Source organism: Channa argus, chromosome 1 (assembly GCF_033026475.1).
Source record: "Channa argus isolate prfri chromosome 1, Channa argus male v1.0, whole genome shotgun sequence".
Lineage (NCBI taxonomy): Eukaryota > Metazoa > Chordata > Actinopteri > Anabantiformes > Channidae > Channa > Channa argus.
Window position 1 is genome coordinate 47,628,242 of NC_090197.1, and position 72,089 is coordinate 47,700,330.

The following is a 72,089-nucleotide window of genomic DNA, read 5'->3' on the forward strand; positions in this document are numbered from 1 at the left end:
AAGACATGACCCCCAGCTGTCCTGTGTGAAACACCAGGTGCACTGTATGTGTGGTTTGATAATCCACATGTGTAATCATTTAGATGTGATCTCTGTCTGTTAAAGGGATTCACGCATTGTACGGTGTGGATTTGGGAGGTCAAACACTGATATCCCTTCCAGTGTGTGATCTCAGGTATAAGGTTAAATGTATGTAAACCCAAACAGTGTGTTTCCACAGTGATGCGATGGGTGTGTCAAAAGGCTAATGTGCTTTAATCCCTTCAAAGGCTCTGGCGGGATCCAAAAAGCCACTCCAAGGTGTTAAGGAAGAAAAGGCCCAGCTATGTTTTCCTCACTGGGACTTATTCTCTGGAGACACTGTGCACATTGATTTTTATGTGCTGAGCATTTGTGCTCATGGTGCCTGGAGGTAATAGATTAGGCTTATTCTGGCAGGATCTGGCATGCCTCTCAGTCCAACAAGTGAGCTGTCCAGCTTGCTTTCACTCTTTTTGTTTATACTGATCAGCCACAACATTAACACAAAAGGTCAGTATGGGCACTCTGACCACTCTACGGCTATACAGCCTCATACTTAACAAGCAGTGATGCAGTTAGTTCTGAAACCTGTCAATCATGACAGGATAACGTTTCCTGTGCTGACACCTATCTGGCACAACATTAAAACCACCAGGTTGTAATTAATTTGTAGCTAATTATTGTATATTCAGAGGGTGTCAATCGTCCCAGAAAAAACCCCTGTGGATAATCCCACAGATTATTGTAGTAGCATAAATCATAGTTTTGGGATAAACTAAATTTGGATCAAAAAATACAGCTAGTATTAGAGGTAGTGGAGTAGCAGCTGGTTTGGAGGTGAAAGTAAGAGTCTGTAAACTTTGTTCCAAAAAGAAATAATTTATTAATATAACCTAGTTTACAAAAACATACGCACACTGTGTAAAATGCAAACTCAAACATCTGAAAATAATCTGGAACCAATATCTGATTGGAAATAGTAAAAAGAAAGGAATGTCAGTTTTTTGAAAATACTTATTTTATTATATTTTATATTTCATGCCACCAACACATCTAAATAAAGTTAGGACAGGTCAACAAAAGACTGGAAAAAATGTGTAATACTTAAAGAAAGCCCCTCATGGAACAATACACAACTAGTGAGAATCATGACTTGGTATAAAAAGTGGAACTCAAAGAAGCTGAGTCCTTTACAAGTGATGTTGGATGAGGTTCATCACTGTGTAAAAGACTGTGTGGGTAAAAAGTTCAGCAACTAAAAAATAGGGCTTAGTGTATACTTACCTTTCTCACCCGTCAGCTGGTACATGCACAAAATTTGACATCACAACTGTCAGTCTGCTGATTTGATTTTGACTGGCCGGGCACCTTCCAGTGTTTGGTGCACAGGAGACTGGGCTGGAACAGTAGGAAATAAATGAGCTGGATGCAAGAGTGTGTGAGCAGGTTCATTACTACAGACATCTGTATGACTGCCCACTGATGCAAAAACACAGAATCCTGTGTACGTACCATCATCAGGATTTAACTAAGCAAATAGGTGAGAGCTTTTCATTGAATAATTACTGCAATGATGATATGTCTCAGGTGACATTAAGTTATTAAACCCTAATTGATTCAATGCGTTGCTGACTACCTGAATGAACTGAATAACTGGGTTTTTATTTTAAATGCTTTTTTATCTTTGCTGATGGCACTGGCATTTCTTCAAGATAGGAGGAGACATTGTTTTCAAACTTGGATTGGCCATTTTATCCCCATTGAAAAGAACTTTAGAAAGCAGTCCGACTCTTCCTTCATCAATACACGATCTTAGTGAAAAATGAATGCAAGTCTGGAGGGTAATTAACATTATGACATTGCCTAAACTGAATCAAATCTAAAGGTGGTCCAGAGAAATATAAGTGTCTGTGTTGATGTTGTTTACAAAACATACTTTCCGTATATTACTTCTTCTTTAAATCCCCTCCCATCCACTGTGCTCTGCTAATGAACCACATCTGGTGGTCCCAGCACCGCACAGAAGACACAAAGCAAAACTCTTCAGCTCACAGTTTAGCAACCAAACTCTGCCCGCTCGGCAACTTCACTCCCAATATTCAAAAAACTGCTGAAAATAGAATTCTTCTGCACATGTTGCAGGCATCAAGTTGTAAACCACTGTAAAATCCTTCTACTTAAATTCTGTTAAAGCTACAACACGCAACATTGGGAAATCAAGCTTGATTCAACTCAAATTCAATTCACTCTGCTGTGGTGAGCTCTTAGCTTATTATTCTTGAAATTGCAATAAATAAAAAGCTACAAAACATAATAATCATTCGCAAAATTAAAAATTATTACAATATCTTGATTTCTGCAAGTGGTTTTCAATCTGTTCAATGATTCGGACCTTTAAGAAAACCTCTCCACCTTAAGAAGTTTTAGAAAACACTTCTACCAAAAAAAAAAAAAAAAGCACAAACAAATGTTACATACTGTAGCTTTAAGTGTTAAATCATTAATTTTTCATCTTTGGTATTTTTTTTAGTTATGAGTAATATCTGTATTAATAAACAATTCCTTACAAAATGTGAAAAAATTTATAGTGAAAATAGACAGCTTTATTGAACTGAGAAATCTGAACTGTGTGTGTCATCTGATGCAGATGGACTTCTGTCTGAAGTCCAGTGAATGCAGGGTGGTGGCCAGGGCTGCATACAGGTGAGAGCTGCTGAACCTCAGGCAGTACACAGGGCTGCTCACCAGGTCTGAGCTCAGCTGGAAGAACTGCACAACAGCAGAACAGCACAACAGCATTAGGTTTATTGTTAAAAGGGAAACCTCAAAGATTTTCAAACTACTTTCCATAGATCTAGTTTGAGAAGGTAATTTTTAAGCTATTAAACCATCGTCCATCTTCCACGTTAAAATTAAAATATGTCTCTGCTTCTAGCTGAATAACTCCTCTCAATTACATTGTTGTTGATCTGCTTGCTCATACTGTTTGCTCAGAGTATGGAGTCTAGGTTAACCTGCTGGTCTGGAGTTTCTCCAAATGATGTCATCTGGTGTTTTTCATGATGCAGATTTATTATATTTAAATATAGGTAAGGCAGGTAGAAATGTAAAGTAGTACTGGTCACTTGCATGTATTACCCAAAGTAAAAGCAAAGGAAGCAAAATGTATATCTTTTGGGTGTGACGTCTTTAAAGTAAAGAGTTTCAAACACAAAGAGAATCTACAGCTAATATAAAGCAGAAGTATATGAAAAACAATAATAAGAAGCGGAAATCAATTAATACAAAATACAGTGGGATAGAATAAAGCTCACAACCTGTAAATATTTATTTCATTTAGACAATGACACATACTTGCAGACATTCTGTCTTCCGTTTGTCCCAGAGTCGCACAACACCATAGTATGAGGAGCCGCTGGCTATCATGTGATTTCCGTCTGTCTGGATACAGTAGAGAGCGCTGTCATGAGGCTCCTCCCATTCCATCACGCACTTCCTGCAGTACAATAAAGGAAAGGTCACACATGTTAAGATGTTTGTGTTTTACTACAGCACAGCCCCATAATCTGTTAAACGTTTTAATCTTGAAAATGGATTGAAGACACCTGTAGAAGTACCAAGAGAAAAACTTCTGTGAGTAGGATTTTACAATTTTTCCTTGTTTTCTTTTATGAGTAGCACTGATGCTTTGCCACAGAGTGACAAAGTTTGACGGCTGTAACATAAACTATCAGCTAGGAACTGATGAGGGGTAAGGAGAGAAATATATTGCCTGTTGTTTTTTATCAATCACCCAAACTAAAAGTTAATAAGACGGGTGTTTATGTCAGGGTGCATATTAAGGTAACCAAGAAAGACTTTAATACTGGTTAGTGAATATTATATATATTATTATATATTATATTATATATATTATATATATTATAATATAATGTCAGGATTCCAACCCAAAGCAAAAGCACACAGTAGTTCTGTGGACATTTTCTTTAAAAAATACCTACCTCTTGTAGTATCCACCAAAATAACAGTGTGTGTGTGTGTGTGTCTGCGCAGCAGGAGATTGGGTGGTGTTGGCTGTGGTTAAGAGAGAGGGGAAGTATTTTGGGGGTAAGTATTTTCTTTTAAAAGACATCGATCTTCCATTAGAGCAGCCTCATCAATAAGTGATGGAGAGACATCAGGGGCAGACAGTGGGTCAGCAGAGATGTCTGAAGGTGCTCTTTCTCTCTCACACACACACATACAAATGCACGCACACACAGATAATACAATGAAGTGCACACTCTAAATTTAGCAAACCTCTACAAGGGAGGTCACCCACTGTCACTGCATCCTTAAAGTGAAAACAGTGTAAAGCTACCATGGTTCCTGATTTACAGTTCACCAGTTTACATATATACAATAAAGTTTATATTCTGTAAAAAACAAGAAAGTATGAATTAAACAAAGTAAATTAATTAAAATGATGTTCAAAGTTCTAACTAACTTCATTGGTGAACAGCCCCTCTATTATCATTTTGTATAGGAACTGTGCAGGCACAGGCAGCACCAGGTGAATCAGGCCTGGGGAAGCCAACAAGTTTATTCTCTCCGGTGAATATTTGCAGTGTAGAGTATGTCCAGAATATAAACAACAAAAAAACTGCAAAGATTTAATAACCCCTCTTGCAAAATTCAAAATGAAGAAAATGTGACAAATAACATCCAAACCATTTCCATATTTTAGTGAAGTAGTGGAGAAGGATACAAATTTCCCTACAAGACATTTTTAAATGTACAGTACAATTTTGCTAGACAGCAAGATCATCTACTGTAAATTGTAGACCTGAAAAAAAAAAAAAAAATCGAATTGTAAAGAAACGATTACTTTTTACCTGTAAAAGTTCGTCCCCCCCACCTTTTTTAGTAAAATTGTACACTGTACTAATAAAAAAGCATAGGTGGAAATTTGTGGCAAACATAATATAAATGATTGTAACTTTATTTACATGTCCTGCACGTAAAGTGCCAAGGCAGCATGGGCTTTACTACCTTCAGAGGCAAGGGTACGTCCAGAAGGGTGAACCTTAGACATAGTATTAAGTATCCATTAAAGTGATAATTCTTAGGCAAAATGTATACGTCTTAGGAAAAGTTTATTTAATGCTAAACTTCAATAAAAAAAAAATCTCGAGGCTTCCTAAAGATGCTCCATGGGAACCTGGGATTTTTCATTTGCATGTTTCATCTCCAGTGGCGTTATGGCGATTCACCAGAGTTTGGACAATATTAATTTCGACCACTTAATTTGGATTAAGAAACTTAATCATCCAGTGCAGTGATGTGTCTGGCTGAATGGAAAAATATCTAACAAGCTAATCCATTCTGCAGGCTAAGAAATTACCAATCATCACCAAAGTTATCCTTTAAAGCTGACAGTCTACACTTGCAAATCTGGATTGTGTTAAATCTCTTGTGAACAGGAACAGAACTATGACAAATATAGATCCAAGATCCACATGCACCTCAATGGAAACGGGTCAGATCTTTTGATTATCTGCTTATAATTGATCAAATCATTTTGCAAAGCATTGACTGCTGTGATAAAATAATGTTTGGTTGGCAGACAAGACAAAGGACAGACATTTGCTGTATGTTATTCACAAACTTTCTCAACTGTGTTTTCCCCACTTCACATGAGATGGTAGAGATAAGGACATCTACATTTCACATTCTAACTCATCATTCATCAGATCTATTAGGCACCATTGGATCATACAGAATCTGCATTCAATTTTTGTCTTTCTCAATTATTAATGGTAAGTCCCAGACAACCTGAACCTCCAGGATGACCAAGGTTGCCTTTTGAGGCCGGTTAGGTTTGACCACATGAATTAGTGATATCTAAAAAGGGACCCCCTTCTGCCAACTTCACCCCATCCCAGTCCCCAGAGCGATCTGCCAATCACATATGATTTGTCTTACTTGACTGATTCCCCTGAAATACAGACTGAAACCCTTCTAACCCCTGCTGTCCAAAATAAATGCTGCCCTCTCCAATCATGTTAGAGACCCTGCCAGTCTATACTCAAGTGAGGGCTGCTGCATTAATACGGACACCACAGAAGGCTGCTTTTTAGCTCCCCGTGCTCACAGTGCTGGAAAAACAAGAGGCTTGCAATTTTATTGTTATTTCTTTTCAAAGGCAGTTCATAACAGTGTCTAGATGGAAGTTACAGCCTTACATTGAACAAAAATCTATTTCGCTATTAGGCTAAAGTTCTAAATCGGGGGTTGTGAAGTTACTTCAGATTTTTCTCAATAATGATGACAGATAATACAAAAACAGCTAATAAAGAAATAAAGATTCTCCTTATCTGTTTGCTTAAGCACAGGTAGAGGCTAAGAGTCAGTGGACATCAGACTACTGTGTCCTTTCCCAGCAGTCTCTTCTTTGTTACAAATGTCAAACATTTTCCTCACAATCTTTATTTTGCACAGTATTTCCTCAGTGATATGATGTGTGTAGCCTGCAATGCCGAACAACAAGTCTGTCTCCTGCAACCTTTTAAAAAAAAACATTGATATTGCATTTTATTGATTCCAGTGGTGGAACTGTTGTGGACAGACGCTACATACAAGGAAGTAACAAATGTATTGATATCAGTAAAATGTTCCCACATAGCATATTTGCTTTCTGATCAGATGCAGTAAAACAGAGTTTTTGTGAGTACATTATTACTTTTGGTTGGATTTAGACACTTACATCTCTTGGTCATTGTGGTCCAGCTTTAAAGAGAACATTGTAAGAGTGAGTTTAAACAATACTTGTACCTTTAAACCAAACCACAAGCATCCTCTAACAAAGAGAAAGACAAACAAGGAAAGAACCTTGCTCATTTTACTCCAAAATTGCCTAAACATTATTTAGAAACATATTTATTTATGTTTCACACAAGGATACATCATGACTAGACTTGCACATTCATTTTATGAACAGCATTAAGTTCAATAATATTTAACTTGGTTAAAGTACTCATAGTTGAGTACTTGTACTTTTGTAAATGTAAAGCCTTGTAATCAGTAGAATTTAAGGTGATACTTCTATTTCTATATAAGTACTCGTAATTTTAGTATGAAGTTTGATTACTGCCATCTCTCCAGCAACTTACATCCAATCCAGATGGAGCAATTCACTATTTTATTCTCACACAGCCACAAGCTCTGTGGAGGAAAATGATCTAAGTAAAAAATACATATGTGTATAAATTAACAAAACTATTTGTGCAAAAAGATTCTGTTTTACTATCAAGCTGAATAGTTAGATCTTTTGGAAAAAATCCCAGAGAAAATACTGGGGACAGTGTCCTCAAGTGTAACTGGTGTTTTAAATATAATATAAGTATACAAGTACAATACATTTAGGTGGTAAATTCATGGTTTGGAATTGTCTGCTATATTATATTATGTTTTTCTTTATTGTTTAATTTCAGCCTTCATAGTTACCTTTTATTTTTCATTAGAGTAAAGCTTTTTTGAGAGACAGACATCACTCTAAAGATTGATTGTTCCCATCTTCAAGGTCATAATGTAAACAATATTATTGCTGCACATTAACATAATGCAGAGTATTGCTTTGGTGTTAAGATATAACCCTAGGAAGCTGAACTCAATAAAAAAAAAGATGGGTTACCGCGGGCTGAGTCGCAGGTCCCATAGTCGAATGAAGGTATCATAGCCACAGGTTAACAGCTGGAACGGAGACTCAAACACCATGTCCAACACACCAGCTCCACGACGATAATCTGTTCCCAGATTGCACACACATTCAAGTCTGGTGGAGGAGAGAGGAAGGAAAGAGATGTAAAAAGAGGACAAATATGTAAGTGAAATACCTCTTTTTTTTTTTTTTTTTTTTACAAGAGGACTAAAATTCACATATCTCCAATATGCCAACAAAGGAATTCATCACATACGCTACATTTCAGAGATAATAAGAGGAAATGTGTGACAAAAATATTTTTATAAATCAAGTGAAACAAAATGTTGAAACCAAAATGATGAAACCTATTCAATATTTACAATATTTAAATTGTTTTCGCACAGTGAAAAAAGTTGTGTTATTGTCTTCATAAAATGTTACAATACCCTTTATTTTGTTTTTAAACGCACACAAACACACACAAAATAAAAGAGGTGTACTAACTTAGAAACATGATTGGATAGATGGCCTCACAAATGATAACTATCAGTCAACATTTCAAAAATTACAGTAAATAATAATAGAATTTCATTTATCGCACTGGACGTTACATGGTTGATGGTGAGGTTTGGGGAATCTGTGGATTTATATTATACATCTTGTATTGTGAAATACAGTCTGGTGGGCACCTCAGCTCAGCCACCTCCTTAACATTAAAAAACAAACAGGTAATGAAATTAAATTTAACATTTGCTTTCAATGCAATGATTAGAGGAAGTAGTAGTTTGATAAACTCATCATACCCTGAATAATAAGTGACAAATAAATTAATAAATGCAGACACCAATATAACATATAATATAAAGCTGTTTGCAGAGAAGAGCTTTCTTTTTGTCCATATGGAGTAAAAGTACAAACCGCAGTTTGATGGATCATTTGACAATAGGCTATTAATCCCAAAGGTTTTTAATAAATATCCAGGTGCTTAGGAAACAGTTTATTTAAGGGAAACCTGCTGAATTGATTCACATAGGGCGGCTCAGTTGGTAGAGAACCTGCCCAACGACAATAGGGTTGGAGGTTCTTGTCCCGCTCTCCCTGACAACATGTCAAAGTGTCCCTGGGACAGACACTGAAGCCCAAAACCACCCATGCCCATCACCACCCATGTGGTGCCGGTGGTCCCAAGCCCGGTAAAATTCTTGAGGGTTGCGTCAGGAGGGGCATCTGGCGTAAAAATGCGTCAAATCAACATGTGGACCAAGGATCTGCCCCGGTCGACCCTGAACTTACAATATAAGTTAAAAAACAATGACCAATGATCTGCTCTGGCGATCCTGAACTCAAGATCCAGCTGTATATGAAATCCCATCAGATGATGGTCCGGGGAAAGTACATGTTTTCTCAAAGAGTATCACCTCCATTCCTGTATTCTCGCATTGTTTCCTAGCATCTTTTTCATGCATCTTATGTGAGGAACAAAGACGTGAGGAAAAGACGCAAGGACAGAGGAGACAATTTCATGTAACGGGAATGATGTGTCACAGAGTCAAGATTAGTGAGCATGGCTCTGAATATGGGTCTGGAAACTAATAAAATGTGCGAATATCCATGCGGATAAATCAGGTTTAACTTAGCCTGTGTCTGTGTGTTTGTGTAGCCCAGCTCTGTGCAGGACCATGCTCTTGTGATCACAGACCTTTCCCGCTTGCTCCTTGCCTCTTGATTATTGAAGAATAACTTGCACTCAGCAGGGTGCATTATTGCAGAATAACTGTCTCTTTGTTGCCATTTAATACCTTCTATGACTGTGACTGTGTGTGACTCTCGCATGTTTGATACCTGCCCCATAGCAACCATTTAAACGAGGCAGCTGGCCTTGGTGACCGAGCAGCGCTTTGCTTCGACTCGTGCCCCCCTTCTTCACCCTGGAGCTCAATCTGCAGGCTCAAGCTGGTAATCCCCCAGCCTTACCACAGGGGGCCTTCTTATTGGACCAGAGCTTTCCCCACAGGATACCTTATTGGGTGAGAGCTTTCTCATTGCCAGGGTCTCATGACTAAGCCTGGACCAATGGGGAGTCTGTGGTGAGGCTGAGTCTGTGGCTGTGTGGGGCAGTCACCCTTATTTTCCCCTAACCACTAAAACCAAGGAGCTTAGCGCATACTATACAAAAAGAAACTCAATTAAGCAAAAGGGATACATCCAGCTCATTCATTGTTAAATAATGATGTCTCCATCACAGCAAACAAAAAAGAGATAATCAATTCATAACCAAAGGCTCTTAAATCCTTTAAACAAAATGATTACAATCTAGAGTTGTTAGGGTTAAAATAAAACAGCAATCAAAAAGTGGCAAAAAAAAAAACACAAAAATGTGAGAAAAAAATAATAGCTGGACCATAAACATTTGCCGGACATCTGTGTTCTAAAGTCAGTAATAGCACTGTACCAAGCCACTGTGTATAGTGCAAAACAGCAGGGATTCTCAAATTGGTAGGTCACTGACTTTGATGAGCCGCATGTGATTACAGGACAGAGGTGTAAGCATATAATCTGTCAAAGCAACTGTATTTGAGGCGTGGTACCATGTTCTGATCTGACTGTTGCTTGTCTGGATACACCATGATAAATACCTGAGTCTGGCCTTGAGCTTCCCTGACTGAGAAGACTCAGATGGGAGGCTCCGAAACATCGTAGGCTGTAGATGTATGAATCTCATTCCCTTAACCTCCTAGTACTGTAGATTTACCCGTGTTACCCAAATTTTACCTGAGGGTGAGTTAAAATTTAGATACGTGGGAGGTTCAAAGGTCACCGACAGACAAAAAAGGGTCTCATGGGACACAGTTAACCTGCAAAAGACATCACACAGGCTGTATAGTTAAGAGTGGCGAGTAGGGGTACACAGCCATGAGAACTGTATGAATGATCATCAGCAACACAAATCTCCTGTCAGAATTACAGAGGATGTGAGGAGCCAACAACTATTATATTTCAACACAATTAGTAAAAAAATACTTAATTCCATATGTACAGATGGAATAAACTAGCAGAGAATCAGGATAAAAGCACGAGGAGTTGATGAATGGCATAAATTATATGAAAATGATAAATCCTATAATATGGGCTTCTGAGTCAACAGAAGTCAACCAAACTGAAAACCTATGGGAAACTCTGGACGTCTTAGTTCCTTTCACAACCTTCATCAAAACTCAAAATGAGAGAATATGTTTTTGAAAAATAGTGTTACTTCCCTCCATCAGAGACTTGGAGAATCAATGGCAATGTGAACTGCAGCACCTCTGGTGGCAATTGGTGGCATAGCACCCAACGTTAACCACCTCTTCTAGCAGTAACAGGAATACTGTACAGAAAAAGTAAGTTAAAGGATCACTGTGATTTCTATGATTGTTTAAATGATTAAAACTATGAATAGATACATTTCATTCACTCCCAGTAATCACTTAGCTGCAGCTAGCCACAGCATGTTGTCTAAGGGTTGCCAGATCATTGAGTCAGTATCCACCATATAACAATATTTCAATCTTCTGATGTTTTACAGAGCAAACCTGACCACTCTGCACAAACCTAAACATTAACACAATAAAGACTTAAAATGACACGGCCATTCCACTTGGAATGGGCTTATTGCAGACACAGTGCATCGTTTTCCTGTTCAGTGAGGGATTGTTAGTGACATTTCAGGTATATAAAATAAAGTGCTTTAAATAATTTGGATAATCTATACGTTGTTTTTTTTTGGTCTGATTTACTTTTTTGTTTGTATGAATCACACTACGTGACTTATAAATCACCATAAATACACTGCATAATCAATCCACAAAAAACTAAAATCAAAGTAAGATATCACCTTGATTATGTCCATAATGTTGTCAAAAATAGTCAAACTACACATATGGAGTCCAGCTTGTAACACTAGTGCGTGAGAATGAGAATGATCATTCAGGGCAGTCCCTCTGGGATTTCATGATTGTTGCAAGTCTAAAATGCTTGATCTTGCAACAACCTGTCTATAAAATTGTAATTGCAATGTTTTAAAGTTTTCAGTTGTATGTTTGTGTGGATTGCACAGGGGACTGGTTGAATTAATTGTTGCGATTGTAACGTTGTAAATTCCTGAGGGGACTGTTAAGCGTAACGTGGAAACTGCCAGATTCAAATGCACTTAGGGGTTTTAAGCAAAATAATTCTGGTGCTCCAGAATAAAGTTTGAGCTGGAGTGTGGCTGCTACTTTGTAAGATGGGTAGACTGGTGACCCAAGGGGGGACCGACTTAGTTATTGTTATGAGGGGCCACTGGCTGTGTGACACACAGGGTCCAAGTCCTGATTTAAGCATGTCTGGTCTCACTGCAGGAGTCAGGTTGGCTTTAGGGGCCACACACACACACACACACACACACACACACACACACACACACAAGTTGTTAAAGCCATCATTCATGAATTGGCAAGGTTGAAAAAAAAAAATAGAAGAAGCTAAAGGCATTATCCTTCGGTGTGGGGACAGCTAAAGAAAAGCAGTGTGTGTTTTTGTGACAGAAGTGGTTTGAGGCTCTTGTCAAGTTAAGTCTGAGCTCTAAACAGAAGCCTGGGGACGCACTGGGAAACAGGTCCTCTCGTCAAAAGCCATCTGACAGGTAGAGAAAAGGAGCCCTGCTGAGGTTTTGACTGGCTAAAACAAACAGAGGGGAGCCACGCAACCTGCAGCACATCCACCCAATTTACCCTGCACCTCTGAGCTGGCTGCAGCAGGAATTTGAGCCTTCCTGGCAGACACAGTGGAGAGAGGTGGGGCGCTGGCTGCTGGGACCCACCAACAATGACCACTTTCAAAATGTCACATACACGCGCGCACTGCAAAGATAATACGGCTGCAATTTGTATAACAGAACGTCCCGGCCAACTCAGACATTTAACCCAGCTCCTTTCAGTGTCAGGAATGTCAGGAATCCTTGCCTGGCCATTTGATTGTAAAAGAAGGAGGGCTCCCTTTCTAAAGGAACAGAGGGGAATCTTGGGAGTAAGGAGAGATGGTCAGGGTCCTCTCTCTTTGATGCTTTTTCCCCCTCTGTGTTTAGCCATGAGCGAAGATAGTGTGAAAAAGTTGGGGTGCTGCTCCGATGGCGCCACTTGTGTGGGATCTCCTCTATATGGCTGATCATAAGACCCCTTTGTGCTTCCGACGTGAAAAAAGACAAGGCAATAATTGCAACAGAAGGAAAAAGAGAAAGTTAAATGAAATAAAAATCAAAGCAACAAGAGCTCAATAGAAGCCGGGGCTTTATGACGCCCCCTATTCTTTTTAAGTGTTACCATACCAAGGCTTTCAACCTGCAGTTAGCATGTTGGTGCCAAGCCAAAGAAAAAGATGGTACGAATGTAGAATATCAGAGAGATTTTCAAATAAAGTTGAGCAATTTGGAAAAAATACTCAATAACACAAATTAAAAAAAACATTATTCAGGCCTTTGTTGTCTACACGTTGTTAATGATGAGGAGTTTAAACCTACATTTGAAAGAAAAAGAAGGGATCAAATCATCTGTACTGGCTCTTTTCAAAAATATTTTTGTAGACACTGTTTGAGAAACGGCAGCATTTCCTATGAAAGGTCACTGCATTGTTGCTAGTCCTGACACATTGTTGTATAGTTTTAACAATAAAAACGTTCCTGGTACAGTCTGGGCTTTTTATGTCATTATTCACAATGACTGACAGTCCATCGCAGCTGATTTTCATGGCAAACAAGGAAAACAATTAAAAAAAACTAAAATAAAAAAATCAGCTTCATTCAGCGCTGTAGGCCCTGAGCCAACAGTTGCTGGATTTTAGGACCAGGGACTCTTTTTGGGGTAAGAACTACAGCATTGGAGCTAATTAAAGACCCCCATTCTTCAGTGCAATATGAATCTTTATCTTGTTTACTGTTGACCATATTCTCCAGTATATGGTTTTTAACTGTTCAGTATTATGGATGACCAAAAGCAATTCTCCTTTATGTTTTATTACACCTAGGCAATAAAGCAGTCTCTGTTTCATAGTATGCCTCCCTTGCCTGGGGGGAAAAGGCTAAGGGCATCTGGTTGAAAGCATCTTATATTATCTCATTATGTAAAACTGAATATAATCGTAACTATGCTCAAATTCAGAATGTTTATAATAAGGTGGAGAATAACAAGATTGCAGGTTGTGTCTGTACTTTGACCTGTAAAAACTTCTCACAGTGCCACCACAATTTGCTGCAGAGACAGGAAGTGACTGTTGGAATCCTTCCTGGAAGCTTGCAGTCTCTTTTCTGTGATCTGGCTCTTGTTTAGTGCTGCTAGTGTAACAGTGTCTTGTTTATGAGGTTTTGGCTCAGATGGCTCCTGAATCAAAGGGACTTGTGGTTGTGCTAATGCACGGGGCTTGAGGCTGATGCAGGCTTGTGTGTAGGGGCTGACGGTGGCGTGTGCGTGTCTAAAAAGATTACTACGGTCGTGGCACCTTTTACATTTAATCTTCTGTTCTTTCAATATTTATGCCATTAAATGCTGAAAATGGGGCTTTGTTAATGTAACACAGATCTAAGCTTTACAAAAAAAAAATAAAAAACCTCCTTAACCATACAACAGATATAAAGTATTGGCAGCAGCACAAGTACTGATTAGAGCTTTCATGTATACAGTAACAGAATTAATGAACAAAGCGCCCTGATCACCCTCACCCTGCTCCCATCTTTCAGTACAGTTGGCCCAGCCTGGTTTGCTGCTCTTAGCTGTTTTATCAGAAGGGAAATCATCGCAGAGATTGTGGGTTTTTTTTTTTTTTTGCTCTGAAGGAGCCTGTATTTACAGACGATAGCAGCAACGTGTTGGTACCCTCAGCATCAGATCACAATGAACCTATTAATCTAGAATCAACGGCTTTTGGCTTGTCCCTTCAGGGTTCGTCACAGCAGATTCCGCACGTTGATTTGGCCTGTGTTTTTACACTGGGTGCCCTTCCTGCCGCCAACCCTCCCATTTTTGTCCGGGCTTAGGGCCGGCACCGAGGTCGCCCTTGGTGGCTGGGTGGGGCCACACCTGGTTGGGTGGGATTCGAACCCGCTGCCTCCTGCATCCCAACCCAATGCTCTACCACTGAGCTTTTGTGTGCTGCACGTAAGTGAACATGTGTTTCATTTGGACATGTTACCATATGTATTTTATTTGTACTTGTACTATAAATCTACATGTTCACTAGAGGCAATGTTGACCTCGGAAAACTACAGTTTTTCTGAAGATGTATAAAAATACAAAGTCATAAGAGTCATAGGACCAGTGGTGATCCTAGAGTCTGTTGGGGCCCTAGGCAAAGATTTATGCATCATAGAACCCCTATGGTTACGATTTCATAAATACAATAAATTATACACACCCCCACTAATATGCACATAACATCCTAACTTATATTTACACTATGGTGTAACAGTGATACATCATAGTGATTTATTGTACACTTAGTCGCGCACAGTCTTCATCAGTTAAATACAGAAACATAATTGTCTGAGTTAAAGCCTGCAGCCTAAGCTAACAATTTGACACATTGGGCTAAATTAAGTTAGCCAAGTTAACTCATGTTAAATGTCAAAGTAAACAAAAGAAACAATCTGATACCAGTGGAAGTTCTGTCCAACTGTGTCTTTATCACAGTACCTGCTACAGTCGAAGCACTTTGCTAACGTTATTACATTTACATTTAGTCATTTGGCAAAAACGTCTAATCTACTTTCTTAATGGATACTTTAACCACTATCTTGCTTTTTCTTGCTTTTTCGCTCCCATCCGCTGATTTTCTTTGTTTAGACCTGTTTATTTACACCGAATCATGTGCTACGTTGCAAGTAGTAGAGTGGGGTGCTTCTTAGGGAGGTCTGCGGCTGGTAGTGTCATTGCAAACTTTGCACATAGGGCTGGGCTGTAAGGGCTGTACATAGTTTAACTTTTGTCAGCCCTTGGGGGCCCCCTACCGGCCTGGGGCCCCCTGCCGGCCTCTGGCCCCAAGCAGTGGCCTGCCTTGCCTGCTGACATAGGACATATAACATGTCAGGAGGAAGCTGTGAATCAGTTGAGTGGTTGTTTATAGTCATTGGTTAAGTCCTGGTTTCTGATGGTCATATGTATTGATGTGTCCTTGTACAAGTCACTGAACTGGGAGAACTACATGTTGTAGCTGTCCACCAGAATTTTCTCAAATAACTAAATTAACTGCAAATCCCTTCGCTGAATTTTTGAAAAACAAACTGTAATTTCTAAGAAGCAGTGAAGAGAAAGAGAACAGGAGGGACTACAGTATGAAATGCCTTACGGAGGAACTTGAAAATAAGTCAGCGAGGAGCAGTCTTTCATGTTTTGTCAGGGTGAGAGAAATAAATTACTTTGACTTAGAGAGAACACAGGAATTATCTGTGTTTGCTACAGCTTGAAACCAGGTCAGTTCCCCTCAACACCTGCGGCCTCCAGAGTAACCTGCCCACCCATCCCTTCCCTCACTCGCCCTGTGTTCATCCTGTGTTCTCCCCTACTCAGATTTCTAGGCCATTTGGAAGCAGGAAGCAGCTTTTTGTGTCCGGCCCTGTGTTTCGTTGTGTCGGCCTGTTTTAATTGACTCAGGTAAAGCTGGGAATTACAGCAGCCTTGTCAGGCATGTATCAGGTTTAAGCCTTGCCTTTCAAAGACAGGAATTTTAGAGGCCCTTCATTTTGAACTCTTCTTGTTTAAGATTCGTGTATTATATTGTGTTCCACCCTAACCCACAGTGAATCTGTGTGTACGCACTGATGCAGTTATGTTTCACATGGCAAACTCACTTCCACAGCAGCCATTACTTGGTCAATTATAGTTGCTATAGGATCTTGGTGATAATTTATGAGTCTCATTGTTTTTAACCAATCATCCACTGGATTAGTTTTTGAGAAGAGCCTTGTTTAGGCGGTGTTAATTTTAGCACCTGGTTTTTAATTAGTTTTAGTTTTGTGATGTTGTAAATAGTTGTAAATAGTAGACCATGTTACTAGACCGTGCTATTTGGAAGCAGGTGTATTTATACTACAATCCTTTAAAAACATTCCCTGCACTCAAGCTCCAATAAGCAGCAATTGGTTCTTTGGTGTGAGTTTGCTCCCCTTACAGTTGCTGTCTGTCCTGTCTCAACTAGTCATGGTTTGAGCAGTGGTACATCTGCAGTTGTTTACAGGCTGAAACTGTTTCGGACGTGACAAAGAAAGTGTCAGAAATCAAACAATGATGCCAATTGACAGGTTACCGTGACTTTAGTTTAATGGCTCTGCATAGTTTTATTTATTGCCACATTAAAGGGAAATACTGACAGCAGACACTAACAGTGACACTATGATCTAATCCTAGGTGTTTTGATGTAATCTGAGATTTAACAAACAAACCACAGCAGCATACAGAACAGCTAACCAACAAATATGACCTTACCAAACCTGGATTACTTTGATAAAAAGTGAAAGTTGGGTTGGAATTTATAAATTACAGTTAATATTATACAGCAACCAACACAAGGGCATATATTACCACTTCTAATGTTCTAGTTAGTTCACTACCTGTGCAAAATTCCAAAATAAAACCAAAGTATAAGTTCCTTAATACAACAACACACACGGTGGATGTCCTGATACTACTTTTTCCCAGACAGAGTACAAGTACTTACATTTGTGTAATCACCTAAACAGAGTACATATTCCAGTACTAAACTGTTTTCCCTCTAGTAGGAGTTGCTAGACCATAAAACCATCATCAATCGATCATGTGTTCTTCTGCTAAAACAAATAGGGCAGCGACTGGTGTTTAAACTGAGCAACTTTTGCTGAAAAAACAAAAAGAAAAGGGAAAAATAGACAAACAAAGCACATATTTGGGTTGAGAACCCGAGTGGAGAAGCAAAGAAAACATGGACTGTGTGGGATCTACACAGGAATATGGAGGTAAAATAACTTTGTAAAACAATGGGAACTTCAGGTAATGTTCTAGTTAAAATATATAACCCTCGTCACTAATGTCAAATGCAAATATTAAAGGTCTTTAAAAGAATCTTGAGAAACACGAGTATGACTGTTATTGACTATACTTTAGAGTAGAACAGAGTTTGCATTCGGCTTAACTTTTGTTAAGGCAAATGCATCAAAGCCATCCTGGTATGAGTATGAGTACAAGTACACAAAAGGCAGGATTGGGCCTGATACTGGTATAGGCCATCCCTACCATGCATCAGGCAAACACAACACAAAACATAGCAAGCAGCTAATAAGTTTAATAAATTGATAACTGGTCCAACAAGACCAAGAAAGCCAGCTTGGAGTCTGTCTTTCATTCTTATATCTTACCCCAAAAAGTACAAGCCATTCTGATATTACTCTCTGCTTTTTATCTCATCCTTGCTTCCACAAACATTGATTTCTTAACACATTTGCCTTGTTTTTTATTCATGGTAAGAAAGTAAATTTAACTAAAATATGGATCTAAACGATGGTGTAGAGTGATTTTACAACCGGCCTAAGGCACAGGACACCGAAATTTTATACTGGTAATTCGAGTTCGCAATGACAGAAAAGCAGTTTGCCTTATTACTAAATCTGTGTATCATCAAAATGCTTTTAAAGTGGTTATTGTAACCTAACCTTTTGGACTTTTGATAGCCACTATAGTATGCAAGTCTGTGCCAGACCTACTCTTTATTTTTCAGTCTGGAGCAGGTTTCTCAGTGCAGGTTTCTATATGGTTATATTTTTTTAATGGAAAGGTTTAGAAGAATTACTGCCATAGGTTTAACATATAAACTGGTGAATAGACTGTGTAGGATTCTTTCATGTGCTTCTCATGATCAAAGATAATAACTGCTATATCCTTTTCATTAATATGGCATCTGTTCATCACTGCTGGTCAGACTGAAAGAAATTGATTTCTCCAGTGTATGTAGTGTCTCCTGGTGTTGTGTTTTGCACAGATGTGCATGTCAGGGACACTTTTCCAAAGAAGATATTACATTTAGTCATTTAGCTGACACTTTTATCCAAAGCAATATTATTTGTTTGGTAGTAGTTTCCAGTTTCTCTAGAAGCTGCTCCTGCCTAAAGACTAATAAGGTGGTGGTGGCTGTTCAGCTGATTCGACATGTTAAATCAATCAATTGTATCAATCAATTGTAAGAAATAATTGCTTTTCAACCATGTGATGCTCCTGTAATTTGTATTTAGACACACCTGTGGCAAGTAACAGGTCTGGGCAATATAGTAATCACACTTGCAACCAGTTAAAATTGAGAAAAGTTGACTCAACCTTTATATTGTGTTTCACACTGAGCATGGAGAAAAGAAAGAAGTGCAAAGAGGTGTCTGGATTTGAGAGAAAAAAATGTGGAAAAACATGGACAATCTCAAGGCTACAAGTCCATCTCCAGGGACCTTAATGTTCCAGTGTCAACTGTGTGCAATATCATCAAGAGGTTTAAAGCCCATGGCACTGTAACTGACCTCCCTGGACATGGACGGAATAGCATAATTAATGAAAAATTAGAATCAGAAAGCTGCGTCTCCACCAGAGATCATGGGTCTTCAAGCAGGACAATGACACGAAACGCACTTCAGAAAGCACTCAGAAATGGTTACAAACAAAGCGCTGGAGAGTTCTGACATGGCCAGCAATGAGTCCAGATCTGAATCCTATAGAACATCTGTGGAGAGATCTCAAAACAGCAGCTGGGAGAAAGAATCCTTCAAATCTGAATGACCTGGAGTGTGAGTGGTGCAAAATAAGTAAAGAGATGAAAGAAACTCATTCACGGTTAAAGGAGGCGATTTGATTTCAGTTATTTTTTCAAAGGGGGCGACAATCATTTTCTCCAGTGCATATTTTGGGTTCTGTGTGGAATTGTATCAGATTTGAATTTTCTTCTGTTTTTTTGCGTTGTTCCAATTCAAACTAAAACAGTAACATTTGCAACTGCAACACTTTTCTGAGAGAAGAGTTGCATTTTCTGACAGAATTGCAAAGTGGGTTTTTTTTGGCCATGACTGTAGTTTGTACTGTATATTTGTTTTCCATTGTCTTTCTCTTTCTCTCATACAAGTGCAGAATGTGCAGCACTACATGCTAGTTGGCTCTTGTTTTTGCATTGAGCTCTAGCACGAATTGTTGGCCCAGACGAAGCAGCAGTTGGTCTTCGTCCCCATTAGTACTTTAATAAAGCTTGATGTGTTACAGCCATTATAGAATGATTGTGTGTCAAGTGTACAACAAGGATGTAGCATGTCATAGCAGCTTTCTGACTCACCGTTCAACATCCCAGATGCAAAGAGGGGAGAGGTTCTCGCAGCACGCAGTTCCCGTTACAAAGGAGCTGTACACACATACAGAGAGACAAAGAGAGACAGAGATTATATTCAATTATTTGTTGAGAAGCAGGTTGGTGCAATATCACCAATACTTAAGTACCAGACGGTTGTGATGAAATGGGACCTGATCTAAGGGCAACACTTTCAATTTATCAGTGAGTCTACATTCCAACCTTTACCAATGTTCATGAGCTTTGAGTAGTGACTGAATAGACATTATTGCAAATACAAACAGATGGTTAGATAATTAGTTACCTTTGTAGGGTGGAACCAACCAAGTAGCCTCAACAGAGAGGGCTGTCTGTGTGTACCAGTTTGCCTTATATATATGAAGGTAAGGATACAAAAAACTATAACTATATAACTATTAAAAAATATTATCACTGAAGCCTTCTACTGGAAGTTCTCCAGGAACATCCAGAAGGTAGGAGACCCTGAGGTGTACACAGAATATGCTGGTAGTTTTAAATGATTAATTTGGGCTGAGAATGTTTTGAGATAGCACCAGAGGAGTTGGAAAATCTTTAATAGATGCTTTCTACTTCTATGATCCTCATAGGAAAATTGTTTTTGAGCCGCTGCAAATCGAGAATTGGTACCACTATGATGGGGACTTCAGTGCCTTATCTAAGGACAGTCCAACACCCAAAACATTTAATTGAAATTTTCTTGCTCTTAATACAAGTTGTCTTTACTTCAAGTCTAAAACACTAACCTAGTGTAAACAAGTTTTCAATTGATAAACTTTTAAACATACAATAATCCTCCTTGTCCATGTTCTAACAGTATCCAAGTCCATTAAGTGTTCATTAAATTATGTCATTGAAGGTTCTCTGTCGTCCAGGTTTGGCTATGCAAAGTTGAATCACGTCAACTGGACGCTTCTTCTTCTTCACTCTGAACAAATGCGAAGATGTACATCAACAAATATGTCCTTCAGTGGGTGTTTTTTCCACACTGCAATCTTATAAACCTCTGTGCAAAATTGAACAAATCGACAGGTACAGTAGATCCAAAGCACACTACAACTACCATCACTATCAGGACAAAACCACGTACAGTAGGAGTTAAAAGAATTATCCAATAAGGATAAACTGGAAGTTACCAATTCAATTCCCTAACTATAATTATATCTGATATAGTATTTTTACAGCTACTGATTAACTGAAAAAACACCTGATGAAGGTAATCAGCACTGGGTAATTTAAAAACAAGCAGAGCAGGGGTCTTCAAGGGGCAGGATTGAGACCCGCTGAAGTAAGCAGCACACCCAAACCTGTCCCTGCCTCCAATACACCACACATTGTTTCCCAGCAGAAGAAAAGAGAAGAAAACTACAACACTCATGATCCTTTGATTGGAGTGGCAGGTTGGAATTAGCAACCTAGGTATGCACAGTGAATGCCACGCATGTGGAGATTCGGGGGGCTGGTGAAAGGAGAGGGGAGGAGCGCTGTGGGAGAGGGTTGACGGGGTATGTTTGGCTGTTAGAATCTATGTAGTGGGTGGGGTGGTGACCAGGGGTGCTGGTGGTAGGGGGGCTTCTGTTGAGCCAGGTCTGAGTCTCAGGGCTTAGTGCCCTCCTACAGGGTTGATGGACAGGAGGGAGGACCCACTTTATAGACACGGAGGTAGTTACTGACAAATGCAGTTAGATGGAGGAGAATATTGTAGATGGAGATACAGATACAGATTCATTTCTGAAAACCCTGAAGTGCGGGTAAAAGGGAAAAGGTCTCCTTAAAGAAGGATACACCATATTGATTTTCATTTTCAGTCATTTCATATCATCTGTACATAAAGTGACATATTAAATTGTGGCAGCTTTACACACCAACACATTTGAAGTCATAGAATGTAGCATTTCATGCTGCTTTACCATATTCCATTTTAAGATGACGTATCATTAACTCAGTGTACAAATAGTGTTCTACAGGCAGGGATAGACTTTTTTGCCATTGTGTATCCATAGACAATGGCTGCATCACTAGCATAATTCAGTGCATTTACATGCACTTAATTAACCAGGTTACAATGGGCTTTCTCGGGAAAGCTGATTTCTTACTAATGGGAAAGCTGTTTTCCAAAATCAGCTAGGGGATTAGGGAAAGCTGAGTTCCCCAGGTAAAAGACACTTTCATAACCAGTAACTTAGATAAATTATATTTTTACTGGTAATTGGGAAACCAGACTTCTTTTGGAAGCCTGGCTCACACATCACTGCATAGTGACAGTAAATGCTTTTCTCCAACTTTCTTTCTTTTTTGCTGTATTTGTGTTGTTACAAGGTATAAATAAATACAAATAAAATCAAAATCAACATTAGAAAGTGACTTAATTAGACTTCTACAAGGCACATTTTTGTTCAGTTAAATTTTAAGCAATGCCACTTCATCAAAGTCCACACAATATAGTACACATAGTATTTGGGCCTAAAAATCTCAGAAATATGTTTTCCAGCCATATCGTTACTCAAGATGTTATATTTTGGTCTACAGTACTACTCCCTTATCACCGTCTTGTTGTGCTCCCTTTTTTTGCATAATATTACATGATCAAGATTTACTGAGACCACTAGATCCAGTAGTTGTATATATATATATATATATATATATATATATATATATATTTAGTTCTGAGAAGAACATATAATGTCCACTGAATCGTATGACTATTGTATGATTGACAATTGTCTGTTTGTCTGTCTGACTGAAACATCAGTCTGGTGCACATAGGAACACTGAAACAGGTCTCACTCGCTTTAGACCATGAGGAGATTGCTTCCTTACTCCCTTTCAATGGAAGCAATGGGGTTAAAATTTCCAGTCTTGGTTTACTACAAAAATGTATTCAAATGTGCATCTTAAGCTAATATGAGGCTTTGGCCATCTGAGTTTAGTAGATCCAGTGCATATCTTTTAAAGTTAATTAAGGTACATTCCAAAGTTAAAGTTAATGTTATTTTAGTATAAATTGACTTTCCCTGATTAGATACATTTGAAAGGAAAGTACAGTTTGGCTTTTGTGTGGCGCGAGTGCTACAATAATGTGACAAAGCTCAACACTAAAGCCAAGCAGGCACTGTACACTTTAATTAATAGTGTAAAATATGTTAACTCTTACTACATGTTTTAATTGACCTTCCAGCTCAACCAGAAACTCTGACAGTCAATTGTCCGCAATGAGGAGCTCACACTGAACATCTGCATAAAGCCTCCAGTCACTTTTGCAATGACAACTCCAATAATGGTCATTCACACAATATGGCTATGTCCTCTTTGTTAACTAAACAACGTAGCTTTACTCTTTTTCATTCTACAATGAAACAAGAACAAGAGGGGTAGAAGAATAATAGGGAGGTGCCTGCAGATATCATTAAGGGTCTGTTTTCCAGCAAAGATCTGTTTTATGTCAGAGCAGTTACTAAACCATCAGCCACAACATAAAGCCTTAGATATATTTACACTACTACAATAATGTTAAAATAGGCCTTGTGTCATATTTAGAGGCATGTGGGACAAAACTGGAACTGCTAACACTGACTTGACAGAAATTCAACTGATCTTCCGGGAGCAGGTAATTCAGGCAGCTGAACACGCACCGGGGCCAAAATCATATCAAGGCACTTTGCATAACAAGTCAAGACTCTATAGACTAGAGAAAACAGAACAAACTCTTCTTGACCAAGCATTTAGGCCAAAATTCCATCTGATTCTAAAAACAGTTGGGCGCAACTGAATCACCCAGTGGCCAAATCAGAGTAAAAACTAATTAAGTCATACAGTGTTTGCCAGGCTTAGCATAAATATTAATTTGCTTAATATTGTCCCAGCATGCTCACATGTGGCCTTTAAAGGCATCACGAGATACATTAAGATACATTTCTGATCAGCAGGTGAAAACAAAAGTAGAAAGATGCTGACAGAAAAGGTGAAAGAAACAATCACATTTGTCAAGGTTACTTTAATGCAACAATCAACTAACTGTATTTACAGTGTACCTGGAAAGTATTCAAAGCACTTTTTCCACATTTTGTTATGTTACAGCCTTATTGCAAATTGGATCAAATTCATTATTTTCCTCAAGTTTCTGCAAACAATACCCGATAATGACAACATGAAAGAAGTTTATTTTAAATCTTTGCAAGATTATAACATAAGTAGTATATAACATAAGTATTCACAGCCTTTGCCATGACACTTAAAATTGAGCTCTGGTCCATCCTGTTTCCAGTAATCATCCTTGAGAGGTATTTAATATTTCATTGGAGACCACCTGTGGGAAATTCAGTTATGTTAACATGATTTTCAAAGGCACACCTGTCTATATAAGATCCCACAGATAAAAGTGCATGGTTCATCTTTCAACAGGACAACGAGCCTAAGCACACAGCCAAGACAACTAAGGAGTGGCTACGGGACAACTCTGTGAATGTCCTCAGCGTGTCTCAGCCAGAGCCCGGACTGGAACACGATTGAGAATCTCAGGAGAGATCTGAAAATGGCTGTGCACTAATGCTCCCCATCCATCCTTCAAAGAAAATGGGAGAAACTGCCCAAAAATAGGTGTGTCAAGCTTGTATTATCATACTCAAAAAGACTTGAGGCTGTAATTTTTGCTAAAGGTGCTTCAACAGTATTAAGCAAAGGCGGTGAATACTTATGTACATGTGATTTTGTTTGTTTTTTATTTTTAATAAATTTGCAAAGATTTCAAACAAACTTCTTTTACATTATTGGGTATTGTTTGTAGACTTTTGAGGAAAATAATTCATTTGATTAATTTTAGAATGAGGCTGTAACACAACAAAAAGTGGGAAAAATTAAGCGCTGTGAATACTTTCCGGATGCGTGTATGTTAAATGAGTTGCTGTAATTGTCACCATACTGTTGACCGATAAGACTGAAAAGTTATTGTGGGAAATCGTTTAATTATATCATCATATTGTGTGTCAAGAAAAAAATGTGGAAGAGATCACAAAGAAGACTTTTGAACAATCTTCCATGATTTCACACATGAAGCAGGTCTACAGCAGGTACTTCTTGGACCCTGCAATGAGACTGTTTTGGTCAACTGTTGTCTAACTTGTAAATAATGTTCAATTCAAACAATTTTCATTAGGGTTTGCTCCAGGTTGACTGCATACATGCTGCCCTTTCCTCTGACAGCCAGAGTAGGATGTTGCAGGTGAAGGTAATTTTGTGTTGGAGGGGTTGAATAGGTGGAAAGACTAGGTGATAGTGGTGTTGGTGGGGAGACGTGAGGCATAGAGGCAGCTGTCAGGCCCGTTAAGCAGCGAAAACCATTGGTAATTGGTGTTGGGCAAACTCATTTATGGCCCAAATGGATCGGGTGGGGCCAGGACCGGTATATGCGGTGGGTGACCTCTGACCCTGCTGACACAGGATACAATAGGGTTACGGTCACACTTACTATCTGGACCCTATTACTCTCCATTACTCACATTACTCACCCCTGACTGGGCTGTGGCACTGATGGACGCAGGGTGGAGGACACTGGCCATACAATGAAAGTATGACTCCCACCTTGCCTTCCTAGCTTCCTCACTCCTCTGAAGCATCATCCAGGCCTGGTCCGAGATCAAAGCTTGCACTGATATTATAGCTGCTAAGGTCAGAGCCTCTCTCGTCTAATGTGAGGCAGGTGTCCCCCTAAACTCTCTCTCTCACACACACAGACACACACACACACACCTCTGACTAAACAGTTACCCTCCTCCTCCCCCCCACCCACTCCTCCTCTCCTCATTAGCAGCATGCTGAGCCTTTGCTGCCGTTTGGGTAACCTCATCAGCTGGCTGCATTATCTAAGGGCCTGTGTGGCAGGGTCACACAAACCAAGTCCTTAGTGGGGAACCCAGCCACACTCATACACACACCCACACCCACACACACAAAATGTGTGACAGCCCCTGCTGGGAGCTGAGTCCAACAGTACCAACATTGTTAGCTCTAAATCAACAAACTGACCGCACAGACTGTCACCATTCTCTGAAAATAGTTCAGTATGCAGCAATGTCTGCTGCAGAACTAGCACTCAGAACATACTTGATAGGTTCAACAGTGAGGTGGATGGCCAAAGCCTCAGGAAAGACTTAAGTAAACCTTAAGGTTTTGGTCCATTGAGGTACATCATCAACTATGCCCTCCATCGTAAAACTTAAGTGCATATAATATGTAGTGAAAGTAGTGAGTCAAAACTGACACCCAGTGTCTGATTTCCACCAAATGTTGCTCTGTTGCTTTCACTAGAAGCAGAGTGTGATTACAGGACAAGTCAGTAATAGTTGGGGTGCTCTGTAAAATGTAAATAAAAACAGAATGCAACGATTTCCAAACCATTTGAGACTTACAGTAAACAGATCAGTTACAACTTAACAACCAGTGGTCTTAATAATGTCATGGAGGGCCAGGGTCAGCCTGGCCACTCTGAGCAGTCTTTAGATACACAACTCTATACACAGCAACATGTGATTACACTATGTGCAGAGGTGGTAGAAATACACAAACTCAATACTCAAGTAAATGTGCAAGTATAAGTTTCAATCTTTTACTCAAGCACTGGTGCTAGGCAGGTTATAGACATTTTACTTACTTGCTACAGTAAATAAGGGTTAAAGGTCACTGTTGGTAAAGGTGAAGCTAACTTTCAACATTTTATGTGCTGACAGGTGGTTAACATATATGTACATATTTTAGCTTTTGTTATTTATAATATTTTTATTAAAAAGGATATCATATATTTTATATTAAGTGTACACCGGTTTTGAGGGGCGGCTGTAGGTCAATTGCTAAGGCATTCCTCCACGGACCACAGGGTCAGTGGTTCGATCCCCGGCTATATGTCGAAGTGTCTCTGGGCAAAACACTGAACCCCCAACAACCCATTCCCCTCCCCAGCTATGCAGTCCGACAGAAAGCCCGATAGAAATTGGGGAGGGTTGCTTCAGGAAGGGCATCGGGTGTGAAAACTGTGCAAAATCAACATGTGGACAATGATCCACTGTGGCGACCCTGAACTCACGGGCAGATACCGGTTTATGGTGGGTGTCAGCCAGACAGCATCAAATCACACAATGCAAAAGAATTCGAGTCACACACTGACAAATATGTAGCAATATAGAGTGAAAAATACAATAAAGTAGGTACTGAACAGCCGCTAAAATCCTACATCTAACAAGTACTGTATGGGGGAAAAAAATTAAAAAATGCTCTCAAATGATGTGATTCTGGCAAAAATTCTAAACGAGCAAATCACAAAATAATTCATCAGTTTTAATAATTGATTTGTTGTCTTTGTAATATTTACAATTAAAATAGGCTTGTATTATCTATATTTACCAAACAACCAAATTGTCCTGTAATAGGGCTTGTGCTAATGTGGGGAATCATTATTGTGGGCCTTCATCCCATAGTCTGGCTCAGCATGTACAGTGATGCTTTGGAGAGTGTATGTGTATATTGCACGATTTTAAATCTCACACTGACATAGTTGTCTGGCTAAGGAAAAAGAATTGAGTATTTGGCTCTACTGAAGGACTCAGCTGTACTAAATATTCAAATCCAAATGACTAAATTTAACCGATTTTTGCACATTATGAATTTAGTTTGAAACATCATGTCATTAAAACTGTAAGTCTATGCAAAGTGTCAAAATTATAATGGGTTTAATTATTCTTTGAGTGATGCTAAGAGGTGACAGAACAATCTAACCCCACATCTTGCCAGATGGTGGCTGTAATGCACAGATGAGAGAATGGGATGTGGAAACAAATGAACTAGGATTGTAATTATAGATTTTTCAGTTGTATAAATGTTTTAAAACAGTATATATACATTAACAGTGTACATGTCAATCAAACCCTGCAAAGTGGCAAACTTGGATCATTGTACCTGATACTTTTGTACATGACAACTGAATTTAAAATTTTAATTATAGTACCAATTAATTGACTGATTAATTTTTTCAGCTAATTAACTATTTGTGTCATCAATCCCATCTTATTTTACATTTGCTATGCTAAAGCTTCCTTAAAGAGTTAAAAATGTCAGTGAGTGGAACATGGCTGTGATGACACCTGTGACTCTGGCTGACAAATGATTTAAGTGTTTGCCTTTTATAATAGCTGTCTTGATTTTTGTTAGAATTAGCAAATTCCAAACAAGTCTTCTATGAAGAGGACATAATACAAACACAAAAAGTAAGTCAGTATTTATCTCAGCCTCTGCCCCTAGGACCAATTACACATGAATGCAAGGGAACAACCCACATCCCCACTCTGGGAATGTGGAGGCATTTGGCTCTGGACTCCAGGGGTGGTTTAGCTTTGCCCCGTCACCCCCCACCCCTCCTCCTGTCAGAAAGAGGGTTGTTAATTTGTTGCGCTTGACCCCGGGCTTTGTGCTTGACGTGTAACTAGTTTGTAAAAAGTGCTTTTATCTGCTTTCTAAATATGTCTGAGCTCAAAGGGTTATGATGCTTTTATATTGGTCAGGGAGGGAGACAATGGTCAGAGGGTGCAAGTGCTGATCACCGCTGACACACACACGCACAGGCACACACACGCATGCACACACACGCAAACACACACAGTCTTACTCTCTATCTCTCTCTTTTTAACTCGCTGCTTCATCTCCCTCACTTCTCTGAGCCATTTCTTACACACTTATATTCATGGGCAAACGTATGCATGCACACAAACATGCACTTTCTCTCACAAATTCACACTGTCATGCATGAACACACACACATACAGACCCTGTTTTCCCATCCCCACCCCCCTGTGGCCCTTTTGGCTTCTGTTTGTCTCCCCTGTGTGTAGGTTCACCAGGACATTCCTCAGTCGGCCCCTCGGCTCTGTTCAGCCGTCCGGAACAGACCAGGACCCAATGCAACTGTTCACATCATACGCTACGGCACACCAATGTTAGGTAGTGGTTTCAGTGTTAACTTTATGAAAACAATAAGGCCCTGTGAGTAGGGAAGAAGACAATCTGTGAAAAACAAAAATACATATAATAAGTAGAGAAGACTTACAAAGTCAGTGAGTGACACAGCTAACATCAGCTATCAGGAGCCACTGTAATAAACATTTGGTCATATTAGACCTATTACAGTGATCTGAACTGTCTCATTCTAACTCTTATTAGACTTGGTAAGGGATTCTAGCATTTAGTAAAATGGAAAAAAAGCACTATTAAAAGCACAAAAGAAGATTTCTATATAACTGAGTAACCCTTGAGTATAGTTAAATCCATCAAAAAAAAATTGTAGGAATATGCGCATATATCTGTCTACAGCGGGCTGCCATCAAAAACTGTGAGACTGTGCAAGACGACTAGAGAAGACACCAAGACACCTCCTCGGAAGGAGTCATAAGCTTTTGTAGCTGAGAAAAAACTGAGCATGCAACAATTGTTGTTGCTGGGTTCTTACCAGCCAAAGCTTTGTAGGAGAATGACAAATAGATTTTGAATCTCTGCTAGAGTTTGTCTGAGGGCATGTGGAAGACTGTGAAGTCAACTAAAAGAAGGTTCTTTGATCTGAAGAAACCAAAACTATGTCCAACTAGCTCAGTTGGTAAGGCAGTCATCCAGGAACCAAAGGGTCAGTGGTTAGATCCCCGGTCCCGGCTATATGTCGAGATGTCTCTGGGCAAGACACTGAACCCCCAATAGCCCATTCCCATCCCCAGCTCTGCAGTGCCGGTCCAAGTCGGGTAAAAATGGTGGAGGCTTGCATCAGGAAGGGCATCCAGCGTAAAAACTGTGCCAAATCAACATGCGGACAATGATCTGCTGTGGGACCCTGAACTCATGGGATACGCCGAAAGTACCAAAAGAAAAAAAAAGACTAAATACTATGTTCAACAAGACCCAAGCACTGCTCATCATCTATGAAGCCTGGTAGTGGCAGTCAAGCCCAGAGTTGTGGCTGGACTTGACAAGGGTTGTTCACTTATGATGAAAACATTTTATATGCACTGTATTGAATTGTGACATTAAAATGACATAAGTCTATAGACACAGTTAAACTGTCACATTTTTAGATTTTCTGAACTTTCTGCAGTTCAAACATTAAACAAAAGTGGGTCATTTTAATGACCCACCAGTCCATTTTAACACCAGTCTTTAAATCAGCAGTTTAAGACAACATTTACAATAAATGGCATATTCAAGTCATCTCTTTCAGAATTTTAACTAGCAAAACTGACATTTGTGTTGCCTTTCATTGAACAAATCTACAGTACAAATCAGGGCTGAACTGGAAACATTTGTAATTTGAGTTTTGACATAATTTAAGTGCTAATGAACTGCAGACACTGTGATCTTAGTTTGTCAGGATAATGAATGATAACATGGGCGTTGGCAAATTTGCTAAATTATAAAGGAATTCAGTGAAATCAACAAACTGTAAATATGCAGGTTTGGTTCTTTATAAAACAATTAAACCCTTTTTTTGACAGTGTTATTAACCTGTTTTTTTCCCTTAAGTTCATTATATCACTGCCTTTACTCATCATTTAATCATTAATTGGGTTAAAAGGCAACAAACATTTTTGTTTTGTTTTTGTTATAAATCTTATCTTTTGATATTTTTACTTGATCTTGTTAAACAGTAATCTATTTATTAAAAATGTAGCTTCCTCAGGAGGTGGAACATTTCACAGCACAGTTTTTAGAAAGATTTAGTTTGAAAAAACAAAGACTATTTGAAACCATGCGAATGAGAAAACAGCAACCAACAACTAACTTAGAGTTTGCAATGTGCAATCGTTTGGTTATATTGTTGTGCTAGTCAATGAAAAGAAGTGTCCGTGACAAGTGTCTGTATGGTCGGGTCGGTGAGGAGCGTGACTGACAAGGTTTAAATTGGGATCCCACAAGACGCAGAGCTTCAGTGATCACAGAGCATTCTCCTGCTCAAAATGTGGTGGGAGTGACGCTTATTAGGATAATGTGCTGTATGAATAACACTGTGGATACTACACATCACACACTCCCACGCTGTTAGGGCCCCACGGTGGCCAGATCAATGTACACCTCAGCACTTTCACTATAATGATTCGGGTTTTTAATTCAAGTGTTTCGACCAAATATACATGTTAAAGAAACTGAAGTGAAATCTGCATGTTCCACTAGAAGGGAAACCATGTGAAACTTCTGCTTTACTAATCTTATCCTACAACTTGGATTTCAATATGCCTTAAAATTAAAGAATAACTGACATAAAATCTAGGGCTGAAACTTGATTACAAAATTAGTCAACAGTCAGAAAATGAATCTACAATAAATACGATATTTGAAAATTATAAGTGAAAATGAGTGAAAATTTCTTCTATTTCTTGTGAGAATGTGAAGCTCTAAAGACATGATTATGAGCTATTTCTTTCTATTCCATGTCATTTCTATATTAAGATTGGACACATTATTCGTGTTGATATTGTGATTTGGGCTACAGCTGTAATTTGCTTTCACCCTCAGTTAGCAAGGCTTTTATTTTTTATACTTAATCAAAAAATAAGCAGATACTCAGACTACATGATAATGATACATTAGTTAATAATCTAGCACATTTAGAATGAGTTAAATAATGAAAATGAACATTGTGGTGCTCTTTCTACCTAATGTCTATTGTCTTTCATCAAAGTGTCCCATGGGTTCAAGGGTCCAAGGGCTGGAGCTATTGCTGTACTGTCATTAAAGGAAGAATCTGTGATTTTTAATATTGAGCTGGTAAATAATGTTATGTTTTTCCTGAAAAGCAACATTTTAATAAGCAATGGAAGATTTGGCTACTTTAGCACATTATCTGTATATTCTTTATTCACAAGGTTTATATTAACCATCTGAGACAATGGAACTAAAAATAAACAACCATCTTTTCCATATAATATTCTGCAAGTATTGTTTTAAACATTCAGTAACAGACTGTTGTTTGTCTACACTTTCTTGCCAAGTGATTACATGAAAACACACTTCCTTGGTAAACCTGAGACCTGAGCACACCTGTATGAGGCCATTGTATAATGAGAGGCCTTTATGTGCTCTGTGTTTGTGTGTGTGTGTGTGTATGTGTGTGCAGTAAGTGTGGTGTGTCTGCAAGGTGTGTCTCTCTTCAAGTGAATGTCTGTCTGTAATGCATGTCTGCATGAAGCTATCTGTGTGTGGAAGGAATGTAAGGTGTGTGAGAGTGTGTGTGTGTGTGTAATGAGGGGGTTCAGAGGGAGCTGTGATTATTCTCGCCTCCTGCGGTGCGGGTCTTCTGGCTCTGTGGGCCCCAGGGAAAGCGCCCTGTATTTAGCGTGTGGGAACGCACATTCTGCCCCCTTATCGCTGCATTGTTGCAGCCTCATTCTTTTCTTCTCTTTTTTAAAATAATTGAATTCTTGACTCCTGAGCCACAGGGACGGCTCGGGAGAGACCAAAGAGAAAGACATGAATTTCAGGCTTTTTCTTGTGGTTGAGTGGGGCAGAGCAGTGGGGGTGAAATTGGAGTGTGTGAGGTTGGCTGGTGGCGGCGGTGGTGATGGGGGTGCAGTCAGAGAGGGCTGGCTCTGGCTGGCTGGGTGGTTGTTGTGGCGTCACCCTGTACTTTGATACTGGAGGTCGAAGGTCATCCTCCCCTGGCGGTGGTGAGAAAGTGGCGAATAGGGGATGGTTTATCCAACAATCATGTTCTCCTTTTGGAAACTTTCAAAAGCGCTTTTGGCCCCTGCATCATCTTTGTAGTTGTGCTTGAGGTATTCTAGACAAAACAATTCTATCCCCCTCGCTGTTCTCACCTCGCTTCAGGGTAGCTTCTCCCTTCACTGGCTTCTGCCCCCCCAACAAATGGTCAGTGTAGCGTCCCCCCCCCCCCCCCCCCCCCGCAAACATCACCCCAGCTTTAAGGCTATAAGGATACCCACCTACTCTGGCAGGAAATTGGCACAGAGCAGTGCGTAGACATTACTGGTTCTGAGGTACTTGGCTCCCATTTTCTTATTAGAAGAGTTTCAGTGTTGGATTATAACACTACTGGCTTCATTAATGTATTAAAGTGACAGCTTGTTGCTGTCAAAAAGACATTTGTTCATTTTTGCTTTGATAGACATGACAAGACTGTCACACAAAGAGGCCCAATGCTAGCACTGTATTTTGCATGTGGTGTCTGAGAGGAATGGTGTCAAGGGTTTGATATGCCTCAAAATAACTAGTGTTCAACCCTCAAGTGGGGGTATTTACAGCTATTTTTGGGTACTAATCAGCAACTTTAGATTTGTCCTTTACTAAAGAAAAAATACTTTCACTGAGACTTCTGACCAAGACTCCACCAACTTTTCAATATCTGAACTGATGGTAAATCTTTGTTTAGCTGGCAATTTCAAGATATTTAACCTATATTTTACACCAGGAGCTGCAAACTATAAAAACCCTTAGCATTGTATTTCCATAGATTTAGTTCCTACTCAGAACAGGCACTTTCTTAGCCTGGTAGAAACCATGAGTGACTTTAGATTTAAGCTACCGTGTTAAACAGTGAGCTAGTACAGATGTCATATTTTGCCACCTTATATTTACATTTTTCATGCATAACAGTCCCTATTTAGGTTTAGGACATGCGGTCAGTTTATACAAATTAGGTCCCTGAGATCTACAAGATAAGACAGAAGAATTATTTTCTTTCAGCAGTGCTACGATGATTATATATATTCATTTTAAAGTAGCAAAAACCTTGCAGTGGTTTTTGTCAATAAATTAGGTAATTATATATGTATACATTCACCATTTACCCCCTCATTTGTTTGACTGTCAGTAGGCATACAGCAAATTGGAGATGCAAAAATATGCCCTTTGTTGTTTTTATTAAATCTAATTGTTTTTGAATCAAGAACCACCATGAATCGAATTAACATGAAAACAATCAGAATCAAATTAAATTGTAATAAAAAAAAAAATCTTACTTCTTGTGGTCGTGCTGTCAATTAGTTTTTTTATCCAGTAGAACAAGACAAAACAATCTCCAATGAGCTACTGCAAACTGTAGAGTGAACATTCCACATGTTCCACACATTCTTGCAGACCACAAACATGGTCACGTCATGGTTACATCAAATCACCAATTTAGGCAGCTGCAGCCTTAAACTATGCTATAACCTCGTACCTTAAACATCCAGCTTTAGTTTTCTGTACATCACACTAATCCATTGCGAGTAAGTGTGTGCTAAGGGAGAAATTCTGTTTTGGTAAACTGAAGTATCAGATCAAACTCGGTATTGTCTGATGTCCAAACAACTCAGATTCAAACAACGAACAAAAAGAATGAGTAGTAATGCTCAACACACTAAAACGATATAAAGAGAGTCTGGCTTCACTAATGCAGAACAATATTTGTTGTTTCACATTTGTTTTGACTTATTGGAGAATTTTAATTTAAAATAATACCTGCATCCCCATCTTATATGTTAACTGATACAGTGTAAAACATGGTAGAACTTCTGTTATGACAAACTCCCCCTGCTTTACCTGCTGTTTAGATAAACCTTCCATCAAAGCTACATTGCTGTTATATTTTGCAGCAGGTAGCAGCACCATGAATGCAAACTGGAACGAAAATCTATCAAGTGAATAAATAAATAAAATAAAGTAAAAAATCGGAGAGATTTTCCAATCCAAACCCAAACCTCCTGTACACGGAACAAAGCTATGAGCTGGTCATTAGACCAGCTGAGCACTGAATTTAAAAGCAGTTTGGTCCAATAAACCTTGTCAGCCATGACCCACTGCTATACATCTGCAGCTGCCCAGCCCAAAATCCAACATGTCAGGTCTTGTTTAAATAAGACTGGTGTCCGCAGGAAAAACCTTAATCAACCACTAACTAACCACCTACTCCACTTGCCTCGACCCTATTCCAGGTATATAGCAAAATGAAATGAGAAAGAGAAAAATGAGAAACACAAAGGAAAAAATGGGCAAATTCCAAAACATTTTGGCAAATTTCTTAAATCAAAGTTGATACTTAAAATCAAGATCAAGTCTCAAATAGTAGAAAGCCTGAATGAATAAAGCAGACTGAGCAGCGGACAGATCAGTAAAGTTACAAGGAATTCCTGTGCCATGGCATTCTGCCATTTAACCTTTTGGCCAAAGGGCCATCGTCATGGGTAATGAGAGATCTAATAGGATGGACGAGCTAGCGGCTCTGACCAGGCACCAGAGAGTATTCCGGGAGTGGAGCATCATGCTGTTTACGGAGTCATGGCTAACCAAGCTAACACCAGATACGGCCATGGCTTTGGACGGATTTCAGCTGATGCGAGCAGACAGGAGGATGGAGAGCGGTAAGAGAAAGGGAGGGGGGCTGGCAGTATTTGTAAATAACAGATGGTGTAACTCCAGTCACATCACTGTTGTTCAGAGCCGATCTGCTGTTAGGACATTGAGCTGTTAGCCGTTAGCATGAGCCCGTACTATCTGTCAAGGGAATTCTTGCATGTTATCGCGATAGCTATGTATATCCCTCCGTCAGCTGAAGGTCAAGTGGCTTGTGATGTTCTGCCTTCATCATTATCTCTGGAGATTTTAATCGCACCCCTCTATCCTCCACTCTGCCCACCTTCACCCAGTATGTGTCATGCCACACAATAAAACACTGGACGTATTTTATGCAAACTCCAACAAGGAATATATCTCAGGCATATACCCCTCGTCATCTTGGGAAGATCTGATCACAACCTGTTTCATTTGCTGTCTTTATGCAAGCCCCTTATGTGCAGGAAACTAGCTGTCTCCCGCACAGTGGGGACATGGTCTGACGAGATTGAAGAGGCCCTGAAGGACTGTTTTGAAACAACTGTGTTGGAGGAATTGTGCAATCACCATGGGGAAGATATTGACAGTTTAACAGACTTTATAACAGACAACATCAACTTCTATGTGGAGAACACTTTACCCCTAGGATCATGGATAAACCCTGATATAAATGCTCTCCTTAAGGAGAAAAAGAGAGCCTTTAAATCAGGAAACAAGGAGGAGCTGAGAACTTTGCAAAAAGAGTTGAGAAGGAAGATCAAAGGAGGACAAACAGGCTACAGGAGGAAGATGGAGGACCAGCTGCAGCAGAAAAATGTTATCAGAGTGTGGAGGGCTCTGTCCACACTTCTCTCTGAACTACCCTCAGTTCACAGCCAACACACTACAGAGCTCTCATGTATCTCCATAACCCAACCCCCATGCCAATTCCCCTATAGCTCGCTGGAGATTGAACCAACAACTGCAAAATTGGTGGACACCGCTCTACCTTCCTGCGCCCCATCATCATAGCCTAAAGCTAAATAAGGTGCCACAGCTGTGGAAGATATCCTATGTGGTACCAGTCCAGGCCAAAAGCCTTTGGGGACTACAAACTAGTGGTTCTGACCTCCCATCTAATAAAGATGCTGGAGAGGCTGGTGCTGACCCATCTCTGCCCTCTGGTAAGTCCATCAATGAACCAACTTCAATATGGCTCTCTCTCACCTGGAGAAGACTGGGATGAGTCATTTTTTTTGACTTCTCTAGTGTTTTTAATACAATCAAGCCTGCGCTTCTAAGGGGTAAGCTAGAGGATGTGGGGGTGGACCAACACCTGTCCACCTGGCTACTGGATTACCTTACAAAACGATCACAGTATGTGAAGGCTCACAACTGCGAGTCACATGGCTGGATGCACGGAAGGCCCGAAGGGGACAGTTCTTCTTCACCGTCTACACTGACCTTTTTTGATGCTGTGGTGGCCTCAGCCATCTTTTATGGCGTTGTCTGCTGGTGCAGCAGTATCTGTACAGCAGTCAGAAAGACACTGGATAAGTTGATCAGGAAGGCAAGCTCAGTCCTGGGGATGCCTCTCGATAAATCACAGTAGGTGGAAGAAAGAAGGATGGTAGCCAATCTATCATCCTTCCTGGAGAATGAATCCAGAAGAATGATTCCAGGAAAATATTTTCTCACCTCAATTTGCTTAAGAGCAAGGCATAAATGACACGTAGATCTTTAGAAAAGGAATACGAACGAATACGGTTGCTGTAGAGGTTGGTAACTAATTTCAGGGTTGCCAAAGCTGGAATGGAGGTGAAGACTGGGAATATGGGGTGTGCAGTGGAGACACGTTTTAGTAAAGTGTTGTTTTTGTGCTTATCATTAGAGTTGCTGTAGAATGGTAAATGGTCTGCACTTATATAGCGCTTTTCTACCTATTGACACTCAAAGTAAAAAAATAAAAAACAGGTTTAACAGGTTTGCAGGTTGAATCACATCTGAACCGGCTCTAGCACTGGCCTAGCACTGGCCCAGAACTAGCACTAAGTTTGTGTTGGTCAGAAGTTGGCAATAGCAAAAAGAAGACACTCCTTGGATCATAGCGAGAGGAAGGAACAACACATTTCCATATCAAACCAGCAAACCTTAAACACGGGTATCCTGTTATGCTCCAGACATACTCAGACACTAGGAGTTGTCAGTGACCTCTGGAGCTGGTTTTCCTCAAAGAACTCTCTATACGTGACTAGATTCCTGCTTCTCTCATTTTGTCACCAACGTGCTTCACTGTCTGGATGGTAATAGCCATGATGCACAGTGCCTGGTGTGACAATGTGCTTGCTCTGCCCAAAAAGTTGAATCATGTGTATTAAAACCATAGACTTTTTCCAGATGCTCCCAGAGTCTTATCAATGCAAAGTGGCTTCCATCTAGCTACTCCACCATAAATGTCTAAATGATGTAGCACACCTGAGATAATCATCCTTCTGGAGGCATCTCCTATCTCTGCAGAGGATTTTCAAGTCCATTCCTGCTAAATGTCAGATTACAGTCCTGGTGGTCCTAAATGTGTTTCATTACAAAGTTATGGATGCTAGTGTGCTACTGAGATCACTCAAAGCTTCAGCAATGGTTTTACACTTTAGCCATGATTTATGCATTGTCGCAATTCTATTGTACTTTATGGCTTGATTTTTTTGTCCTGCCATGCACTGCATATAAACTATGTTCAGTCAACTTAATTTGCCACCATTGGACTTTAGGTGAGATCTACACACATCCAACAGATAAATAAAGCTGGATACATCTACCGAAATTTTGAATATCTCAGCAAAAATGTTGAATTAAATTAGAAATGAGGTATTTCAGTCTTTCAGTCATTTCATTTGTCATTACAGGTTTTTATGTATGTAAGTTTTATGTAAGTTAAGTAAAAAAAAAAAAAGTACAAATTTATTGACTTATTGATTTACTGACGTCCCCATTTGCCAAATTGATTGAAGTTGATTCTGCATGCCACTTTACTGTTGTATCCAAAGTTCTAATCTGGCTGGGGACCTATGCTGCACATGATACCTCAAACATCATACCTCATGTGCAAATTGCATTCAAAACAAAAAGCAAGACACTAAAGGTATATTGCTAAAATAGGCGTATTAAACTACATTCATTTGAAAATCTGTATTTACATCCGAAGTTAATATAAGCTTTCATTTTACCTTTCCCTCATAGACCCTGCGGACCAACAAAAAACAAATTTCTCCCATAATTCCAACAGAGGTGGTGGTCTTCAGAAAGAGAGGGCAGTATATTGAATTCAGCTTGGCAACTTTGGTGTGTGCATTTTTTTCTGGCTAGTGTCTGTTTTAAACAGCAATCAGACACAAGTTGACTTTTCATGTACAGCAAACATTGTGCCTGGACCCTGATCTTTGTTACATGCAGCTACATTTATTTCAGTTACTTACATTTTGGTATATTGAAAAACAACAACAAATACTTGTCAATGAATAAAAAAATTATTAAAACATATGAATAGCTATTTTAAGTAAAGGAATTAATTTATTGAACTAAAATTACATTTAAAAAGATCAAATTGCAAGGGAACCATCTAAAAACCATGTACAGTAGAGATTTACCCACAGAGGGACATAATAAATAACAATGCGAGAAATTATATCCAACCCTAATTTACCCCCCGCTACGTCCTGCAGAGCCACTTCATATTTTATTGACCCCATCCAATATAAGCTCCACCACAGAGCACAGAGTGTTAGCATACAATATGGCTTGGAAAAAGGAATTTGAGTGAGAAGCAGTCTGAATGTTGGGGGGAAAAAGACAAGGTCCATGGATACTGATTGGATCCATCTATTTTCCACTGTGGCAGGGATCATGGACGGGGGTGGCGTTCAATCTCTAGCCTTGGCATTTCACTGCAGTCATAATAATCCTCACGAACAGACCTTGAGATACTATCCAGTGGAAACCAGAAACACCAGGATTGAAACAAAGGTGAAGTGAGTTTTGTTGGATAGAGCAGTGTTTCATTTATTAAATAGCAGGTCTACACAAACCAATTTCTCATCGGTTGTCTGCTGATTTACGGAATGCATTTGCAGCATGCATGCTCAATGCATTTTACCTACATGTCTTATGTGGCTTGAAGAGATTTGCCAACTCTGATCAAAGTCCCCCAACTTTGGGGAAGTGTGAGACCAAAATCATCCTTGTAACCCTTGTCTTGGTTTGTCAGCAAATTCTTAATCCCTGCTAACCCTTATTATACCAAACTAACATTTACAAATCGCAACAAGTCTGTTAATGTCTGCAGGGAAGTAACTAAGTAAGAAAACCAGAATTTTATGTTTTTAAGCATTTAATGTACACATAGTCTTCAATTTATGATTTAAACACTGGTTTTGGTTTATCATTTGTTAAACTGAACATGCAAAACTGTAAAAATCTGGTTAAAGTGTGTAGGGTCCAGATTTGGCTGTCCAGAATGCTTCTGTAGTAGTTTGTAAGCAGGAAAAATCAGCAAGACTCATGTTGTTCTTATGCCTTTATGTTTATAGAACGTCCTGTATTTGTATCTGTATCTGTCCTATATTTGTGTCTTATAACTTGAACTCTGTATCTGAATGTGTGAGCGGATGTGTGTGGCTTCATACCAATCCTGTCATGTCACTGCGAAAACTAATAAAACCCCAACTGTGCAAACTGTAAATTAAAACAGAAACCAATGACTTGCAAATCATTTAAAACTTGTATTTGATCGAAAATTTTAGAAACCATATCAGAAGTTGAAAATTGGAAATTTGATCACTCGGCAACATCTTGACAATAATGCTTTATATCATTAAAATGTTGAGAGAACCTGTGCACAGGTTCAAAAACTTCATTAGTCATGATTTTTAGGCTTTAGGCTTGTCCCTTAAGGGGTCACCACAGCAGAATGTGTTGCGCACGTTGATTTGGCATGAGTTCTTATGCCAAGTGCCCTTCCATTTTATCCAGGCTCAGGACTGGCATCAAGGTGGTGCTTGGTGGCTGGGCGGGGCCAAACCCGTGGCCTTCTGCATCCCAACCCAATTCTCTACCATTGAGCCCCCAGGCAGCAATAAATAAATAACTTAAATGGAAGGAGATGCAAACTTCAACCTAAACTTGACGGAATATAATTCATGGAACTTTAACTGGCACAAATGTTCTTTCATGTAAGTAAAATTATTTTGTACTTGCATTTACACCAAAGCATTGAATTTGTGTTTTTACGCCCTTTGTCCTGTTCCAGCTTTTTTTGAAAGATTTTGCTGGTGTTGAATTCCAAATAAACAAAGAAACAATCAAATCATCTGATATGTTGTCTTAGTACTATTCCCAATAAAAATAGGTTTTAGAGGATTTGCAAATCATTGTATTTTCCTTTTATTTACATTTTGTACCGCGTCCCAACTTTGTTTTAATACAAATTTTAATACAAATGTTAGTTCCTAACATTTAGACAATACACAGTAAATTCATTGTGAGTATTAATAACTTCTACAAGGAACATGTAATAAGTCTAACTGCATCATAATATCAGCACAGTATGTGTGGTGGAACTGTGGGTTTTAGGACTTTTGCCCCTGGCTACAAAACACTATTTCATCTCCTCTGTGACTTTTTAGCTAGGCTTATGTTTAAACAACTTAGAAGAAAAACTATAAGTTACTTTGTGGGCAGAGCAGTTGTGGGTTTAATAGGTTTATCAGTGAGTTGACACCTGGTTTCCAGAAGAGTTTTAATTAACCAGGCCGTTGGTCAGTGACAGGTAAGGAGCAGGTTTCCATTATCAGTGGGTAGTGGGCTGAGGCATGGTCTGCTATTTCAGCCAGCAAATTGGGGAATTAATGATGTGGATAATCTGCTTGCTCCTCTCAGATCTAAGAGACACTCTGTGGCCAGGACCAGGTCAAGGTCACCATGCACTTATGCTGATATACTGGATTTGCTATTACATTAAAGGCAACGGTTATAGTTTTACACAGACAATTAGAATGTTTTTGACTTTGGGTAAAGTTTATTTTATGAATTTATAGAATTAATGTAGATAAAGGTTTGCAAGAGTTCTGTATTTAATGCAGACCTCAAGAACAACAACTCAGAACTGTCCAAATTGGACGACTCTGCATCACATCTATCAGACAGGATTTTTAAAGTAATTTACCTGGAGTGTGTATTTACCAATGCAATTGTGGGTTCAGAAAAAGGCTTTATTTTACAGGTCCTGTATTTTCCAGATAGTTTGCTAGAAATATTTTTTACATGATTGATAATGGAAGGTATACATAAATACATACATCAGTATACATACATCAGTATTTACAACCCCAATTCCAAAAAAGTTGTGACGAGGTGTAAAACGTAAATAAAAACAGAATATAATGACTTGCAAATCTCATCAACCTATATTTTATTCACAATAGAATATAAACATATTAAATCTGAAAACTAAAATATTTGACTATTTCATGGAAAATATTAGCTGATTTTGAATTTGATGGCAGCACCACATCTAAAAAAAGTTGGAACAGGGGGATGTTTACCATTGTGTAGCATCCCCTCTACTTATAACAACTGTCTGTAAACAACTGGGAAGTGAGGGTAGCAGTTGATGGACTTTAGAGGAATGTTGTCCGATTCTTGTCTGATGCAGGATTCTAGCTGCTCAACAGTCCTGGGCCTTTGTTGCTAGATTTTTGTTTTTATGATGCACCAAATGCTTTCTATTGGTGAAAGGTCTGGACTGCAGGAAGCCCTGTACAGCAACCACACTCTTCTCCTGCGAACCCATGCTGTTGTGATGGATGTAATATGTGGTTTAGCATTGTTTTCTTGAAATATGCAAGGCCTTCCCTGAAAGAGACGTTGTCTGGATGGGAGTGTATGTTGCTCTAAAACCCACTCTATAGGCACTAATGCAACCCCATACCATCAGAGATGCAGGCTATTGAACTGTCTGCTGATAGCAAGCTGGATGGTCTCACTGCTCCACAGCGCTTCCATGGTTTCCTAAAATAATTTAAAGTTTTGATTCCTCTGACCACAGAACACTTTTCCATTTTGCCTCAGACAATTTTAAATGAACTTTGGACCAGAAAACACGGCCGCATTTCTGGATTGCATTTACATGGTTTCTTCTTTGCATGATATAGTTTTAACTTACATTTGTGGATTGCACAGTGAAATGTGTTCACAGACAGGGATTTCTGCAAGTGTTCCTGAGCCCATGCAGTGATGTCCAGTAGAGAATCGTGTATTGTAGTTTTGAGGGCCCAAAAATCACATGCATCCAGTTTTGACCTTTAGCTTTGTCCCTTCTGCACAGAGATTCGTCTTGATTCTCTGAATCTTTTGATATTTTATACTGTAAATATTGGGACCTTCAAAGTCTTTGCACTTTTATTCTGCAGAACATTTTCTGAAAATGTTCCACAATTATTTGATTGCAGCTTTTTGCAGATTGGTGAACTTAAAGCCATCTTCACATTCGAGAGCCTCTGCCTCTCTGAAATGATCCATTTATACCTAGTCATGCTACTGAACTGTTGCCAATTAACCCAATTAGTTGTCACATGCTCCTACTTTTGTTTTTTATTTGCAGCAATTACTTTTCCAGCCTTTTGTTGCCCCTGTTCCAACTTTGAGATGTGTTGCTTCCATCAAATTCAAAATGAGCCATATACTGGTAGAATTTCTCAGTTTCAACATCTGATATGTTGTTTATGTTCTAATGAAAACAAAGTATAGGTTTATGAGATTTGCAAATGATTGCATTCTGCACATTGTTACAATTTCTTTGGAACTGGGGTTGTATTAAAGATTCCAACAAAAACAAACAAGTGTGTTAAACTTAATTACAATATATAGACATTTTTTGTGGAAATGATGTAGAAATGTGTTGGTAAGCTGATTGGTAAGTCCTATAGCACAAAGTGTGTTTTAGTTGTTAAACTGCTGGTAATAGGAATGTTTCCAGAAAAGTATAGAAAATATGCGACCTGTAAAATAAAGCATTACTGAAGCATTCAATATCAATGTTCTATCTGGTGATGTAATTATGTAAAAGCCTAAAGCCAGTTAAAATAACCGACCATTCCTTCTCCTCAGAATAATGTTACTTCAATATACATCTAAAACATGTCAGCAAGCAATAATGGAAGGGTATCTGGTTGCTTAAAACAAAGTTCTTTTCATCTTTATGAGATAAAGAATCACTGTTATTCAAACTGTAGCATTATAAAAGAAGCGTACATTAAAAAAGCAAAAAAAGCAGACGCGTGGGGATGAAAAAAACTGAACCTGTATACAGAACAAGTTGTTATTTTGTGAGATGGGAAACCACCCACCCAACCACCCTCCCACCCTCCCACCCTCCGGACCTGTGATGTTTCCACCCTGAGGCCAGATGGACGATCACCTGCCTCTCTGCTGGACTCGCAGGTGATGAAGTCAGGATACTGTTACAGTGCTCTACATCTGTCTGCCTGCCATCCATCAATGCTGTGAGTAAGTGTGTGTTATTAAGTGTCTGGGTATAAACATGGGTGAGGAATCAAAGGCACTTCTAAACCAACACTACAAAGAATTTGGTTCTGCTTGCACAAGCCCATTTCAGTCCATGCTTTTATAGATTTTCTAACACCTCACATATATTATTCTCCTTCCACTTTGTGGTGGGAACCTGTACTCTATGAATGTTCACAAAATCTCCCTAGTTTGCATAAACTAATTACAATTGCTCTTGCCAGGAATTAGCTGCCACTGGGGCACAAACAATAAGCAATGCCACATTAAGACGCATAGAAAAACACTGCGAGCAATTAATATGCATTTAATCTGTGCAAGCAAAGTAAGCAACCCACAAAATACCATTGAACACATATTCAATGGAGGATCGATACAAGGAACAAAGCTGACCCTAGCAACCTGCTTTAAAGCCATATCACACACTGTGTAGATGTCAGAAAAAGTGAATTTTTAGTTTAAAAAATATTTATTATCTTGTCTGGTAGAAAATCAAATTCCTACTTGAGAGGAAATACGCATTGACGCACAACTAAGCCGAACCAGCAGCTTGTTTGTGTTGGTCATAAAGGGGGATGTGTGCTCCTCTACAGAGCTTACAGCCTCCACTAACAATTTAACTGAGGGTTTCCCGTGTGGCCAAACGCTTGTGTATAATTTTCCAAGCAAATGCTTACCTTAGTGTAGGACTAATAGCAACCGACCACACTCTGTCATACATGGGAATTGTATCTCTTGGGCAGGTGGAAGTCAAAGTCCAAATCTAGAGACACAAAAGTCAGCAGTAAGCACAATTCATAATGTCTGCATAATCATAATCATAAAACGAGACAGTCAAATGTAATCCCAATTCATATTTTTTACCTTTATTCCTTGTTTTTTTAAATGGCCCCTAATTTTTAAGTTTCCCCCAAGACAAGAGTTGTTAAGAGCAATAGTTAAAATACTGCCCCTGTATTAACTAGAACGACCCTTCAGAACAGTAGTTAATGGTGGTTTTGGTTATGGCAAGTAACAAATAAAGGCTCATATACTTTTGTACATGTTGCCAAAGTTGTATAGGACATTTTGGATAATTTCACATGCGACTTGGTTTCAAGTGTGCCTCTAAAGCCAACAGAATGTAGAACTATAAAGCCCCCCTTCCCATATATGTAATTGTGCTAAATGGAAGGTTAGAACTAAGAGGTAGGGCTAAGGGTGTGAAATTGGATTGGGCCTTGCTGTGAAACATCAGTGAAGGTTGTGATGAATTGAATATAAAGTGAAATGTAACACTTTAAAACCTAGAGCATTTCAGTCTTATTCTGTCTTAAACAACTGGACTGTAAACGTCATTGCCCTTAACATTACATAAAAAAATCTGTATTGCATGCATGATGGTCTGACCCGTGCTGTTCTGTCTCTGGATCCACTGATGATGAGTTCAGCTTTAGAATCCAAGCAGTTGACTTCCTGGTTATGACCTGATAATTCCATCAACGTTTCACTTGCCCTGCTGTGGACCAGGATCTTTCCATCACTGGCAGACAAAGGGGAAATCTTTGAAATAATAGCCTGATATCTTCAAACATTTTAGGCATACAGACTATAAATGCTTTCAAAAATAATGCAAACAATAGCTTTTATTATTAAATTAACTTAATACAAATGCAGTAAAGACAAAACTCAATTGGTGTGTTCTGTATCCGCAGTCACAGTCATATGTTTTCCTGTCTTTATAAAAAAAACAATGATACAAGTGCAAAATACAAATTGATGAAGGACAAGTGGTTGAACCACCTTTAAGCTCTTTGCAATATGTTTGCAGATGACATTGTGATCTGTAGCGAGAGCAGAGAGCAGGTGGAGGAAAATGTAGAGCAGTGGAGGTCTGCTCTGGAAAGCAGAAGAATGAAGACAATTCAGTGAAAATGAAAGGAAGGATGAGAATGTGGCACTGAAGAAAAGATGGGAGGCAGAGCTGGAGGTAGCAGAGCTTAAGATGTTGAGGTTCTCTTTGGGAGTGAGGATGGATAGGATCAGGAATGAATACAACAAAAGGACAGATCATGTTAGATGTTTTGGAGATAAAGTCAGAGAGGCCAGATTGAGGTGGTTTGGAGATGTTCAGAGGACAGATTGTGACTACATCATTAGAAGGAACCAAAGTGGAGATTTATGAGAGAGGACATGAAGTCAGTTGGTGTTAGAGAAGAGAATGCAGAGGATAGGGTTAGATGGAGGCAGATGATTTGTTGTGGCCACCCCACATTGTGAACAGATGACAGTTGGTCTTTTGAAAACTTCAGCTGTTAGAGATCAATACATCCTGGAGTACATTCTGCATTATACCTTTGGATTGATTTGGATTAGTTTGGGTGGAGAGAAGCCAGAGTACCAAATCATCTCCATTAATAGACAGATTACTCTGTTACCCTTTCAAACCACATGCAGATTAACAACTAGTGATTGTAAGTATTCTGATCTCTTTTTTGCGACGCATGGCTCACATCTGCTGATGCTGCTTGTAAATAGCACTATAGTTCTATTATAGTTCTTCACAAAGTCACGTTGCTTCTAGATTACACCCCCATTCTCATTTCACAGACTGCACTCCAGATTTGCTTACACCTTATTCCAGTTGATGTTTAGTGCCATCAGAAGCCTAGTGTTGCCAATACTATTTCCACAATCACTTTGACGTGTGTTCAAAAAGACATGAAAATGACTTTTGTCTTTTATCAACTATCAATTCAAGACTAAAGATTCAAAGTACTTTACTGACCCGTAAGGAATTTGCATTGCCTTGTTACAGAAAGTAGAAAAGTAGAAAAGAAAGAAACGCACCTCAACCAAACCAAGGGGAAACCACAAAGACAAACTATTACAAGCTACTGAAATACAAGTATAGGCATGAGGTAAATAATAATTTGCCTTAAAATTAAAAATATATATATTATATTTGTTGATGAAGATCCCAATTCATGACCTTTTTGGTCCTTTGGCTTATCCCGTAACTTCATGATTGCCACAGTGGATCATTAGTATGCATGTTGATTTGGCACATTTTTAAGCTGGGATGCTCTTTGAAGCAACCCTCCCCAACTGCACGGCTGGTGAAGAGGATAGGCCTTTGGGGGTTGATTTCAATTCTTAAAGGACTGCTGACTTCAGTATAAAAATACTGTTAAAGAGGCCAAAAGAGAACACCTTTCAAACATTATTGTCTCAAACAGTCATAACCCAATTGTGCTATTTAAGGAAATTAACTCTGTTCTAAATCCCCCACAGTCTGTTTGCTTGGAAGCATCTGCTGAGATTGACAATCGTTTCCTGCACTTTTTCATTGAGGAGGTTGTTACTACAAGGGCCCTTATCCCCGCTCCTGCCTCTGACTGTATCCCATGCCTGGCCATGTTTGATAAGTTTGAGCCTGTGACTTTCTCATTGTTAAAAAAAATTGATTGGCCATATTAAGCCATCTGGCTCTCCACAAGATGCCATCCCTGCTCATTTTTTATGTTTTCCCTAGTATAGGGCAGTCGGTTTTGGCCATTATTAACAGAAGTCTGACTTCTGTTGTTGTCACTGTATGCTTTAAACATGCAGTAGTGCAACCCCTGCTCAAGAAATCAAACCTTGATCACACTGCACTGGCTAATTTAAGGCCCATTTCCAAGCTGCCCTTTATTTCAAATATCTTGGAGAAAGTAGCTTATGTGCAGTTGAAATTATTTCCGGACAAAAAAAATGGCTTTAAAACCCTGCAGAGCACAGCACTACTAAGGGTCTTTAATGACATCCTCTTGGCAACTGAAGCTGGTGATTTTATGATTCTTCTGCAGGATCTGACTGCTGCTTTTGATACAGTAGACCACGATATTTTACCAACTCTGCTGAAACATGTGATGGGCATCCATGGCATTGCTCTGAAATATTTTAGATCCTATTTATCTGGCAGAACCATGTGCGTGAACCTTGCTGGTTCTGAATGTTCTTTGGCTCCTCTGTTATATGGCGTTCCCCAGGGCTCAATGTTGGGACTTTTTTCCCCCTCTACCTACTTCCAAATTTTTCCACCTTAGGCAGCTGGCAAAAGTAAGTAAAGCCCTTTGTCACACAGCAGCATTTTGAAACAGTAATCTATGCCTTTATTACATTTCGGCAAGATTACTGTAACCGACTGTATTTTGGAGTTTGCCAGTCTTCCCTTGCTTGTCTCCAATTGGTTCAGAATGCTACTGCTTGTCTCCTGGTTGGAGCATGCAAGAGGGAGTACATAACTCCTATTCTGGCATCTCTCTACTGGCTGCCCGTGCATTTTAGAGTTCACTTTAAAGATTTAAAAAGAAATAAAAGGATCTTAAACGGTCTGGCCCCCCATTACCCTGCTGAGCTGCTTTTTCCCTTCAAACCTTCCAGGCCCCTCAGGTCAGTTGATCAGCTTCTACTGGACGCACTGAGGTCCAAGCAGAAGCTCATAGAGGATAGAGCCTTTGCTGTTGCTGCACCTAAATTATGGAATGCCGTACCTCTGCACATTACGCAGGCCCCTTACTTTTTTGTTTCTTAAACGCATCTGAAAAAACATTTTTGACATTTTGACAAACATTGTTCCTGTTGATTTATTGTTTTTTTTTTAATAGTTTAAGGTTTTGTTTTACAGTGTTTGTTTTGTTTTGAAGAGTATCTGTTATAATTTGACTAAATACGTACAGGACTTTGGTCAGCTGTGATTGTGTTAAAGTGCTCTATAAGTAAAGCTGAATTTAGTTGCGTTAAGTGTTTTGCCCAGGGACACTGGGCGCAAAATTCAGATCCCATAGACTGTGGGCGCCAACTCTATCAACTGACCTACTGCCACCCGTAGATCACAATTCATGACCAATTTATGCAAATGAGGAAATTACAAACAGTGCGATTACTTTTTCTTGCAACTGCACATTTCTATGTAGAGAGTACATTTAATGCTCATGATTTAATGGTAAATATATTTTACTAAGGTTTATTTTTGAATGCTCAATGTTCCCTTATATCTGCCAATATAAAAGTTTACTACAGATAATATAAAAGTTCACTATACTACAATATGTATTTGCTGGCATTTTTAGGAGCAACTTTTATTGTACAAAAAAGCCTGCGAGAAGAATGTATTTCCTTGCTGTAGGGTTCTGTAAGAAAGCATTTTTTGCACTTCTGGTTCCCTTATCCAGATGTCAGTAGGTTTTATGAATTGTTTTTTGAGTAAAAATCTTAAACAAATTCTGGGTCAAAAGATGCTCATGTTTTATGCATCAATAAATACCTCACCTAATTTTTCATCTCATAGTTTTCCATCTTTACTGCCTCATTGGGTTTAAACTCACACTCATCACTTACTGTTTTGTCACACCAAGCAACATCAAAGAACTACAGGTCACATAGACCACCTACCAAGCTGTCAGGCATATAGTGTGCACGCTCTGTATTGGTAGAGTGGCCGCCCACCGACCATAGGGTCTGAGTTTTGTGCCCTGCTCTTCCCGACCACATTTCAAAGTGTGCCTGGGCAAGACACTGAACCCCCAAGCCCATCTCCAGCAGTGCAGTGCTGTGCTGGTTCCAAGCACGATAGAAATAGGGGAGGGTTGCGTGAGGAAAGGCATCCCGCGTAACAGGATAAGCCAAATGGAAAAACAACCAAAAAAAACATTATTTCTACATTTGACAGGAGAAATACACTTTTCAAAAGTATCATATTTTTTGCTTTCCTTGATTACTTAGCAAGTAGACTCACAAAACTATTTGTTTTTCATATCACAACCGTGTCCACAGTTACCACAATATGATTCTTTGACCAAATTGATATGCCTGCTATTAATCAATGACAACAAAATTCCAGTGTATGAGGATAAAAATAATGACTTTTGTTACTTGTATTAAAAAATTAAAAAATAACTAACGCATGTTGGCAACACCATATAAAGTCACAATGAAAACAAAACATGAGTTACCTTCCACCGCTGATCAGGTGAGAGTCTGTCAGAACAAAGTGACACACATCACCATTATGGCCAGAGTATATTTCAAATGGGTTACGCTGCAGCTTCCCGGAGTCTTGGCGCACATAATACGCTCCAATATTAGCAGCCTGAGACAGAAATAGTACATTCTTATCCAGCTGCAACCATGGTAACAATCTGAAAGCAAGATATGAGATTTAAGAAAAATGTAAACAATTTAAAATGATAAAAGTTGAGCTAAATGAACATATTCCATTTTTTCATTAGTGCAATGCATTATGTCTAGGTGTTAGAGAAAACTAAAATAAGAAATGTTTCTGCCTTTTTTACAGTGTTCAGTCAAATTACTCACTTTGTTTTCCATTTGAGAGAAACTGCCCTCTTGCAGACCCCTTTAGACCAGTTCTGGGCTATCTTCACCCTCTCTCTCAGTGGGATGTGAATATATCTGCAACAAAAGTGACAGATGAGCATTACTATTGCTTTGACCACTCTTGATTCTGAAGGTTGATGGTGATGGTAGTGGTTATGATAAACTCTTTGGCGATGAACTTCTTTCCCTCTGTTTAATAGTAGACAAAATAATGGAACACTACATATAAGTGACATTAAACAATAACTTCCTTATACTCACTTTTTTGTAAGATTTAATGTAAAAAATCATCGTCAATTTCGGGAGCTTATTGACTGTTGCTGAGCCGGCATAGTTTGGGTTTACAGTACTGACTCTGTGTAATATATAATAGAAAGTGATGCTTTGGAGGTGTGGCAAAATCATATTTTCTCAGTAAACTGAGCTTTTGAATAATATCTTGGATTAGGTCATACTTTTTTAAAGTGTCACTTACTGGACTGTTATTGTTGGTCCTGCTGCGTTAATATAATACAGATATTTAATGATCCCAGAGGAAAGATTCCCACAAATAGCTTTAACATGACAAAAAGAATTTAAGTTTTGGCAAAACATCAACACAATGACAAATTACAAGTGAGCTTCATTAATCACACTACAATATCTTACAGAATCTGTTAAACACTTTACCAGTTGTATTTTGTGGACACTTCAATTTGTTATAATGTTTAAATTATTAGAAAGACAGTGATGCTGATCTTATTTAGTGCTGCCTTTAAGCTTTTTGTGATTAGTTTACTCACTGTTTAGGACTTTGACAGATTCATTTTTACAGTCTGCCTCTGTAGTACACTACAACAATTTCCTGCTCCTCCTGGATTCATCTAGAGAATATGCTTTCTTTATTTCATAAATATGGAATTTAAGATGTTTTTATGCCAGTATGATTACAGTGCAGTCATAAAAATAGGCCTGGTTTGATTAACTGTATAATATAGGAAAAAAAATTTGCCAAGGTAAAAGTAATTTTTTTTAATAAGGGCACCATGTCTGCAGACCCCTCCAGAAGCTCCGAGGTCCACCAAGTCCACATCCTTTGGGAACCACTGACTAAAATCGCCTTGGGAGTTACTAGTACATGATGCTGTGTGGTTGACACAATATCCAGCATATCATTCATACTTCAGTATCTCAAATAAAATCATAGATGTAAAATTTTCTAATGTTGATAGAGGATTAGACACAGAAGCTGGGGGACAGGTCAAGGGTATAATCTGATACTGATAATAATGATGCTGTTCCGAGACATCCTGTCTCAGTGCAAGCATCACCAACACTCATCCAGAACAGTAGCATATGCATGCACATGTGTTGAACGAGGCCATGGCAGAGGGGGATGGCGGAGAGCAGGAGGAAGCAGCTTGAAGCTGTCTCACTGTGATCATCTACAGGATGTGTCACCCTCGCACTCTCAGCAGGACTGACAACTGCCGTGACACTATCACCTGCCTCTGTGTGGCACCAGAGTGCCCAGAGAAAAGGTCTGGAGTAGCAAACTGGTTTAAGCAGCGTAACTCAAGCTGTTTGCATAATAACCCTAGTTTTAACAACCTGAATTTGTTTCACTGTCACAATTTGTTTGCTTATGCAAACATAATAATCCCAAGGTGACTAGGGGTCAAGACACTCGCCATGGACCCTATGTTTGCATCGATTCAAAATGGGGTTCCAGGTGATACATGTCAGACCAATGCAATGCAAAAACGTAAACGGAAAACGGAAAAATGAAGGTATTTGAACAAAGTCAGACACCACACAGGCTAAGAAGACTTTGCCAAAGTGCGGCAAAGGCAGGTCGCAAAACATTTGTGCTTCAGAAATGGAAACAACAGAAAACCACATACCAACAAGAAAACATCATAACAATAGGGAAGTACAGTGAAGGGAGCACCGTGATTTGGGGCTGCTTTGCTGCCTCTTGACGTGGATCCCTTGCCATTGTGGAGAGGAAAATGAATACTGTATCAAGGTATTTCTAAAGATATTCTACAGCATAATGTCAGGGTTGCTGCCAACAAGGTAAAGCTTAAAACCTCGAGCAATTATGGCTGATTGCTTGAGGTTTCTGCTGTCAAAAGTGGATTAAACATTTAATACAACACTGCTGCCATAATTTTTTTCACCATTGCTTTGTACGGTAAATAGGTGTGTTGCAGAAGAAAGATCATGATGATTATGATCATTTTTTATCAGCTTAGAAATATTGTGTCACTTGGTAGTATATATTTAAAGTATATTTCAAACATTTTACTTTTTTCCATTACTGAGTAAGACCAAAAGCTTGGGTACAGCCTAATAACAGCTAGGATCCACTTCAGAATCACCTGGAACTGTATAAATTGTACAGATAAAGGAGAGCTGGATGAATGAACTGGAGTAAAGAATGAACACACACAAATTAAATGTTGAACTAACTGATTTAAATCTGAATCATAGTCACAATCAGTTAAGGCTGGAGTAAAAATCACAGCCTTATTATTCAGCTTAATAACAACTGTCACTGTCACTTATCTTAGAATACCTCTGCCGAATTGTTCAACAAACTTAAAGTCAATGCGTTATTGGGGGCAGAAGTTTTATGAATATGAATGCACAAGTACAGTAGCGGTATCGGGACATCCCCAGTGACCAACCGGTACCAGTGTTATCCTTTCACATTTCTCTGTGGTAATAAAAAGTAGCTTGCCTGATGTTGGTTAATCGTGTGTTGACAGCAAATTGGTCATGTTTTGTGTTTGTGTAAAGCTGTTCGTCTAGTAACTGTTAACTCAACAGTTTTCCTTATGAGCTTAAGCGACACCCAGTGACATAAGCCTTCGGGCTCTTTTGATGTGGCGTTTATTTGAGGTGAGATCTGATTAAGGATGTGTTTTTGTATACGAGTACAGGTTTAATGATGAGGATCAATATTTCAATACTACCTAATATTTCCAGTTTACCTTGTAAAGGTTTTAGTGGGTAAATTAGCTTCAAAAGGAGCTAAATTAACTGTTTTCAACTAACAGGGATTTTGCAGGGTGTCACAGAGAGTGTAAGAGAGAAGATATGACAAATGTCTATGGAACGCATCAAATTATATCTGCGTTATTGATACGATCTCATCATACATCTTTGCCCAGCCCAGTTACTTAGTGGTCCAACAGCAGGACATCAGCTCGATACTGATCTGGACATACTGTGGCAGAGAGGCCTAAATATAAGACAGTGTACTGTCAAAATGATTAATAGCTACAGCTGTTTTAATTGAATGTAAAAATATTACATGTGTGGGGCTTCAAACAATCATAATGACATGTGGGGTCTTTAAACTGTAGCTGTAGCTCAGTTGATAAGGCAGTCGTCCATGGACCACAGGCTCAGAGGTCCGATCCCCAGTCCCGGCTATGTGTTGAAGTGTCCTTGGGCAAGATACTGAACCCCAAGTGGCTCCTGGTGGGTCAGGGGAGCACTTTGCCATGTAAACAATCAAAATATTTTTTCCTGTGGTTCCATTGTTCAATCAACTTATTGTTTTGACTCTGTCCTAACACAGGATGACAAGATAACAAACACGCACGCACGCACTCGTACGCACACTGACCACGCACAGAACGTAACTGCTCCGTCACAGTGGAAGCTAACGCTAAGCTAAAAACACACTGCAGCTTCTCTTACTTGTCCGTCCCGTTCCACGTGATTCCGGTATTAAGAAACTCTTTAGCGATCCTCCTCCACACAGCGTCCCGGTTCACAAAGCGGTGCATACTTTTACAAACTAGAGACAGGCGACTGAGAGATCTGCAGTCCAAATGAGACAAGATTTGATAAAGAACATCCTCTGGCAACTGGAACAGCAGCATGTTGAGGTCTCTGACAGCACTGCGGTCCTCCGCTCCGTGTCCCGCACACGCTGCTCGATGTAAAAAACGGGAGCTAAACCAACGAAACTAACGATATCCTCCATGTCTCAGAGAGCAGCATGCTAGAGGAAACAGGAAGCCATTCCTGCCACTGACAGCTGACGACAACGTAAGTCTTTTGACGTGATGACGTAGGACGTCTAATTGGATTTTTACTGTTGTCAGATAAATAATGGTTCAAAGGAAGTGAAAAATCACAGATTCTTAGTTTTCATTACATAAAAAAAATCCAAACTTTACCCCCTGGGGTTTTCGTTAACATTTTATTGAAACCACATCAGCAATTACATGGTATTATGCTATGTTGAACGCACACCATTGTTGATTTGGACTCAGTCGCCCACACACACCAACTCGCTACTGCAAATACTAAAGCAACACATGTGGATTCATTCAATTAAAACTCTGTAGTTTTGTTTTCATTTTGAGAGATCTATCCACAGATAGACGAACACAGAGTTGGTTTGGGCCTTTTTATAGGATTTGCTGACAATAAGAAAATTATACAATTTCACCAACAATTTCCATGAAAAATTAAAAAGCCAAATTATCTCCAGACCAGCCTCTTTTTCACCGTCTCAAATGATCTCTCACTGAAGGTTTCTTTACAAAAAAGCAAAACCTTTTTCAGATCTTTATGGGTGTTTAAGGTCAATTTTGATCTGTAGGCATTAAAATTAAACTCTAAAACCTTGGTCAATTTGCCATAAAATTTAAATTGTTTATTATCTAGGTTACTGGCAGAGAAACACATTATGCTTCTGCTAATAACCAACAAACAGTTGTATCTTTTGTGCCCTCTCTGAACACAGCTATTTATCATTAGATATAATGGTGAAAAACTTGCTAAAATTTCTTTGGCAACAAAATCTTCAAGCAAACACTCCCTACAAAGTAAAAATGTCAGATTTTTGCTTTATACACTTACCAGCCACAACTTTAAACATTTTAATTTATTTATTCTTTCTTCCTTTTTCCTATTTCCTATTCCATTCTTCCTTCTGAAAGATTCAGCTTCTCCTCTATACTTCTATAACCGATCATGATACTGGCCTGATTATAAATTAACCTCATTAATGTTTTTTTTTTTTTAAACTTCAAAGCTTTTCGAATTATTTGTCACAACACTTTTTTATTTAAAATGATTTAAAATGAGCAAATACTGACCAAAAAGGAAGTCAAATGATTTTTTTTATAGTTATTTAACAATTTCACAGTGTCCCAACTTTTTTGGAAACACGGTATTTGAAATTTATTGAATAATAAATAGTGAGCTGAGCACGACCTTGCTAAATCTGACATGAATATTTTACACTGAAAAGTATTGTTCATATATAACAATATTTATAAAACATTCACAATCAAGATCCACTCACTTCTTTCCCTTGAACTTTAAACTACACTTACAGTATTCCTCAGAAACAAATTACTTATTAATCTATATACTAATTAACCAACACTAATCGAATGAGTAAACACCATAAAGGGTCAGAAAAAGCCAGTAGGTTTTGTTTTAGGTTAATTTGTGTTCTACAGTGTAGAATGATCCAGTGAATTATTCAGTGGACACTGACACCACGTTTTGTTTGATCCACATACACATGCAGCAGTCTTCCCTCCTCACCTCACCCTCACATTCTGATTTGTGCAGCAGAATGAAAGTGGAAACCAGCCCAGCAAAGCCCTGAGGCCTGTTTAGCCACTAAAACTGCCAAGGTTGTGTCACGGTCAAATGACTACCAAAAGTTGATTGACCTTATGACATTTTGTGAGGTGCTTAACCGTTTAGCATCAGTAGCATCAATTTGTGTTCATTCACATCATGAGGGTCCTCCAAGCCTTCAGTTATGAGCAGCATCCCTGCAGCTCTTTGATCAGCTAGGCACAACCTCACATAGTAATTGAAATATGCAGATCGTTTTTCTTTCCTTTTTCTTTTTTTAAAGACATGTCCCCTTGTTAAAAGCTCTAAAAAGCTATGTCCCAAACACTGGGCCGTCGAAAAAAATCATTTATGGTTGGCTTTCCAGCTGAACTGTCATGGCTAAAAGGAAATGAAGAGGTTGAGAGGGGGGATATGGGAGAGGAGGGGACTTTTGGGGGGGGAGGTATGTTGTATGGGTGTTTCGAGGGGGCTGTGGTAGGGAGGAGGGTCTTCCCTTTTGATCTTTTTAGGACAGCATTGGAAGGGGGGTCTCTGCCTGAGCTGGCAAACACATTTAGCTGGTAATTGTTGAGATCAGACTGACAATCAGTCTTGCAAATGCATGGACAAACAAAAGTTTACAGCTCCAATTGGAAAAGTCAACAGGTCTCGCATAAGACCCGTACATAAACAATGAAACTGTCGAGCTAGAGCTTTACTTTGATCATTTGTTTGCGTTTCAATTATCCAGCCTGGTCCGACTGCCGGCTTTGTTACCGCTGCTGAATGGGGGCTTGGATTTAATGGGCTGCCTGTCATTTTTGATAGAAAATCCATCCACCTTACTGCTTTTGCACTCAGGACATGTGAACATCCTAACACAAGTGTTAGTTTGCAGCTCATATAGTACACACACACACACACACACACACACACACACACACACACACACACACACACACACACACAGTCTCCTGTCTCCCTCCCCCCAACACACAAACACACAGTTTTTCATTTTCAGTTTATATGTTTTACCTGTTATTTGCTGTAACATAACATCTCACAACATTATAATGCTTAATCAAAGAAGAACCATTCCGATCAATGCCTCTGCATGATTCCCTACAACTACCATGTCAAGATGCTATGGTTGGGTATGAAGCATCAGTGCTGAATGAGGACAAGCCAAAAGGTGTCTGATATATTTGGGATTAAACCCAAATTCCCCCATCAGTACAGTCCTGGCAAAAGTTTTGCCTCTTTATATGATAGTCTCATTTCAGTCTACACATGCAGGTTTACTTTTCAGGGGTAATTGTGTGTAATCTGCAGTTATTTAATGTAATCTCCCCGGAAGTAAACACAAAAAACTGTACTATAGTGAAATTCAAATATAATGTTGTTACCAATGTCAATCAATGTTCTTGTGTGTGATGCTTAGCTGCTAATACAAAAGTGAAGCTTTACATTTTTTTTTAGGGTTTTTAAAAATGGAATAGTCATTTATTTTCATTTAGTTAATCTCATTTGAATCTACAAATCTAAATAAGAAGACTCAGATTGGATTCACACAGCACAATTCAAAATATAGAATTCTATGTTGGACATCTGAGCTACCAAGGGCACACAGTGAATAGAGTGAAATTAATCCGAAGACATAACATTAACTGAGTTTAAGATTTTGAGCCATTTCCATATCATAATTATAATCTTGACAAAGGTTCAAAGGTTCATCACAAAGAGAACATTTGGATAACCTCTAGAAGACCACCCCACCATCTACAGCTTTTACTCAGACACACACCCCTACTCTTCTCCCAAACTTCCCCTCACAGGACTGTGCCCAGAGGGTCAGCAGGGGCTATGTGTTCCCTGGGAAAGTCCTCATCTTTCTGAGTGTTTCAGAGCCAACACAAGTGACCAAAGTGCTTTTTGATGGGGGCAGCTTCTGTGTCAGCTTGTGACATTTGGGGCTGCTTAGGGACTACAGGGTCACGTTCTCTAGTCACGCCTGCTATTCTACAGCCTCCGTGGGGGGGTTTGAGGCAGGGGTTAAATTGCTCCCTAAGCAAATGAACATGGTAGCTCTGTTTGTTTATCCAGGGTTAAGGATGATGGTTGCAGCTCAATAAAATGGATGAAAGTGATATAACCCCACTGTTTTTCTGCACTGGAATTGCTCCACATTTGCATGGCAGTGTAGGCAACACAGAAGGTGTGATTTTTCCCACAAGTCGGTTTTACTTTGGGATTTACTCTGAGTCTACAGTCACCAGAAGATGTGGTGTTGATAAAATGAAGAGGGCAAAGAGGGCCCTAATTCATGCATTGTCTACTGGCCTTCAAGACGACAAACACACATAAAAACTGTTCTGTTTCTGTTACTATCCAGCTACATCATTGAGTTATCACAAGGCAGTGGCTTTAATTGATTGATCTAGGATCTATGGGAAGTCTTCAGGCAATAAATCCCTCTGTTAATCCAATGTGGAAGGAGCTAAGGAGATTAATGTCAAATATTGTTAGGAACCTTTTAATTCAGCACCTCGGGTTAGACATTTTGTCCAAGTCAGGATTAATCAGTAAGAAACTCACTAATTTTTCAGCTGTGTCTAAAAACAAAACATAACACATCATGATTCCATTGCCTTATACAGGATATAGACACTATTTTACTATTATGTAATATGCAAAAACTAACTAACCAAGAATTAACAGCAGTTAGACTTGAATTCTCCAAAGCTTTATTTTTAAAATAGGAGGCAGATTTGTGAGCTATAGTAATATAGAGAACAGCATTAGGGATAAGAGAAATCCAAGTAGCTTGAGTAGACCAGTACAGATTAAGTGATAAATTAGTTGATCATCAGAAATTATTATTATATCAACTAAACAGATGATCAATGGTTTATTTTTTGAATGATTTAAAAAAAAATCAAAATATGCCTAAATTATCTTCTTACAGCTTCTTAAATGTCAACATTTAAGAAGCATTTCTCATTTTGTTAGACTTTTATTATAGTAAACAGAATATCAGTGGGCAAAATGTTTAATTTTGTGAGGGAAATTTTCAGGTACACACACACACACACACACACACACACAAGGTGCAACATTGGCCAATCGTGTACATTCCTTTTGGGTTAATTGTGTATTGTAATGTATTGTGTGCATCTGCACTTTACCTTAAGATCATCATGACCAAAGAGTGTATAGAAGTGGTACAATCCTGTGTTAGTACTTTTATTAATATATTATTATCTGGTACTATTTCTAGATCATGCTACTTGCAGAGACCTGAATGAATGTTTCTCTCTGAATTTGTGCAGATTTTCCAGACCAGTCAGTGTGGACCTAATCAGTGTGAGCTGTATTGTTCCATGTGGCTTTTGTTGTTGCTCCCCAACACTGTAGTGAGTATTATGAACTGGACCACATTTTGGTGTCCTGGAGCTGCTCTATAACGTCTTGGCCTAACTCAGGTATTTTCTATCTGGGCAAACCTAACTAACCCACCGCCTCGCCACTGGTGTGCCACAGGGCTCAGTTCTTAATCATCGTTTTCCATTTATACTACATTCCTGGGTCCCACTCACATGGTTTTTCCTATCATTACTATGCTGATGACGCACAGCTATTCCGATCCTTACCACCAGATTGTCCCACTGTCTCATCACGCATTTCTGCCTGTCTTTCTGACATCTCTGTTTCAATGAGAGAGAATCTTCAACTCAACCTTTCAGCTTATTCTGTAATTTCAGGGTCGCCACAGTGGATCTTTACACTGCATGTTGATTTGGCACAGTTTTTACACCGGATACCCTTCCTGACGAAAGCCTTCCCAATGCTGGGGATGGAGATGAGCTGGGTTCAGTGTCTTGCCTAGGGACTTTTCGGCATGTGGTCAGGAAGAGTGGGGCACGACCCTCCGTCTCTTAACAAGCTGAACCACTGTTGTCCCTGCAAAGTCATTTGTCAACAAAAAATAAAAATGCTATCGTGCTATCTTGCACTTGTTTCTCATGAAACAAAAACATTTCTTCTATTATCACTTGTCTGTCTTCTTTTTGACTTAGACTTTTTACTTACTTTGTACTTTTACTTGTAAGTTGCTTTGGATAAAAGCATCTGCTAAAGGATTACATGTTGATTCTAAATGTAAATTACTCATAGTTTTGGATCTGGAGAGAGACGAGAACAGAATTGATGTTGATTGCTAGGAAAAAGTGTTTGTTGAATTTTGGGTGGATGGTTCTTATTTTGCTCAGATTGAGAACCCGCTTTTGCATCAACACTATGCAGGCAATTTGTGATGGTGCAGTGAGTGGTAAGTGAGAAAGAGTTGATGGCTATGTAAAATTGTATGTCATCAGCATAGCAGTTGAAGTTAAAACGTTTTAGCTGATTCTGTGTTTCTGGGTGCTGGGCGTACCATATGTACATGTCCACAAGGGGTCATGTTGTGTTTAATTCAATTCAATTCAACTTTTTTTATATAGCGCCAATTCACAACAAAGTCATCTCAAGGCACAGAATAAAGTTAAGACTATAAAGATGTATAGAGAAAACCCAACAATTCCTCCTTGAGCAAGCAACAATGGAGAGGAAAAACTCCCTTTAACGGAAGAAACCTCCAGCAGAACCAGGCTAAGAGTGGGCAGCCATCTGCCTTCACCAGTTGGGGTGAGTGGAAAATGAAGAGAGAACAGAAAAGAGCAACAAAAGCAAAAACAAAACATCGGACAGATAGGTAGGACGGGTTGCTGCCCACTGGAAAACACACAGCTTCAAAGCCCGGGACACCTGCAAAGAGGGACAGCGAGAGGGAGACAGAGAAGGAGAAAGACAACTACGGGATAAAAAACACAGAGTTAATGTCATACAGTAGTTACAATTTTGAAGTGAGAGGAGAGGAGAGATGGTCAAGAGGAGGAGAGGAGCTCAGTGCATTGGGGGGTGGGTCCCCCAGCAGTCTAAGCCTATGGCAGCATAACTATAACTAACTATATGCTTTATTAAAGAGGAAGGTTTTAAGCCTAGACTTAAAAGTAGAGAGGGTGTCTGCTTCCCGAATCAGAACTGGGAGCTGTTTCCACAGGAGAGGAGCTTGATAGCTAAAGGCTCTACCTCCCATTCTACTTTTGGAAATTCTGGGAACCACAAGTAGGCCTGCATTCTGAGATTGAAGTGGTCTACTGGGATGCTATGGTGCTATCAGGTCTTTTATATATAATGGAGCTTGACCATTCAGACCTGTATATGTAAGAAGCACGGTTTTAAATTCTATTCTAAATTTAATGGGAAGCCAATGGAGAGAAGCTAGTGAAGGTGAAATATGATCTCTCTTGCTAGTTCCAGTCAGCACTCTTGCTGCAGCATTTTGGATTAATTGCAGGCTCTTTAGGGAGTTACTGGGGCATCCTGAAAGTAGGGAATTACAGTAGTCCAACCTAGAAGTAACAAATGCATGGAGTAGTTTTTCGGCATCACTTTGAGACAGGATGCTCCTAATTTTGGCAATGTACCGTAGGTGGAAGAAGGCTTTTCTAGAGATTTGTTTTATATGTGAGGTAAAGGACAAATCCTGGTCAAAAATAACTCCAAGGTTCCTTGCAGTAGACTTATGCCATCTAGAGTAACAATATGGTTGGACATCATATTTCTTAGATTTTTGGGCCCAAATACTGTGATTTCAGTTTTGTCGGACTTTAGAAGTAAAAAATTATGGGACATCCAGGCCTTTATGTCTTGTAGGCATGCTTGAGTTTTCCAGTTTGGGTGTGAAAGGCTAAGAGTTAGCAAACTTAAAATACTGGGTGCTCTGTGAGACTCTGCAACCTACATACACTGTGTGTAGGTCCATGTGGACATTTACATTGACATACAAGGGTTTGAAGAAGATAAGACTATTGAGGTAGCCATCAGTCAGCAGAGAGGAAGAAACAACTGACAACAATGACAAGTGCTTTTTTTTTTTTTTAGCAGATTTTTAAAAATAACTTATAAAAATGTAATCAATCAAAATGTCACATTAGTGATGGATAAAACTAACTGGCCAATATCAGACCAATACTTGTAGTGAGGTAGCTGCACATACAAACACATACTAGAATTGCTCAATCAGATTAAACTCTAGGGTGTTAAAAACCTGGAAATGAAAAAATAACAGTGGAGATACCGACAGTCACAGTACCAAAAGACAGCTAAAGCCTAAAAACAAACACAATGGTATCATTCCCACAACACAACAGAGCTTTGACACTGACATGCTGCTATCTGCTAAAAAGGAAAGGGGTGGGGTGAAAAGGGGGGGGGGGGGGGGGTCTTCATGACTTCAAATGACCTTGTTATCCCGGTTGGGATCAGACTAAGAATACCCTCCATGTTAGCTTTCTCTGGTCAGGTTTCATGTGGGGAGAAACCACAACAGCCACAGTGTTTCCTTTCTGTTCATTAGAGAGGAGCTGGTGTAAGGAGATTAAAAACCAACAGTAGAAAAGATGAACCTGTGTATTTCTTATCAAACCTCAGAGAAAGAAAGAGCTACAAGCTTTAAGTTAAAGGCATTAGACTGATGAAGTATGTATTGGCTAATGACTTCAGTAACCGGGGTCAGATTCAGAATTGTTCTGAATCTGATCTCTGATCTGTTCCTGGGCCTGTGCAAAAACGTACCTGTTTGAAACAAATGTTCATACTTATGCATGTCCTTGAACCCCTGTGTGTTGTTTTTGCCACAAAAATATTACATAAATGCTACTGTTACAATACAAACATTAACTTTAACTATAGTAAAAGTCCAGCACTGCATGTAACTATTTCAAACAGCAAATATGTTATATTAGAGAAAGTCTTAGTAATTTAAACACATTTTTTTGTCCTTTTGGCTTATCCCGTGAGTTCAGGGTCGCCACAGCGGATCATTGTCCGCATATTGATTTGGCAGTTTTTACACCGGATGCCCTTCCTGATGCAACCCTCCCCAGTTTCTACCGGCCTTGGACCAGCACTGCACAGCTGGGGAGGGGAAAGAAAGTTTTGGTTTAATACTTCTGACAAAAGATGTTTATTTAACCTAAACCACCATCGACATACACATCCTCAATCATAGTATGAGTCAAAGTATGGGTGCATCTAGTGCAAGTAAATATCCATCTGAGAGCCAGTAGGTAGCATGGATTGGCCTTTAGGGTCATCTAAACCTACAAGCATGTCTCCTGGATGTCTGTGAAGGTTCTAAGTCCTCCAGGTCATAGTTATCCCAAAAGTGCTTTTCACTGGCAACTGGACTTGCTTGTTAAAGCCTCCTTCAGAGTAATGGTCATTCCTCTCCAACATGTGGACTAGGATGTCTTCAAAGGAGTGAGCCTTGTCTTTAAGTGCAAATGGACTTTTGAGTCTTCTCCAAAAGAGGTGGCTCTCCTGTGTAGTGCCATTTGTTTGTGAAGACATTGTTGAGTTTCTCCAATGTACATTTGAAGTTTATTGAAGACACCTTTGGGATGTCTCATGGATATTGATTTTTTAAATGGGACTACTATTATTTAACGATAAGTCCCTGTGATCAGTCACAGTGATTTTATAGCTATGGCACTAACAGACTATTTGAGATGGATGGTGAGACAAAGCCAGGATTCCATGTCTGGTTCAGCTTGTGGTTTAGACATAGAACCTGCATGTTTTTGTGGGGCCTGAATGGCTCACACAGCTATGCTGCTACATCAAGTGTTGCAAAATTTTAAAAACAACCTTTTACTAAAATGGAAGAGGGGGCAGGTATCATTGTGTTTATTGTGAGGTATTTACTTTAGTTTTTTCTTAATTTTGTATTTAACAACACTACAGGTTGTTAAGTGGTGTTAAGAGGAACATTTTTAATGACATAATTTTTTGATTAAAGTGTCAAGATATAAGTATATTGTATTACAGGAATCTGGTGAACTATTGTTTAAATTCTCTGTTCATGTTCAAATGAATTTAGATTTTGTTCCTCAGTTCATGTTAATTTGTACTGCAGCCTCCATGGAAATAACAAGTAGAGAAAGTGATTAATAGCTAATCTAATACAGCAAACTAACAAACAAGCTGACATAATGTCAACACACCAATTTTTATTTGTGATGTAACTTTGACCAAATCTGATAGCACTGGAGAGCTGTCAGATTTGTAGGAGGTATTTAAAGATAGAGGATTTAGCATTACGAATAGCCCACCTGCTATTGGCTTGTACACAAATCTCAAGACTTTACTATTAGGGTGCAAAAATACTTCCCTAAACAATTGTCTTAATTGTCTGATGACAATGAAGTTAATAATTAATAACTCACGATGTCTCCTATTCAGTTGCTCTTCCAACTCCTGGTGTTTTTCAAGGCTCCATCTTTGGGCCTTTGGTATTCTGTACTAAACACAGTACTGCTGTATATTCATCATCACAACAGGCCTGTGTCCCAAAACTATGAGCAACTAAACCTATATATATATATATATATATATATATATATATATATATATATATATATATATATATATATATATATATATATATATATATATATATATATATATATATATATATATATTGTATATATATATATTGTATATATATATATATATATATATATTGTATATATATATATATAAGGAGCACAGCACACGTAATTTCTGTACGTAGACTTGTGCACAAATTTTGAGAACATTGCATTAAACAGGTTGTATTAAATACCAGCATCTAAATTAGAGGTGATTCTCCATGAACGTTTTGTGTACATAAGTGACTTGTTTCCTCAGTACAGGATCTATCAGAGGCAGATCAGCATGCTTTTGTGTGTGTCTGGTATCATGGTTCCACAAATGGTCCAAAGCGAGCATGTACCAAACAAGAGTTTAATATCAGTATTCTAATGTACATTTATTACACATTTTAAATAAATATTCCATCCTTAAAATAATTTTACACATCCTCAAATAAAAATATATTTATATACGTATAAAAACAGACATTCAGGGGGGACAAGAACACAAGAGGATGAGGGGTAGTGGCTGTGTAGAGGGTTTCCTCACACTTCAATGCATTTTGTACACATCAACATTACAGTCAGAACAGAAAATATCATATGTAGCTGCCACATTTTTACATCAGACACAGTTTCAGCTGTTTACCTGAACTGTGCAACAGAGATATGGAATGATCCCGGCTGGGACACTACATTGAGCTAAAAGCTCCAACGCTGCAGCATTTTCAACACGTGCTTCTGCAACGTATACCGACCCTGGTGCTCTCCAGCACAGTGTGTGACAGTTTGTTTCTCTGAACGTAGTGTTCCCTGGCAGTGCGGTCAGTCAGGGCCCTTCAAGTCTCCTTGAGCAGCAGGTTGAGTCCAAGAGATGACTCCACTGGTCAAAACGACAATAAAAAAAAAATAACACAATGCACTCTACAAGGATTTCCCCGATAAGTCAGACAATGAGTTCACCTAAAATCAAAACATGTCTTTTTGTTTTGTTTTATTCACTCGTGTCAGTACTAAAAGTCTGGAGTATAAAAATAGATTTATCATGTTTTTTTTGTACAGCTTTTATGTTGAGAAAAATAGAAAACAAACATCATATTAAGATATAGTAATGCTCAGTATAAAAATGTCTCTAGAAGTTTTTTGTGGAGAGCAGAGGGTATCAGCCACTGGTCAATTAGTCAGTTGTCAGTTTTCTCCGATTCCCTCTGTCCTTCTATCTCTCTCTTCCCCCTCACCGCTTTGACGAGTATCGCGTGCGTTTAGTCCTTTGATTGAAGGGGTAGGGGATGAAATCAAAAGGCCTGTGGTGGCTCGGGTGGGCGGGCTGCTGTCCCTTCGGCAGCCTCTTCATAAAATGGACCTCGCGCTGGTGCTGGCGTGTCCGTGAGCCTTTTCGTGGCCTCCCCCGGCGGGTAAAAGCCATGTACCAGCCCTCGAAACGAGCATTCTTCAGTGCCGTGTAGTTGTTCTCGAGAACAATCTCAGTAAAGATACAGTCACGGCCTTGACCGTTTTTCTGCACAAACACACAGAAAAACTGTTAGTGGAAATGTTCAGAGAAGAGTCCTAGATGAAGATTTACAGATGGGAAATATCACACACACACACACACACACACACACACACAGAGCCCTCCCCACATACATGCAGCATATGCTACAGTCATTACAGATCAGAGAGAGGGGAATGACAGTAAGTAAGCCATGTCTCTTCTCCCCCTTTAGCAAACATCCAACAGCCGTCGTGGGTCAGTAGCTGCAGGTTGGACCCTTCAGCCATAAAGCCTTAATCAGCCCCCCAAGTGTCACTTTTACTCCTTTTTTGATCTCCTGTTGCACGTGTTTTTAAATTGAACCAACCAGGTCTGCTCAAATGGATCGATATTTCCTGAAACACTTCTTAGTAGTCCACTGCGGTATTCAGGTTTAGCTCAGCAATTAAATGAAATGATAGTCTAATATACAGTTAAAAACATGAAAACACTTCCATTAGTGATGAAATGTACAGTACGGTCAGCTGGAGCTGGAAAGTCAGTTGCTAGCTTATTGTAACAAGCTTTTTGGATAGAATAATGTGTTAAAAATAGTCATGATGCACCCAAGTGCACACATACATCAACTCTCCGTTCATTCTTTCTCTCTAAAACACACGTACACACTAGGGTTGGGGCAGGCTGTGACTGGGCCGGTAGCTCGGGGCAGATGGTGTACGAGGTAGGGTGCTGGTGAGTGGGGGGGAGTGTCTGTGTGGGGGGGCACGGAGGGGCTGGCAGCTCTGTTTATTAGCCGTCACAGTGAGAGAGGGGCACTGATATCCTCACACACCTACACACTCACATAACAGCTACAGATACACATAATGAAACGAGGGCCCTTGTAGTGCACAACTCCAGCTTGAAACTGTAACATATCATATAATTATCAGTAGCTTCTCTGCTGTAAAACACTTTCCATTAAATAGCTCGCCATCTTTCTATTAACGTGATAACAGCGCAAACGCACGCAGCTCGAAGGTTAAACTACTGCAACGTGCTAAAGATATCACCACATCGTATCAAGTCAAAAACTTGCAGCTTGGACTTTTTCTTTACCTGCCTTACTGTCAACACATCAAAAATGGTGTCAGTGTGTCTATACACACTTTCCGATAGCCCACTGTCTGTGGCTCTCAGCTTTAAGCTCACTGGTTGCTATAGTTTTAAAAACATCGATCCACCATAACATTAATACCTGTTTTAATGTAATGCTGAACTGCTACACAATGGTCTTCATTTGCTAGATTTTCTGGGGCTTTTAAAAAAAAAGCCTCCAGACTAAGCTGCACCTCATTTGACTTTTCTTTTAGGTTGTTGGCATCGCGCACAAAAGCCAGTGACATACCACAGACAAATGGCTGTCCACACTCTTCTGCTCTCCACACATTGCCTTGAGGTTTTCTCAAACTTAACACTAAACCACAAACATTAAATCCTCCTCTAGTTCCTTAAGCTGCTGCCATCATTGACATTTTGACCTCAGCTACAATAAACCAGTCCCTCATTTGCATCTAAGATCAACTTTTCTCCTCACCTTGCCGATGAGCTTTCCCTTCTTGTTCATGCAGATGTATAAGCCTGTCTCAGCTCCCTTAATGCGCACTCGGCTCCCAAACGTATCCGTCTCCACGATGAGTTTGGCTGAAAATGGAAAGCAAAAAAGTTTTGTTAATATATGTACAGCTCAGCAAAGGAAATGCTGAATATGATTTTATGAAAAAGCCATCAGAACCTTAACGAACAACTTTACAGTGCTCATGCATTATGTGTGGACATGTATTTGACAACACATGCAAAAATGAGTGTTTCCAAGCCTGCATATTCTCTCCTCACACACACACACACACACACACACACACACACGCATACATTAAAACCTATGGGACCATTCACAGGGATTCATGCAAGGTAAAATTCTTGCAAAATGATAAAACCACGTGTTACTCCATTCTTTGAAAGCTAAAGCGGTGATCCTGGCAGAGCTCCTTTTCAAATGAATCTGCATTGAGCTCACACATAAAGCTCTCCATTTATCTCTATTGGAAATACAAAGCTTTGCTTTGAGAAAAAAGAACACTTTTTTTTATATATAAAAAAAAAATCATTTTAATTGTTGCTGAGCTTTTATAGAATGACAGCTTGTACAAATCTCCAGGTCGTTTCCAGCCTGCTGCAGCGATTTAAGATTCTTACAGAAAACTGATCAGCCAACAGCAGATGACAATTTTAATTCACACTGTGTCATAAAAATGGTTCCATGTTGTCGGCCACAGGGTTACTGGGGTCACTTTGGATGGTCAGTCCCTTCTCCACCCCCCCGACTGACTAACCACTACACAAGTAAGAGTTATAGTTGTGGTCAGACTCAGCAGTTACAGCTGAGCTGAATAACTGACAGACTGAGTCAAAAACAGGTCTGGGACACACACACATTTACTACAAGCTGACTGCAAGTATCTTTACTACAGTAACATCCTGCAACTACATTTAAACACAGTATACACAACAAGCATGAAACATCAGCACATTTTTTAGCAGGTTTATTGAATTCACTTTAAATCTAACAAAGACGACAGACCAACGCAGCTGCTAAAGCTAGACAAGGCCAGTTTGGTTCTGAGACAGGACGGGGTGAGGTTGAAGGTGGGGGCGGACGGGAAAGAAGGAGCAATACAGGAAATGTTCAGGAGGTAGCAGCAAGATGACTTCTAATGGTTCTTCCAGACCTGCTGGATCTCTGGAGAATTAACATCAGCCCCATCTACAGTCCAATAGACTAATCTCTCTCTCTTCACTTCTGACTGGATCACAAAAGAAGTGATGCCAGAAAGGTAGAAAGGTAAAGGCTTCAGGAAAATTGCTGCTGATAAGGAGATTTCTCTCCTCTCTCTGGAGATTGCAGTATTTTTGTGGCAAAGTCCATAAATATTTGATTGAGTGTAAGTTCATTCAAGAAATTTAGCAGTTTATTCCCATATCCTCTCTCATTCTCTAATCTCTTGTTTTATAAAAGGAGTTTGAAACATTAAAATGAATGTGTGCCTTTTTTTTTTACAGACCTGTTATTTTTGTTAATCTTTTGTTTCACACTTCAGGCTCATATCTGACTTTTCGGTGACGTTACAATAAAGGCCTTTTTAAAAAGCAAAGTTCGAAATATAAATGTACCAAAGTCAAATTGATAAACTAAATAATAGAAATGCATTAAAAAAACAACTAATTTGTTTACATTTGCCATAAGAACTGGTTTCTGTTAAATTTAATTCAAATATAAAACCAGAGTTATAGTTATTTTAAATGCCTGATCAGACACTGGACATTTGTCTGAAGTAAATCACAACATAAAGAACATAATTCTATAATATTATTTGCGTAATGTTAATGGAGTTATTTTAAAGCTATATTGATAGAAAAGAATATAACTCAGCCACTTGCACCGGACGTGGTGGCCTTTAGAAAGCCGTTTCCTGGTGCTTGTGTCTTTATTTGTACTGCGGCGGCTTCTCTCACCGTGCACATCACCGTCCTCCGCCATGGCGTTGATCTTCTTGTTGGGCAGGACCTGTACGTGCTTCCCGCTGGTCCGGCTGTACAGCTGGTAGACCCGGATCAACCTGCGGCTCACCCGGTCCGTCACTTTGCTCTGCTCGCTTACATGCTGCGTGAAATTAGGCGGGGACTGATTGGTTACCTGTCAGAAATTAGATGTCGTCACAATCATCAGTATGTGTACATTTGTCGTTTTTTTAAAAAAAATTGGATTTCTTTTATGTTACTGAAATTAAAACTGCGCAAAAAGCAAAACAAAATCCGACACTGAGTGAAGCCAAATTTGGAGTCTTCAGGTCGGAAATGAGTGAAGCACATTGAGGGAAAAGCTTTGCTAACGCAATAACAGCTTGTTGTTGTTTTTTTCCCCGAGTGACAAGTGTAACAAGTTCCAAGAGAGATGCAGCCAAATTAAATTAACAGCTTCCAAAAAAGACGCACGGTGTGATTACAGGTTGTGCGTACAGGAGAATGTGCGCCAAGGCAGAGCACAGACACTGTGAGCGGCTGAGCGGCTCCACTACGCATTCTTCACGGCAAGAACACAGCAGCTATACTTCAACTTTGGGCTATATCTGGATTTCTCTCTCTCAGCTGTAATGGAATGGCTGCGGCTGCTGATGGAAACATTGGCCCTAGGTCACTTCAAGCCCCACGACATTCATCACAAGACTCTCAAGCATTTTCCCCTGCGCCGATGCCCCGTCGGTGCCCGCGCGTCAGGGCCGGTATGTTCATCAGCAGCCTGCCAGCAGGCCGCGCTGCCCGCTGCCCGGCGCACCGTGGGAGCCATCCGATATTGTTGCATCACATATTGTTATGATGATCCTTTACCTTTCCTCTGCGCTCTGCTAATGCGTAATGCACCGACCGCCATATGTTTTGGAAATTCTTATTCTGTCGCCCAAATAAAATAATAATAAAAAAAAAAAATCATATGAGACGAAACATAAGCAGTGACATACCTGAGCATAGTAGCAAAATGCGAATAAGTGCAGAAGCCTGAAAAGAAGAAGAAAGACACGCGGTAAGTAACTTCCGAACGGTGTGAAGGAGTAAAGTGGGTAAATGAAGCAGGGAAAGCACTTACAGATAGCCGGGTCTGGGTGGGATGGGTCGCATGTTCGATGGAGATGAAAACCTCTTCCAATAAATTCAGAGCAGGATCTTCTAAATTCCAGCTGATCTCGTTACAAATCACTGGAGTCCACAAATTTTTACCGAAATCCACAATAAAAAAAAAAGGTCAGAGGGGCTGACACGGATGCTCATGCATGCACAGCGGACACATTTTTCACCAAACCAATGATCATCACAGATCAGGCTCCCGCTCCGCTAAATCACTTGAATAATGATGAAAATAGAGATGTGCTCTGTTAGGCAGATTCACTAAGTCGAAGTGCACTTGCAGGAGCCGCGCCGGGCGCTAAAGTTGTACTGAAAAGGGCGCTGCAGGATTTTGCTCTGTTATTTTGTTTCTAATAAGTTCTCAGTCGCTTGTCAGTCAGACCTCCTCCTCCTGTCGATCTGCTAATCCATGCCCTCTTCTGCGGCCTTCAGGTGTGGACTCGGGCTTGGCTCGGGTTCCTCAGGGTTCTCGCATTGACTTCTCAGTGCTGCTGCTCCGCTTGGGTTGTGGCAGGACTGTCTAATCTCTCTGCTCCCATCCAACAGCGCTTCAGTGTTAACCCTCTCGCTCGGCGCTCACACACCCCCGGTTAAAAATGGCAGGCTGACCTGCTAAGAACAGGCCCCCTTTTTCTGCAGAACAAAAGCTGCACCCCCTCTCCCCTCCCTCCCCCCCTGATTATAAAAACGTCTTTACCTGAGGAACGGTCTACATTTTGTAGGGGGAGAAAGAGGTGAGGAGGAGCCTGAGCTTTCCTGCGTGCACTGTCACCACAACTGTGCCAAAACCTCACGACAATAGAAAATGATCCGGAGCGCATCAGCTGTTGGTGATGAACAGTTAAAAGTAACCCGATGACCCCGCAGAGCCTCCTGCTCATCCCTCCTCTCCTCTCATGTGCATTAATACTCCGCTCCTCCAGTTTTGGGATGCGCTCGGTGAAGCTGCTCAGCGCTGTGTATTGACACAGCAAAGTGTGAGACACATTAAAAGGATTACAGGCGATTAGCGTTTTTTAAGACCCCCCCCCCCTCATTTGATAAAGAGAACCAGCTCTTCTCGCCTTAAAGATTTAATTCAACCACAGAAACAAACAGGCTTTTAGCGACTTATTCATCGGGTTAACCGGAGTAATAGGTGGATTTCTGGAAGGCAAAACTGCTAAAGATAACAAATTGAAAGATAAGTTCATTAAGACGGTGGAGACAGCGGTGAGACAGGGTCCCACCACTCAGCCAGGACAGTCACATTCAATACATACGTTTAGTTTGTGACATATAAGACATTCATTACCTTTGATTACAGAATCTCCACAGAATGCGACCTTTATTACTTGGACTTCATTAATGGCTTTGGCCATTAATTAGACCTGTTCAGTATCAGCCACAGAAACTGAGCTCAGTTTGGCTAATAAACATCATTAAAATAGCTGCAATGACTTGAAAC

At 39.5% G+C, this 72,089-nt stretch overlaps 2 protein-coding genes across 3 annotated transcripts; both read right to left on the reverse strand.

The window, feature by feature from the left end:
- Window positions 1-1,084: 1,084 nt before the first annotated feature.
- fbxw4 (F-box and WD repeat domain containing 4) lies at window positions 1,085-54,354 on the reverse strand. Its single transcript, XM_067528183.1, has 9 exons — window positions 54,026-54,354; window positions 50,312-50,407; window positions 49,951-50,136; window positions 45,365-45,497; window positions 44,653-44,738; window positions 20,042-20,107; window positions 7,694-7,834; window positions 3,376-3,517; window positions 1,085-2,790 (listed from the first exon to the last, which is right to left on the reverse strand). Exons 1-9 carry the CDS (start codon window positions 54,208-54,210, stop codon window positions 2,656-2,658), a joined length of 1,170 nt encoding a protein of 389 aa, XP_067384284.1. The 5' UTR covers window positions 54,211-54,354; the 3' UTR covers window positions 1,085-2,655.
- A 10,438-nt stretch (window positions 54,355-64,792) lies between these two features.
- Window positions 64,793-71,569, reverse strand: fgf8a (fibroblast growth factor 8a). 2 transcript variants are annotated; one of them, XM_067528202.1, is made up of 5 exons: window positions 70,605-71,569; window positions 70,480-70,516; window positions 69,476-69,623; window positions 67,500-67,606; window positions 64,793-65,947 (listed from the first exon to the last, which is right to left on the reverse strand). In XM_067528202.1, exons 1-5 carry the CDS (start codon window positions 70,634-70,636, stop codon window positions 65,663-65,665), a joined length of 609 nt encoding a protein of 202 aa, XP_067384303.1. In that variant the 5' UTR covers window positions 70,637-71,569; the 3' UTR covers window positions 64,793-65,662. The 2 variants fall into 2 exon arrangements, with proteins under 2 accessions (XP_067384303.1, XP_067384296.1); XM_067528195.1 differs by having other exon boundaries at window positions 64,795-65,947; window positions 69,476-69,656; window positions 70,605-71,561.
- Window positions 71,570-72,089: the final 520 nt, after the last annotated feature.

Bases quoted from the DNA above. Each gene is read 5' to 3' on its own strand.
- fgf8a (XM_067528195.1), bottom strand. From the start codon at position 70,636: ATGCGACCCATCCCACCCAGACCCGGCTATCT. The intron at 70,517-70,604 runs GTAAGTGCTTTC...TCTTCTTTTCAG, and splicing joins CCACCCAGACCCGGCTATCT to GCTTCTGCACTTATTCGCAT. The intron at 67,607-69,475 runs GTGAGAGAAGCC...TTCCATTTTCAG, and splicing joins GGAGGACGGTGATGTGCACG to CCAAACTCATCGTGGAGACG.
- fbxw4 (XM_067528183.1), bottom strand. From the start codon at position 54,210: ATGCTGCTGTTCCAGTTGCCAGAGGATGTTCTTTATCAAATCTTGTCT. The intron at 20,108-44,652 runs GTAAGCATTTGC...ATGTGTGTACAG, and splicing joins GCTATTAGTCCTACACTAAG to CTCCTTTGTAACGGGAACTG. The intron at 7,835-20,041 runs GTGAGTCAGAAA...CTCCTCCACCAG, and splicing joins TGCATCTGGGATGTTGAACG to ACTTGAATGTGTGTGCAATC.